The 72,089-nt window shown below is 36.9% G+C and overlaps 1 protein-coding gene and 1 pseudogene across 1 annotated transcript; both read right to left on the reverse strand.

Moving 5' to 3' along the window:
* Nucleotides 1–30,647: 30,647 nt before the first annotated feature.
* On the reverse strand, nt 30,648–35,734 carry LOC149261541 (beta-glucosidase 13-like). Its single transcript, XM_089369622.1, has 13 exons — nt 35,585–35,734; nt 35,396–35,462; nt 35,251–35,309; nt 33,170–33,245; nt 33,007–33,087; nt 32,832–32,919; nt 32,498–32,750; nt 32,298–32,416; nt 31,721–31,941; nt 31,311–31,342; nt 31,113–31,215; nt 30,912–31,020; nt 30,648–30,816 (listed from the first exon to the last, which is right to left on the reverse strand). Exons 1-13 carry the CDS (start codon nt 35,732–35,734, stop codon nt 30,648–30,650), a joined length of 1,527 nt encoding a protein of 508 aa, XP_089225748.1.
* A 4,732-nt stretch (nt 35,735–40,466) lies between these two features.
* Nucleotides 40,467–41,457, reverse strand: LOC149261542 (regulatory protein NPR5 pseudogene; annotated as a pseudogene).
* Nucleotides 41,458–72,089: the final 30,632 nt, after the last annotated feature.

Raw genomic sequence — 72,089 nt, forward strand, 5'->3', positions numbered from 1 at the left:
TTGATAGAATGGTTTACCAAATCATTCGTCAGCAAAATTGTTGAGGACATAGCTATGGGTGGGTGTGTTACTGAGGAGCAAGCCATCGCTCGTGCCCAATATTTAGACCTTGTCTACTCGTAATATGGCATGTTAGATTATATTTTACCCGATGCTCCAAGACCATCATCAGATCTAATGGCATTGAAGTCTCCGGCTACCCCACCTGTTGATGGACTGATTGGTTTCATGTCTCAGACCACTGTCAAATCTTCTTTCAAGTAGAAATCAGTCTCGAATACTAGTTCCAATGATCCCTCTCGAAATTCACCTGGTCTTGGTAAAACCTATGAGGTTCATTCTTTCGACTCTATCACAGCGAACAAATCCTCTAAGGGTAAAGGGAAGGACAAAGGCAAGGCCAAAGCTGATGCCCTGAAATAGGGCCTTCCTAAGTCGTCTGTTGGCGATGCTTCTCAAAGAAAGCCCAAGTATCCATACTTCATCTATGAGGAGGATCACTACACTAAAGATTGTCCCCGATGATATGAAGTTAGTCTCTTTCTCTGTTAGGATATTTCGACACATAGGAAATAGTTAAGTATAACTTGGTCTAGTGTAGAGTTAGGTAAAGTGTGTTTCTTTACTATGTACTTTTGTAACTTACAATCTGACAGTCACGATATGTAGTGATTCAATGATTCATTCTCTCCTCGGTATTACCGACACTTGATCGGTGGCTTAACACCTGATTGGTCCATGATATCTATTTAAAGAGAATGGAGGGTCATTTGTAGGGGAACCATTCATGAGAGAACCTTATGTAAATTTTCATTATTTTATTAATAAATTGCCTGAAGTGGCCGCATTGGCTCAGGCCGTGGATTGTTTCCCTCTTTGATGGTTTTAACCATGTCAAAAATACTAGTGTATTGATCTATGATCTATTTGTGAGCGGTGTCCTTTGGTGTTCTGTCTGAGGAACTTACCCTATAAATTCCTACATTTTTGGATATGTGATAAGAAGCTCCAGAATCAATGAGCCACTCATGAGAATGAGGCAGCAAGGGAAAGAACAAGGTGGATAGAGTTCATTTTGGCAACAGGGGAGAAGGTTTCAGTATAGTCAATGCCTTCAACTTGTGAAAAACCCTTAGCAACAAGACGAGCTTTATGTTTATCAACTTTTCCATCTCGTCCATACTTGGTTCTGTAAACCCATTTGTATCTAACAAGTTTTCGTCCCTTTGGAAGGGGAATAATATCCCATGTATCATTTGCCAATAATGAACGATATTCTTCATTCATAGCTACATCCCAATCTGGATGGATGTTAAATCTACCTTCTTGCATGGGGATTTGCATGAAGAAATATATATGGAACAACCTACTAGCTTTATACAAACAGACTCCAACCTTGTATGCTGGCTTAAGAAATCCCTTTATGGTCTCAAGAAAGCCCCTCGGGCTTGGTATGCCAAAATGGATAGCTTTGTTTTAGCAACTGGATTTTCGAGGTGTCATTCTGATAATACTGTCTACGCCAAGAAAGTGGGCAAGTCTCTTATCATTTTTGTTCTTTATGTTGATGATCTTATCCTTACTAGTAGTGATCCCAACCTTATAAACCATGTGAATTTCAACCTTAAAAATAAGTTTGAAATGACAGACTTAGGACACTTGCATTATTTTCTTGGTCTTCAAGTCTTGCAATCCAAGGAAGGTATTTCCCTTTCCCAGTCCAAGTATGCATGTGATCATCTATGCCATTTTCACATGGAAGACTGTAAGTCAGCCCCTTCTCCCTTTTATTCTGGAGCCAAAATTTTACACTTGTACTTCCCCTGAAGTTGATGCTACGTTATACCGTCAACTTGTAGGAAAAATTTTGTATCTGGCCCATACTCATCCTGACCTTTCCTTTGATGTTGGCCTTATTGCTCAGTTTATGCAAAACCCACATGAAAGTCATTGGAAAACAACTAGAAGAATACTTCATTATGTTCGAGGTACAGTTCAGTTTGGGATTCATTACAGTGTAGAAGCATCTCCTCTATTGGTTAGTTTCACTAATTCTGATTGGGCTGGTGACCCTGATGATCGGAAGTCTATTGCAGGTTATGTGTTCACTCTTGGTTTAGAACCTATTGCATGGGCTTGCAAGAAAAAAAGTGCCATTTCTCTTTCTTCGGCAGAAGCAGAGTATCGTGGTGTCATGGAAGCTAGTAAGGAAGCCCTGTGGCTTTTTCAGGTCCTGTCAGAGTTTGGCTTTCAGCAGCAGCATCCGACTACACTTTGGTGTGATAATAAAAGTGCCATTCAACTATGCAAAAGATCCAGTCCAATGTCGGTGAAACAAACACATTGAAATGCACATGCACTTCATCGGAAAGCTCATTCACGACCATGTTCTTGAAGTGAAATTGTTCAACAAATGATCAAGTTGCAGACATCTTTAGAAAGGCTCTCACAGAAGCGAAGTTTACTAAACTTCGATTTATGGTTGGAGTTCAGGAAGTTGTCACAAAGGGGGGATAGGCTCTAATGCCTCCTTCCTTCTCCTATTGTGTCATATTTGTACATCCTTCAATCATATCCTAAGTTGTTCTTAAGGGGGGATGTTAGGATATTCTGACACATAGGAAATAGTTAAGTTTAGCTTGGTCTAGTGTAGAGTTAGGTAAATTGTGTTTCTTTACTATGTAATTTTGTAACTTACAATCCGACGGTCATGATATGTAGTGATTCGACGGTTCATTCTCTCCTCGGTATTACCGACACTTGATCCGTGGCTTAACACCCGATTAGTCCATGATCTCTATTTAAAGAGCATGGAGGGTCATTTGTAGGGTAACTGTTCATGGGAGAACCTTATGTAAATTTTCATTCTTTTATTAATAAATTTCCTGAAATGACAATGTTGGCTTAGGCCGTGGACTGTTTCCCTCTTTGAGGGTTTTAACCACATCAACAATACTGGTGTATTGATCTGTGATTTGTTTGTGAGCGGTGTCCTTTGGTGTTCTGTCTGAGGAACTTACCCTATAAATTCCTACATTCTCAAAGGGACCTCGACTGTCTTGAAACTGCCCTTTCCATCATAGTAAACCCAAATGGTAGAACAACCTCAATCTTCCGCTTCCACGGGTTCCCAAGTGTTCATGATGAATACGCCTATACATGCAGCTACCAGATCAAAATATTATCAAACACCTACTCTGACAGTAGGGAAAGAGAAAGAAAGTACCCCTTCCTCCTCCTCCAGTCCTCTCCATATAGAGTGACCTAATCCTGATTCCTTAATTCGACCACCCTCTCGGGGTGTGCTACAAAAATCCTCATATAATCCAAATGCTCGAATCGCTCAACATTATAACATTGTTGAGGATTTGGCTCAAGCACCATCAGCTATGTTTTTTCTCGAGGTCCTTCATGTTAGCGCTTGAAATTTCACCTCAGGCTGAGAAAGGTAAACCTCAAGGCAACATCAAACCACTTCGCCTCGTAGCTAGCCCTATGGGGCGGGAGAGGGCTCTCTCCGGTCTATCTCGGTGAGATCTTCAATGGATGAGATGACCAATAGGGTAACACTGATTTTAGGCTAGTAAACTCATAAAAAGGGTTGATTTGGGGTTTTTATGGTTTTTGGTGGCAAATTGAGGGGATGGCAATTTTGGGTGCGGGGATTGGACACAGTTCCTGCAGGGGGTTCTTTGGGGTGAGGTAGGAGACAGTATTGATGCCTTTGATTGAGGTGGATGGTCAGGAATGACAGGTGAGGAGCTAAGGAGAGCAAACAATAACTTTGAATTCTCCTTAAACAGTAGAAAACATTGAAATTAAACAAACTTAAAAGCAGAGCATGACAGTCATGAATTCTTACTTTAACACTTCGTTTGCTTAATGTGCAGAAGGAAAAGAAAGGAAATGATTCACATAACACACTTACAGGTACATAGAGAAACACACCATCAATACATGTAACCACAAGAATCCCAAAAAAGACTACAAAACCCTGGTCTTCCTTAGCCAAAAATTACAGAGATGCAGTGAATAATACAATGATAGCTTCTCCCCCAAGAGTCCAACCATGAAAATGAGCAAGAAAGTACATAATATAGATCATCTAACCTCTTTCCATGCCTCCATAGGTCGAGCTCACTATCCTAGGAGCTGTTTCAACCACTTCTAAACTAAGCACTACAAAATAGGCAGTCAAAACAACTTGCCTCTATAAGCTAGGAAACCAATTCATTCATTTAATTTTCACCTTTCTCATGAATGAATCTTCTAGAAGAGGTACATAAGAGTAAAAGTGTCAATAAAGTACAATAGTTACATCAAATAAGGTAATAATCCACCCCAAAAGGTCAAACAGGGTCAAACTGCGTTTTTCTGAGTTGTACACTGAAATCTGGAGAACTTTGCTTGACGGGTCGCGCACCTCTGCCTGACGGGTCGCGCGCCTTTGGGACCACATTTGGGGCACTTCCAGGTGGCCAAATTGAGCAAGAGTAGGCTTGTTGGAAAGTTCTGTGAGTCTACTTTCCAACCCAACTAGAATTTCTGAATTTGGTGGTCATTTTCCCCTCCAAAATTGCAATCTCCCAAGATTGCTTTCTGCAACTCAAAAATGTGGCAGAAAGTCAATTTTTGCTTGTTTTTTGACTTTATGGAGGCCCAAAACTTCATAAAATCTCAAGTCCATTGATGAGCATATGTAACTTCTCATGACAAATCTGGAAATGCTGAGTTTTTGCAAAATGGAGTTGCCATGATGTAGGGTCGCGCGGGGGGTGAGACCCGTTAATGGGGAAAAACCTGTAAATTGCCTGAAAAACCAAAATTTACCCAAAATGCTCAAAATTTCTTGGGATTTATGCTGTGGCTAGGCTATTTAGTTCCTTGGTCCTTCAGTGAAACCTCGGCCAAGATATGAAGGGGATCAGGCCTCTTTCTCCTTTTTTGTGCCTTGGCCAACTGCCTTTGGAACATCTTCATTTTTGCCTTGCACAGGTGCATTCTTGCCCAATAATGGTTCTTCATGTTCCTCAACAATTTCTTCTCTTGGTTGGCCCTAGCCAACAACCTCTCCAAGTGTGCATTTACCCGGATGAGCATGGACTCTCGCTCAGCGGGCAATAGATCACCGGGTCTTCTTCGGTTCAAAATGCGGTCACTACGAATCCTCCACAGCTCATCAAGAACTTGTTCATCCTCCAACTGTTTGTTGCGCTACTCAAGATATGTGATGGTCCATTGTGCCCCCTCTAATCTCCTCTGCAAGGCATCATTTTCAGCTCTAAGGTGCTGAATGATCTCCTTTGACTCTCGGTTAGGAGAACTGACATCAAGATCAATAAGCTCTATATCCAGAACACCTAATGGTCCCTCGTCAATCTTGGGTTGTTTTCCCTCCCTGGTACCTGTGCTGCTGAAGAAAGCGAGGCCCCTTCCACCTTATGTGGAGATAACACTCACTGAGCCGATGAAGAAGGCGAGACCCCTTCCACATGCTGTGGAGAAAGTACTCGCCGAGCTGCTGCACATAAGGCCCTCTGGCCTCTCTGATAAGTAACCAAAGGTGAGGAGCTGACATGTCTAGTGATGGGGATGTCATGCTTCTATGATGGTCCTCCCTCCTCGTGAATAACCTCAGGATGTGGCGGTGGTGGTGCTGTGAAAAGCTCACGAGAGATAAAATCCTCCCATGGGATACCCTGTTGTTTTGACTGTTTGAGATGCTGTTTCAAGGGGACAAAAACACAAGGGAGATGTTAGGGAGGGGGAATTTTGAAGGGATTTAGGGAAAATACATATGAAAGGGAGTTAAGGGAAGGAATCATGATATATACCCCATCACATATTTATGATTTTCAAAGGCTTTATGAGAGGTAGGGTTTAGTGCTTTTGGTATTTTTTGGTAGGGAGAATGAGTAAAATGATGAGGGAGGTGGAAATAGGATGTAGGGAAAAAGTGAGGGTGAAAAGGATAACCTTGAAAACAACAAGACAAACCCTAGCTCAACCAACACTTTGACCTTCTTGAGCAAATATGCATTGGACTCATTATTTCAAAATGATTGGCTTAAACAACATTCACATGCTTTTCGAACTTTGGTAAACAATGTATTTTCATGAGGAGAGGCCTACCTGCAACCTTGAAGCAATCCTGGGCTATTTAGCAGCTTACTGGAAAATTTCTGTGGAAAAATCCCCAACGGGTCGCCCGCCTCTGACGGGTCGCGCCCGTGTAATTTTTGCACTGGCAAAGGTGTCCTGATGGGTCGCGCGCCTTCAACGGGTCGCGTGCTTTTGCAGGAAGCTTTTGGAGGCCTTTCTGGTGTCAGAATCGGGTGCAAGATAGCTCATTGGAAAGGTTTTTGAGTCTACTTTCCAAAACAACTAGAATTTTTTAATTTGGAGTTCATTTGACCTGTCAAAAATCAAATCTCCCAAGACTGGTCAAAAAGTGCCAAATGAGGCTGCCTCAAGGAAGAGTGCTGTTGCAGTCAACTTTTGAATGCCTTTCTCAACCCCAAATTGAGCTCATGATAGCTCATTGGAAAGCTATTTATGTCTAGTTATCATTTTACCCATCACAAAAATCATTTGGCCAACCAAGCTAGGAGAAAACTTGATTTTCCCAAGGTCACTTCAGAGGTGTCTTTGATTCTCTTGAGGCAACGGTATTCTTGACATTTCTCTCAAACCATGACACCTGTGCAAAAAGTGAAGGGGGTTTTTCTTCCTTGGAATGTTGTGGACAAAAAACTCTCTCAGTTTCCCAAAATTCATCGTTTATTGCTCTGAAACATCATTTGAGTGAAACTTGTCCCGATGTGTGAAACAAGGAATTTTGTCGAAATGAAGCGAAATGAAGGGGATAAGAGGCTTCTAAATTCTTGGGGAAATTTTTGGAAGTAGGGTGGGATGTTAGGAAGTAGGGGAAAGTGGAATCCTAGAGATTGAGGGAGGGGAAGGGATCCAAAAGGGCAAAACACAGGCCCAACCTAGAAAATTGCCAGGTTGTAGCTAGAAACTAGGGTTTGTGCAAAAATGAGGATTTTGGGGGATCTCAGCGATGGGGAGCATTTGATAAGGTACTTTAAGGATAGGGGAAGGTGTATGAACATCAGGATACAAGTTTTGCCGATGATTTGACCGTCCAAGAGAAATTAGCTTTCAAAACCCTAGGAGAGGGAAATGACCTTACCTAGGCACAACTGAAGCATGAATAAGGTGTAAAATGAATCATTCGACACTGACATGATAATGAAAACCCTCTGAATGATGATAGGCTCAGCTGAATGATGACATGGACCGACATTTGGAAAACTTTGAAAACAGTGAGCAAACCCTAGACCTAATGCCTAGTGACCAAATTTTGCTTGAAAACTCTTTGAAATGGCAAAATTTGACCTTGACACTCTGAGACCATTTTGTAAGAGCATATTTGATCACTGGAGGAAGGCTGGAAAGACTGACACTAACACTTCAAACATGTCCTTCTCAGTGGAAAGCGTTGTTTTTGGCTATTGGAGGTATTGGTCCATCTGATTCCAATCTCATTTTTTTTATCTGGAAAACCATGTTCCATGCTTACCTAATCAGATTGCCTTTCTCATTTAGGTGATCATTAATGAGAAGACAATTCACAGGACCGTCATTGATGAAGGTGCTTCCACCTGCATCATGTCTGTGTCTTGTTGGAAGGAAATTGGTTCTCCTACCCTAAACCAATCACCTAACACATTGGAATCCTTTGATGGATGTGATTCTCGAGCATTCGGTGTCCTTCCTAATCTTGCCATTACCTTGGAAGGCAAAACAGTAAATGTCGAAGTAGAAATTGTTGATGAAAATCTTAACTATAATCTTATACTCGGACAGAGTTGGATCCATACCATGCATGGTGTAGCCTCCTCTCTATTCTGCGTGCTTTTTTTTCCTCATGAAGGGAAAATCATCATGGTTTACCAGTTGTATTTCTTTGCCTCTTCTTCCTTGGAAGGAAATGTTCCTTGTGAAGCATACCGGTGCTCCTTATGAGAGAGTGGGGGTTATACTTTTCAAATATCCTGCCTTGATGGGTATTTTTCCTCTCCCACCTCCGCATGTTGCCTCAGTCAACATGATCTCGGTTAAGTCTGATCATTGGGTCATTCCCTCCCCTAATCTTGTTGATACATAGGGTGATGTCATGTTGTTAAGCCCTGTCGAGATCAATTAACTCGAGATTGTTTTGGCTTCAGCTTTGGTACCTATTGGTCATACTGCTTCGAGTACGTCTCTCGGCATGTTTTCTCAATCTCGTGGCTTGGTTCTTCGGATTCTCCCAATCCCTTAACCAAGACTTTTCCTTTTGATGAAAGTATCATGGAAATTATGTCTCTTTAGGAAGCACCATGGAATGATACTCATCATCATTCCTTGTTCTTGCATCGCCTAATGGTCATGCCTACCTGTCTGGAGAAGTTCTCTTCTCGTTTCTCGACCCAACCACTTCAAACGCTTATCATGACCCATGAAGCCTGGTTGGAAGGGAAGATAGTTAATATTACCCCAATGCTGCATATTGACATTTCAGTTTATCCTGATGTCGTCAAGATCTTTCAACTGGGGGCACCTTTTTCTCATCATGAGTTCAGGTTTGCCTCGTCTCCTCGAGTTTCTACCATTGACCCATTATCGCAATGGGGTTTCCATCTTATGACTTGTAACCCTCACTCGCCCGTGGGGCATGGGGCACAACCTTTTATGAGTTTCACTATATTATTTGGCTGAGTCGATTCTTACTCATTATGGAAATGGTGAAACTCCGATTTTCATCCCTGTTGATTGATTACCCGAGTCTGATCATGGACTACCTCAAAAGGTATTATGCCTGAGTCATCCCACATGGTTACTTTTGTACATAAGTGTGCTATTCATTTTTGTGCAGTTTAGTTTGGTGTGTTTTTCAAGAAGCTTTCCTACTTATTATGTCTTCACCTTCTTTGCATATGTTTGTGAATCCCTACGTCGGTTTCACTGATGGTGCTTGTCGTAGTACTCAGAATCTGTCATCCGTGGCATGGGCTATTTATGACCCTCATGGTGAGTTGACTGATCTTAAAGCTATTTATTTGGGTCAAACAACTAATAACATCGCTGAATATAGCACAGTTATCAAACTCTTGTCAGAAGCCATTTCTCTTGACATTCAATAAATGGTTGTTAACCTTGATTCGCAACTTCTTGTTCTTAAGTTCAATGAGCAATATTACGTCAGAAACCCTCAGATATTGAGAATGTATTTGCATATTCATTTATTGTATAGAAATTTTGATTATATCACATATCATCACATTCCTAGGCATATGAATACATTAACAGATGCATTAGCTAATTATGTGTTAGATAGACATTTACGCAATATGTGAAAAACAAAACGTTGTATCATAGTAAACAGAAAATGTAACATATATATATATGTCGATAATGTTTGAGTGTCATACATCAAAACCCCAAAAAAATTATATGTGTTCCAAGTACATCCGTGGATCGCAGGCATCAAAACTACAAATGCTAATACTATGGACTACTCGACATTGTGTTCATGGTAGTACATCACTGCTTGTACTATGCGTGTCAGTGATTGGAAGATTCGATTTGACACTCCCACTGTGTGCCGCTGATAACGACATGGAATGTCCTCCATCCGGGCAGACTCTGGGATGCCTCTGGTCAAGTTATCAAGATTTCGCGCAATCTCCTCCTCGTTGTTGACTCCTTCCTGATAAGGAGCGACCTCAAATTATTAAGCAATGGGTCTAGTGATTGGGGACATCCCTGTTGGTCGCTCTGGTCCCACGCCTGCAATTACAAAATCAAAGTGTCACAAATGCATATATTTCAAAAACAATAAAAAAAAATCAAAAAACAAAAAATTGTTTTGCTCACCTCCATCATCAAAATCCTCCCTCTCTGGGAGTGGCATGTCAGGATCACTGCGGAAGTCAGTCCCACTATATGGCCAATCCTCCACAACAATTAGCTGATGCCTCAGCCATGCAGAGAAAGCGGGACTTTATGACATGTGTTGGCCCCCTCCAGTCCTGGGCATTAGTTCAATCCATCAGACCATCCATGTATCTCTTGGCATTGGGGGATTTACCTCTGCCAGATGATAGTGGAACAGTGGCATCCGTTCCAAGAAGAAAGTCACCAGAACGGAACAATATCCAAATTGCCTGAAGTTGCCTGCCTTGCATTTGGATAATTAGCATTTCATGTTCACTTTCATGGCTTCCACCCAGTAGAAGATAGTGGGCATCGTGCAGTCTATTACATACTAGAACCTAGACTTGTTGGACTCGTGCAATGCCTGAGCCCCAGCAAATTTGTTAATGGTCAAGAGCAGCACCTTCAGTACAAGGTCACATATGGTCATGATGTCAACCTTGCCGCTTTTAGATTTCAAAGCTTCTAGACAATGTTTTGCAAGCAATGTGTTCACACTCGCCCCAATGGGCTTGCCCCCATACAATTGGATTAGTTCCCATTTGTGAGACAGTCCGGTAATGAAGTAAATGTCTGAAGTCTCTAGCCCCAACTCTTGATCATGGATCACAAACAATTCACGTCCAACTTCCCACATACTCATTAAGTATTGTAACAGCTCAGGTTGAGCCTGAAGGCCTGGTGTAAGAAATAATTTGAGGAGCCCACACTTCCTCAGTGCATCCAGATAGTTTAGATCTTCCAATGCAAATGAATCAATTCCTTTGTGCTTATGTTATTTCCATTTGATCACCATCTTTCCTGTTGTGATTTTCTTGCAAACAACATGCATTTACCTAAACATCAATTTTTTCAAGAGGAATTTCGGATTAAAAGTAGTTAAATCGGCCGTAATTTGAAAAAAATCTACTCTCTGTGCCAACACAACTATTTTAAAAATAGTTGTGCCAACGGTGTGAGTGCCCATGTCAAAAATCCCCAGTCGCTGTGATCCCGAGCCTGGATATCGAGCCGACCGAGGGCGAATTTTTTTTGCAAAAATTCCTCAAAATACCCTGAAAAATGGCTAAATGCATAAGAAAACAAGTATGAAAACAAAGCTTAGGGCCTCATCTCTTATTTGCAATAGATGGTTTGTCGATCGACCTCCTAGATCTACTGCAATCTGCTCCTGAAGATTTAGGGCACAAATGGGTAAAACTTGCTCCAAATGAGGTAAAAGAGGTAAATGGTAAAAAATGTTTTACTTTTTCCCTTTTTATAAACTTTTCATCATGTTTTAGGGTTTTAAGAGCATTTTTTCACCATTTTACCTTAGAAACAAATAGTACATTTGCTTCTTGTGCAACAAAAAGTGATGGATCGACGGTGATGATGCAAAAATAGAGTTGGTTTAAGCTCTTTTCTTAACTCGTAAAAGCTGAAATGAAAACATCGTCGTGTATTTTTTCATTTTTGACTCTTTAAAGAGAATAAAAACACAGGGTCTGCTTTAAGCTCTTATCTAACTCCTAAAACATGAAAATATTTGCCAAGCTCTTGTCATTTTGAACTCGTTAAAGGTTGCGAAACGTCGTTTACCTAGTATACATTTAGCCCTTTTTCGAGTTGGTATAAACAATTTACGAAAAAGGTACTTCTTCATTGACATGGTCAAGAGGTTCTCTCAGGTATTGTTTTCTACCTTTTCGGGCTCGAGAGACAACTGTACGAAAAGGGACCTTTTGAATTTTTCTTTTCTGTGTCCTTTTCAAACTCTCTAAACATGAAAATGATACTGAGTTTTCCCTTTGTCGAACTTTTTAAACTTTAAATGACATCGGATTCGTCACCATGACGAACATGAGCTTCTCCTTCCTAGGGCTCGTTAAACTTACTAGTTTAGATTCATCCGAAGGATGGACTTACATTACAAGCATATGTTATCCCCTTCAAGCTTGTGATAAAAAATAATTGGGGTACTTTCCAGAAATGGTGGGGGAAAATGGGAAATTTTTACAAGTTGTGTCGGAAGCTTGTCACTCTTGAACATGACACTCTTCTACTTCATGTCAGGTTCAGATATCCCCACTTCATCATTGACCTTCCTGGGTTTGGCCGCCATTTTTTTCCTTTCCATTTGATCTTTTCCACGTCATCATGACCTCCAATCCTATGGATCCAAAAGCTACGAAACTTCGGAGTCATGTCACCGATTGTTCAAGAGTTAATAATTCTGCAGTTTACACTCATTCCTAATTCTTTGTATCATCCATAATCATTGCATCCCTTCTCTCTTGTTGATGATGTGGGATACATCATGGCCCTCCTTCGATAAGGTCACTTCCTATCTACTTCAGCTCATTATTCGTTAAGTTGGCTGAGAGACTCCCTTCCAGTACCTTAGAGTTTCCATGCCCTAATGGAAAGTTCTTCGCACTCAATGACAAGTTTTTATATTGGATTTTGATTAGCTGACTTCACGGGTGTTCGACTCTAGTTCCTTATTCACAATCCGTGAATTGTGCTGCTAGTACCTTGAGAGCCGTTGTCATCATTGGTGGTTTCTCTCATTCTTGTTAACAATTCACATCATTGAATGATAATCAAGTGATTTTCTAGCATGTTCAACTTCAACACATCTATTAACATGCTAGAAATTGTACATTGATCGGGTTGTGTTGGAGCGAAAGACCCTCGGCTCAGATTACACAAGTTTAGGTTGTAGGGCGATGTGACATGATCATGCTTACATACATGTTTCTTTCAGATGGATGGCTGTGACAATACCATGCGTCTGTTATATGTGATCCTTTTCATTATAGGATGGCCACGACCATACCTTGGGTTTGATATGATCCTTCTTATTGGATGGCTGCACCCATACCTTGGATCCATTTACATGATCTTCTCTGGATGGTTGCGTCCATACCATGATTCATGTATCAGTGATTTCAGTGATGCATATGTATATATGCCTTCTTGTAGGTTTTCTAATGGCGGTGTTCGATTCCATGCATCTACTTGTACAGAATTTCACCCCTCACTCTTGTTTGGCCTTCATGCTTTAAGGGGCATCTGTTACACAAAAATTTGTCACTGTCCTTGTACTCCCTATTCCTCAATCCTGGAGGACTTCTACAGTGACCCTAATATGTTTCCCTAGATTGAAGAACATGTCCCTACATCCCTCTTCATTTGCAGAACATTTCCCTCTTACATCATTTCCCGAGAATCTTCCTTCAAGCTAAGTTTTCAAGACTGGCACAAGTGCTCAGTTCCTTCCCTGTGCCATTTTGTAGAGTTTAAAACTAGGACTAGCGTCGAACATCACAAGTGAGCCATTCATTAGCCACGCTGACCCTCTTTTGGCAAGTTTTTAAAAATGGAGTCGAAGCCTCTAGGCCTAGAAGCTTCGTGAACGGAAGTTTGGTAAATGGTTGGGCAAGATAGAGTCGAGAGAGACTGTTTGGGCTCATTTCCCCTATTAAAATGGAACCAACCAAAAGGGATAAGGCTTCTTCCACCATAAGAGGATCCATTTCCCCTCTATCAAAGCTATATAAACTCCTCATTTCACACCCTTAGCTAGCTAATGAAAAGCCTGAAATAATCTTCAAATATTGAGAGCCATATTGAGAACCTTAGCCTTCTAGTTTGTATGTGAAGGGAGAATAAGATTATAGTGTTTCATTTGGAGTAAAAGGAAAGATGCCTTGAACTTCCATTGTTTTGAGGGTGAATCATGAGATGCTTAAAGTGGTGCTGGAACTCAGACATGCCAAAGGGAACCTGCAACGTTAAGGCTCCGGTTGTATTTCTCTTTGAAGTTTATATTAATACAACTAATGGTTTATTTCCTATATCGTGTGTAATATTACATTTGATAGATTAAAAATCCTTGACCTTGTAAGTAGATTGAATTCGATTTTATGCTATCACGTTGTTGTTGTTTCTTGCATGTTTGTTTCAGGTATTTGAACGAAAGGAACGAAAGGATGTTGGAGCAAGGAAACAAGATCAACATCAAGTGGATTAGCGTTATAAGAGGTAGGCCCTCTTATTCGATTCTAATCTAACAAAATTTACATTAGATTTTCTTATCTGTGGCTAGACCCACTCTTGGGCTAGATGGATTGTCTATGTCTGCAGAGAGGATTTACCTACTCCACATGAAGCACCTGAGGGAGTTTTGTAAGGTCTTCTTTTGTCTATTCCACTTCCTTAAGATCAAATAGGAGGTCGAATCCAATCATAGTATCCTCTCGTCGCACGTTTACCCTCGCTAACCGATTGCTTGGGTAGATGTGGGAGGGTGTTACACACAACACACCTTCAACAAGATAAGTACGAAAGCCACCAAAATTTTTCAGTTTCCTTAGTATAGATGAAGACAACATACATCACAAACATTCAAAGAATAGTCTTACAATATTTATGGCATATGCATGAAAGTGTGTTGGCTCAACAAGATTTGAAATTATGCAAAAGTTCTAAGATACATCAATACAATGAACATCACTAGCTCTAATAGTGGGGGATTAGAGCAACCCCTTGCTCCTCCAAAAGAACTAACTTCCTCTCTAATGCCTGGTAGGAGGAGCCAAGGTGAAAATTCCTTTGCATGAGCTATGAGGGTGCATATATAACGAATGGGGTGACCATTCATCTCCCTTGTGACTCTTGGACTACCCTCATGACTGTTTGACTTCTGTATGACCTTTTGACTCCTTCATGAGTTTTCATATTCTATGGATGACTGTTGGACTTTCACTTTACATTACATTTCTTGCATATTGAAATTAGATAATCCATAAAAAATGTGGCAAATGATGACTCATATACATCTTGAAATTACACCTTAAAAAGACATGACATGACATTGATGACATGGACTGCATGATGATATGGCAATGTCAAGCCACTTTTTTTGTTGTTGTCTTCATGTCTTCTTGAAAGATAGTACATGTTCTTATTTTTCCTCCTCCATAAGGCTTGAAGGTAGGAAGTCTTGACTATGATCTTGATCTCCAACCATTTTCGCAATCTTGTGTCCCTTTGTCTTTTCATGATTGATCAAGTTGTCTTTGCAGCTATGAAGGTGTCTTCTAGCAGGGACTAAGCCTTGAGACTATGTAATGCATAGTGCAGGTTGGCTAGGGAAAGAACACTACACATTTGAGGAGATCAAGGGGTTAGGCTGGAGGCTTGAGACTTGAGGTTACCCATTGTGTAGTTCTAGAGGGATAGGTCAAGGCTGAGGCTCGCTGCTTGAGACTATGCAGTGCAAAGGAGAAGGTGACTGAAAGGCAGGGGCTACACAATTCTCAAGCTCAAGGGTCAGGGTTGAGCACTAAGATTGCGTGGTGCATAGTTATAGAAGGTAGGAATTGCCCATTGTGCATTTTCAAGAATCAAGGTTTGAGCTTGAGGGTTGAGGCTGTGCAATGTGTAGTTCAAGAAGGCCGAGTGAGATCAGGTTTCTCAGGAATGCACATTTTCGAATTTGGTTAAGTGTGGGACGAGTAAGGCCAAAGATAACAAGGACAAAAATTGAGCATAGTCACACAATGAGAGTATTTAACAACACAACATTTATCACTTATATCACATGAACAACATACTTCCCTCAATGCGATGACATTACAACAACTTTCCCCAAGTGCAACACTAAAGGTACACTTTTCAACGACAATGACGACGCTTGTGTGACAGCATTTGAAACTTTGGGAATGAGTATGATACATGTCTACATGATAATAATGACTCATTATCAACAAGGTTACCCTTTTTAACAAACCAAAAATAAATATATGTGGGGTGCGACGCTTTCCATGCTCAAAAGACGAAACCGACGACAGTAAGAGGAAGTGCAAAGAACACTTGAAAAATGAAAATGGCATTGAAAGCGACACATGCTAGAATAAAATAGCATGAAAATAATAGCATGAAAATGACACTTATTCAAGTGGAAACAAGCAAAATAAATAGTCATAAACATGAATCGACACTTGCGAAATCGAAGGTGCACAAAAATGATAGTTGGAAAAACTCATAGAAATAGAAGAACGATCAAAACCAAAAGTGAGAGACTGTCAATGACAATGCAGACTGACTGTTAATATAGGTTGAACATTGCATAGGCACTTTCTTGATGGGCTTATGCTATGTCTTTTCAAGCTTACATAGTAGAGTGCACCCATGAACTTTTTGCAGATTGAGCATGTGTGAGAAGGTGCCTTTGACACTTACAAATTGAGAAGAAGGCTAGAACACTTAACAAAGTGCTGATCAACCAGAAAGTTACTATGGAAATAATGATTGCAAGATCCACAATAGACTTCAAAATTCAAGTGTAGAACAAATTTTGGAGGGTGTTTGTCGTAGAGTCAATGGATTACGAAAATTCGTAAAATAAACTTTAGATTCTTGTGGGCCAATAACATATCCTCAAAGGTTATCCCTCTCATAAATGGATATCTTATGCAAAGCCAAAACTTTTCCAAGGATGGGTCTTGCAAAATATAGATTTGTTTAGCGAGTGTTTAGCATAAAAATGTTTGTGGCATCTTTTGAACAACATATCCCTAAGGGGTAGGTAGATGAGAGACAAATATTTTGTTGGGAAATCAATGATCAATTTGATCCAGGATCCAAGGAAGTCTATTTAAAACTCCATTGTTTGGAAGGCATTGGAAAATGTGTTTCCCATTATCGGTAGTTGGATTGCATGGAAGTTTAGGAAGGGGAAAGATGTTAGAATAGGACTAGATCCATGGGAAAACATTAGAGAGAATTATATTCTCTCAAGAGGCACTATAGATTCTCTTCAAGAAATTGGTGTTTTTTCATACACATATGCTCATGCTCATCAAGACCAAAAATGGGCCAGATATGACTAGAAAAAAAAATATGGACTTAGGACTCTCAGAGGAGGAATCCCACGATTCGAAATCATATGTCAGTTTCTTATATGATCTATGATTTTTCTATCCCATGTAAATGAAGATCACTTAATTTGGTCAAAATGTCAAACTTTTGGAAGTTTTACACCAAATTTGGGATACCGGGCATAGGTTGAAGACTCTTCTAGTGGTGAAATTTCTTGGTGGTGGACATCTCTTTAGAAACACAAGGGTCCAATAAAATTTAAGTTGGGCTTATGGTTGGCTCTCAATATTAAAATGCGTATGTGAGACAATGGAGAGAAGGGGGGATGGACTAGACCTAATGGGTGTTCTCTTTGCATATATGACGAGGAAACCATATATCACTTATTTATTACATTCCCTTTCTTTGTTCAAGTATGATCTTTGGAAAAGACCTTTTTTACTCCTCCTACATCTTGTTGGGATAAGAATACTTTATGTAGGTGCATCCTAGATTACGTCTTAGACCCATTTATTAGTGAGTTCCTGGCTTTCCCTCCTTTTGTTTATTTTATTTGGTGGGCCTAGAACTTAGTTATTTTCCAAGACAAAGTGATACCAGATGTGGTTTTTATGGGGATTATTGATTCCACTTGCAAAGTATTCAAAACTCAAGAAAAAGGTGGGGGGAGGAATTATAATGTTAGTCATGCTAGCCACTTATCAAGAAGTCTTGTGTGGATTATTTCATGGTGCTAGCCAAGGACACAGCCCCATCTATGGAGTTGGAGCATTTTTATATATAAATAAACATCATTATATGCACATCAAATACTTCCTTGGTAGGGGATTAAACAATAAAGCGAAGTTTACAACACTTTGGACACTAATATGTGTTGCAAATTTCAATAATATAAAAATGCTTTAGCTATTTTGGGATTTAAAACTATTATTGGATTGGGTCTTTATTGTATGGGCATTGTTGCACCCTCTCTTGAGCATAATTCATGGAAAATAATATCTTTAATAAGTTCATTGAATGGTTCACATGCAAACATATCTATAAAGAACTCAATATGAAGGTTGACCAACTATCCAAAAAAAGATAGTGCAGTGTCATTGAATTAGTCTCAATATCTACAAATTTGTGAATGAATGCAAGACACTGAATATAAAATTTTAAATCTAGAAACTAACTTAAACCTCCATAGTTTATTTTTTATATGATACACAAATTTTCAATTTAATCTCAAAATCCATTTTTTGGTAAACTTTATGAATAAATCTCACAAAATATATTTTTTACTAAAATTTAAAAAGTTCCCTTTTGGTTTAAATATTAAATAACCCCTTTAAAAATTACTAACAAATTGATTATTTTAAAACTAATAATAAACATTATTTAATGAATCAACGAACATCTTCAAACTACTATTTAAGCTGTAAGGTGTTTCCCCTCGAAATCAACTTTGACGATGAAAATAATCTTACCCATCCAATTGATTAGACCAGTATACGATGGGGCACAGTAGATCGATTCTTGCCCTCGCTCGACGCTACGCTACTTCCTGCAGGCGCTGCTGCACTTCAAGGCAGGGATTATTGATGACACCTCAGGGCGCCTGAGGTCATGGAAAGCTCCAACGGCTCCAACTGCTGCCAGTGGCAGGGGGTATCCTGCAATAGACAAACAGGGCGTGTAATGGAGCTTCTGCTGCCGGGGCTGCTATCTGGGAGTGACTTCATATCGGATACCCAGATGAAGGGCACCCTGTCGGAGTCCTTGGGAGATCTCCAGTTTTTTGAAATTTTGGAAATGGGGCCATTGAAAAAAATTACTGGCCCTATTCCCTTGTCATTTGGGAGGCTTAGGAGGCTAAAGAAGCTGCACCTCAATGCCAATAAGCTCGGCAGTCTGGTCCCTCCATTTTTGGCATACCTTCACAATCTTCAAGAATTGGATCTGTCTGAGAATAGTCTGAGAGGAACTTTACCGGTGAGTTTCGGAGGCCTAAGGAATATGTGCGTTTTGAATCTGTATACCAACAGGTTCGCAGACCCTGTTCCTGAATCAATAGACCGTCTTTCCAAGCTCACCATTCTTGATCTCCATGGCAACCTTCTCGGAGGCCCCATTCCTCGGTCTGTGGGATAATTATGTTCTATGCAGTCGTTGGATATGTCTGATAATCAGCTTACAGGAACCATACCATATTCTATAGGTATGTTATCGAATCTGTAAATCCTGTATCTCAATAACAACAATCTCAGTGGCAACATCCCCCATTCCATAGGAAAGGTCACGACTCTGGGATTTCTTCGTCTTCAGGAAAATAAATTGAGCGGGATTCTTCCAACTTCTTTCTAGGTTTGGTCAATTTGCAGAGACTTTCAATGGCCAATAATATGATAGGCGGCTCCATTCCTGCTTCGTGGGGTAAGCTATTGAACCTGAAGGATCTCTACCTCAATAATAATAGATTATCAGGTTTGATTCCCAACTCTATAGGAAAAATTTCTAATCTTATGTTTCTGTATCTTTCTCATAACAATCTTTCCGGGAGCCTTCCGTGGGAATTATCAGAGATTTCTGATCTGCAAGTCTTGGATATTTCATTCAATAATTTCAAGTTTGTGAATATTCCCAGAGTACTATTTGAGCTCCCTTGATTGTATCAGCTCTCCCTTGCTGGTTGTGGCATAGAGGGAAGAATTCCTTAGTCATTTTCCCAAACATCGGGGCCTCTTTCTCTGCTTGACCTTTCCAGCAACAACCTCAGTGGCACCATACCACCATGGCTGGGCAACATGACGCAATTAGATACTCTCAACTTGTCAAGAAACACATTGACATCCACCATTCCAGAGGAAATTTGCAACCTGCAAGACCTCACCACTCTGGACCTCCATTCAAACTACCTCACTGGGCCTATAGCATCCCTTTTTGCCATCAGCAGCCCCTTTCCTGACGGAAATTTAAGAACCTTGGACTTGTCCCGCAACAGATTCACTGGTTCAATACCTCCTAATGTAGGCGATCAGAACAACATGGAACAACTTTTTCTATCGCACAATTCTCTCAGCGGACAAATCCCCTCTTCAATTGGCATGATGAAACAATTGAAGGCCCTGGATCTCGGTTGCAATACACTGTACGGTCCCATACCCAGTACGCTGGGGAGTTTGGCACAGTTAAAGACTCTGAAGCTGAATGAGAATCGCTTGAGTGGAGAAATCCCCAATAAGTTTCTAAATCTCACGTCTCTATTGCAACTGAACTTGTCTCATAATTCCCTGTCAGGAAGAATTCCGCATGGGATCCCGGTTCGAAAGTTTTCAATATCCTCCTACACCGATAACAACGGACTCTGCAGAGATCCTCTTCCTCCATGTACTTCCAAAGCTCGAGATTCGAACCCATGACAGTTTGCTGGACAATTTCGGTTTTCGTGTTATCGGCGAGCTCTCAGTGCCCACTGCACATGTCTCCTGTCGCTTCACCTGTGAATAATTCTTTTCATGGATGATAGAAGAGAGTAATGAAAATCCAAATCTTCTCTGCCATTGTTCTGGTACGTAGTATATTAATCTTGTGGTCATAGCAAAGTACGACTTAAATGCAAATCATATATTGAGAACTAGGCTTCCCATTATGAAGATACGAAGAAGCTTACTGTTATTCTTGTATCTGTAAAGTTTCAATAATGTGTTAATAAATTGTGTAGTACCGTACAAAATTTCAGAGTATGCAAGGTTCTAAATTTTGAAAAAAATTTAAATTTATCATTTTGCGTGGAGTTCTCCCGAAGATTTTGCAGATGGCATTTTCCAGTTTAGTTTTTCTCAAAATTGGTCAGAGTTTATTTATTTATTATAAATTTGAATTATGTAATTTATAAAATTATTTAATTTTTTTCTACAGTTATAAATTTAAATTATATAGTTTATAAAATTATTGAAGTGTTGAGAAATTTTTATTTAAATATTTAGAAAAATTTAAAAATTATTTATATATTTAAAAATAATTTAAACAATAAAAAATTGTATTATTAAAATTATTATATTGTGGAATTTAAGCCTGAAAGCATAAGCATAGTTCAATTGGTCTAAGTACTTCTTGTTAAGTATCTTGTTATTTGGAGGTTATAGGTCAAATCTTCTGGACCTCTTTATGGTATCTGACTAGATAAGCCGCCTGAGTTCGTGTTACTAAATACCTTGTCATTTGAGAGGTTACACATTAAATCTCCTCGACCCCCTTGGTGTTAAGCCTAACCAAATAATCCTACTAGTAGATTCCTTTGAATGGATCTGTCTAGATTATTTCCCATAAATATGGCAGTCACTGAGTGACTTAAAAAACCAAAAAAAAGATTGATTTTCTTTTTATAATTATGTCGTAAAGCGTTTTCCTTTGAAATCAAATTTCCTCTTGGGTTACGTGTACATTTCTGAGCCTTTGATTTAAGTGTTAGACGATGAAAATAATCTTACCCATCCAATTGATTAGACCGGTATACGATGCGACCCAACAGATCGACGCTTACCCTCACTCAACGCTACGCTACCTCCAGGTGCTTCTTCGTGTGGAGACCTTGCACTTGCCCTCACTCGATGATACTAGATTCCAGGACCCTGGATCTGTGGAAATCGACTTCAGGAAACCCTTCATATCAATCATAAGGTATCAAATGATGTTTTGACCCTCAGAACATACCCAGCCTACTACAGGACCCATGAGATGATTCCAGGAGGTCTCGCTCAGCCTTAAAAGGGCTTCGGTTATCACCACTAGATGCCTTGGACTGTCACAAGCCCACTTCTGCACTTCAGTCTGTCGCGGGATGGCTACAGGAATTGCGATCTGTTACAGAATGGTTTCTCGGCATCAGGGTATGTATTTCCATTTTAGTTTGTCTCAGAGTATCAAGGATTTTGAGGCAGAAGCTAAAGCAATTGGTAGGGTCAAACATCCCAACATTATTCACCTCCAAGCTTTCTATTGGGGTATAGAGGAAAAACTGCTGGTTTATGACTACATTCCACATGGAAGCTTGGAAAATGCCTATTATGGTGGGTTCTCTTGTTCTCTTTTTTCCATTTCATGTATATCTGCAAGAAATCTCATTCAATTCGTTTTTGCATGGTTGTTTTTTATTTTTTTTACAAAGATAGCCCTTCAATTGCTTGCATATTATGAGTTTCTTATGGATTCCACAATCTCCCCTGTTTAGCTACTGTACCTTCAGCTAATACATAGTCATTTGAAAAAGATGTACCTTCAGCTCCCGTATCTATTTTAGCTACTGTACCTTCAGCTCCCGTATCTATTTTTTCACCATCTTTATGACTGCAATCAGATTAGATAAAAATTGAATAACTCTAATTTTCAATTTTAGTCACCCTGTCTTGGGCCAAACTTTTGAACATTATGGCACCTCTTTCATTACAAGCATGAGGAGAATTGACATTATTACAAAGATTTTGGTTGATGTTGTATGTATCAGGTTCCGTCCCCATATATTGGTTGATGTAACAAAGGTGGATCTGAGTACCACTATCTTGGGATTCAAGATATCAATGCCTATTATGATTGCTCCAACTGCCATGCAAAAGATGGCTCATCTCGAAGGTATGCATTAGATTATTGTATTACAGTTAACATCCTATTTTGATGCATATATTTTCTGAAAGTGAATCCATCATCTTTTACAGGAGAGTATGCTACTGCAAGAGCTGTTGGAACTATAATGGTTTGGGCATCGATATTCTCTTTGTGGGATCGATCTTCTGAATGTTTTAATTTCCTTCTAGCTATTAAGGATTTAAGAAATTATAATGACTTTTTATTTTGAAATAGTTTATTGTGTTGATAAAAATTGAGGCTTGGACATATTTTTTGTAGACGCTTTCTTCATGGGCTACATCAAGTGTTGAAGAGGTTGCTTCAACTAGACCAGACATTCGCTTTTTTCAACTTTATGTAAGTTTATCATTTCCTCCCATATGATTGTCTTCCCATGTTTTCTGAGATGTAATTGAGTTCATATCCATCCAATTGTATTATAGGCTCCTAAACCAATGGTAAGATCAGTTATATTGCGTTGGGTTTACTAAATGTGGATGTATGAGTGGTGTTAAAATTTAGATGTCATTGCTGGCAGGTTTACAAGAATAGGAATGTTGTTGCACAACTTGTTAGAAGAGCGGAGAGGGTTGGTTTTAAGGCAATTGCACTGACTTTGGACACACCTCGACTTGGGCAGAGGGAGTCTGACATTAGAAATAGGTAGTGAAAATTAATTCTATTTTTGATTTGCTGACAAACTCAAAGAATCGCAAATAATTTAACACCTCACAGAAAGTTGATTACTATTCCTAAACTTCTCGTTTTCACTTTCAAAGTTATGTTTCTTGAAGTTTGAACCAAACTCTATATTCTAGCTCTCCTTGCTTATGTAGAGATGGGGATCTTGTATAATCTCTCTTTAGTTCTTTGATGTAACAACCTTCGTTCACATCTATGATGCTTCTGCCAAAAAAAACCTGCAACTTTCACTTTCCTTCATTTTCTTATTCCTGGTGTTTGTATCCTTCAGAAAATATAGAAAAGACTTTCAAGGTCTATAGTTTCATACACGGTCATTCTAAAAGGCATGGAGAAATCAGATTCACTGGTGATGGTTTCAATTTCAGGGACTTGAGCAATTACCAAGCTAGTGGGATACTTCTGAATAAGCCTACAGAATATTTGGAATAATAGCAAATGAAAATTCACTATAATATGAAATGCCACCAAGGTTAGTTGATAACAATCTATCTCTCAATAAAAATCAAAACATTGTGGAATTCTTTTAGGATCAGAAGCGACGCTAGGGTTAGAAAAAGCATTTAGCACCTATAATGTATCAAACTTAAAATAAGTCAGAAGTCTCCATTTTATCTGGGATTCCTCTTTGTTCATCCCTTGTCTGACACTGAGGTATCTAATGTTCTAAAAAGTCTCATTGCGATATCCACTCATACATGCTAGATAATAAGGCACACCTCTATGTTGAGATTCAATTCTGGATCCATAATTGTTTTTGACTTCTATTGATTTTCCTTTGTCAAAAATGTAGATTCGCATTGCCTCCATATCTTACCTTAAAGAATTTCGAAGGTTTGGATCTTGGGAAAATGGAGAAGGTATGTGTTCCATTTTATGAGTTCTTTAAATAGAAGGATGTTGTTTTTAGTTCTTCCTATATTCAAGGTCCATACTTCTTCCTTAAGTTGGTTTTTTCTTGCAGACAGCGGATTCTGGACTGGCATCATATCTTGCAGGTCAAATTAACAGATCATTGAGTTGGAAGGTTTGTAATAGTCCTGGTAGAGGGATATTTCAAATAATTCTTCAGTATTGTGTTTGAATAGAATGAAAATGGATAGATAAGAACCTGGAGAAATCTTGGGGTTGAGTTCCTGCCTTTGGTTGTAACCTTCTGAATCTCAGAAAAATTATTTGTTATGAGTCATATTATGATTTACATCTTCAAGAAATACTTCGTATCCTTTTTCAAGAAATACTCTGTATCCTTTTTCCAATTATTTTGGCTGTGGAATCGCATGGGCCATGTTGTGGTTACTCTCCGATGCCTTGTCATTGCGTTTCGGTGGTTGTGCTCTCTGATCTCGATGTGATTAATTGGTTGAAAAGGCAAAGACAAGATGTGGGAAACTTCTTGGCTATTCACAAGTTCATCTGATCTTAGTACTTTTATATCAATACAAATATGAGGTCTCCGTTTGCTTTTAAAAATAAGAAATTGTTATGGTGGAGACCAATGACTATATGGTATCGTTTGTTGCTTGCAGTCCTGCCTACTGTGCTAGACGTCACAGTGAACACTCCAGATGATTCTCAAGATATTTTAAAGGTACGCTATCTCATAAAAAATATTATCCAGTGCTTATGACGGTAGGTGGTAACATAGGTCTTGTCATAGATGTTCGATCCAGCTTTAAGAACTATGATGAATATAATCCAATCTTGCAGCATCCAGACCTATGGATAGTTATGTTTGGTTCGACAGTAGATTTTAATATATGCTTGTTTTATGGAAACATGGAATTTCCACATACCGTATTCTTGATTTATGTCGATTATTAGCTGTGAATTTGGAGACATGCCATTTGACCAACTATTCTTTATCCCATGAGGTAAGAAAATCAGTAGTTCAAAAGCTCATTAAATAATGGGATTGTTTGACAGGCTGGTGGATCGCAATTGACTGGTTCTGTTCAAGATATCATGTGGTATGACCCTACTTGCATTAACAACACATGTGTTCGTGTCAAGATAGAAATAGCCATGTACAATGAAACTGGTTCTATTATTAGTTTGTAAAGCTTAAGTGTGACCATGGCAACATTGGCCATCTTAGTTTTCTTGACAGAGGATTCAGTTGGCTAGAGCAGTAAGTTTTGGAATTCTGCCATATGACTGTACATCTTATTGAATTGGGTAGAATTTAGTTGGTTTTCCTTGTGGAATCTAGCATATATATATCTCCCCAAAAGATGCATAACGTCTGTATAAAAAGGCCTTTTATAGCATAGACTATTCTTTTCACTTTTAAGGCTCTCCCCACATCTATATCAGGTGGATAAACTTGTCCTCTATTGAGCAATGTCCACCAGTACTTTTTATTTGGCTTTCCTGATAGATAAACCTGGGCAATCTCCACCACTACTTTTTATTTCCAGAATCTTCATTGACAAAGCCAATATTGAAGGGAATAAATCTGCACATTAAAACTAGAGAAAAGGTAGCAATTTGTGGCTCAGTGGGATCAGGGAAATTTGCTCTGTATACAATTCTTGGAGAAATCCCAAAAAATTCAGGAGATGTAAGTTGAACATTAACTGCTCTTCTTGAGCAAAAGTAACCATTTCATAGCTCAACAAGATTGTAGACACAACTATTTTGCTTTCTATATACATAAATTCTTCCATGAACTTTTTGATTGGACTACATGCAGGTTGAAGTATATGGCAATGTTGCCTACGTGGCACAAATAGCTTGGATTCAGAGTGGTACTGTCAGAGATAACATACTCTATGGGAGACCAATGGACAAAATTAAATACAAGAAGGCAATAAAATCTTGTGCATTAGACAAGGATATAGAGAGTTTTGCTCATGGAGATATGACGGAGATTGGGGAGAGAGGATTGAATATGAGTGGAGGACAAAAACAGAGGATTCAGTTGGCTAGAGCAGTAAGTTTTGGAATTCTTCCATATGACTGTACATCTTATTCAATTGGGTAGAATTTAGTTGGTTTTCCTTGTGGAATCTAGCATATAGATATCTCCCCAAAAGATGCATAGTGTCTGTATAGAAAGGCCTTTTATACATAGACTATGCTTTTCACTTTTAAGGCTCTCCCCACATCTATATCAGGTGCAGTGAGAAGCATCCTCACCTTCTTGGCCTTTTCCATATCCTTGCGCAAAAGCTGCCCATCCTCATGCTTCCTAATATCGGGAAAGGTCTCTCCATGTTTAATCAAATATTTTTAAATCAATCTCTGCAACTATATTTTCTTTGGAATTGAATGATTGAATCTATATTTTCTAAGACTTAAACTATAGAATGTTTACATCCTTCAATGCCAAGGAGTGAAACGACTGCATCTGGTCCTCTATTACCAGTACATACATTTTATTTCACTTGTACCATGGACAAACTTGTCCTCTATTGGGCAATACATTTTATTTCACTTGTACCATAGATAAACTTGTCCTCTATTGAGCAATGTCCATCAATACCTTTTATTTGGCTTGCTTGATAGATAAACCTGGGCAATCTCCACCACTACTTTTTATTTCCAGAATCTTCATTGACAAAGCCAATATTGAAGGGAATAAATCTGCAAATTAAAACTGTAGAAAAGGTAGTAATTTGTGGCTCAGTGGGATCAGGGAAATCTGCTATGCTATATACAATTCTTGGAGAAATCCCAAAAATTTCAGGAGATGTAAGTTGAACATTAACTACCCTTCTTGAGCAAAAGTAACCATTTCATGGTTCAACAAGATTGTAGACTCAACTTTTTTGCTTTCTATATACATAAATTCTTCCATAAACTTTTTGATTGGACTACATGCAGGTTGAAGTATATGGCAATGTTGCCTACGTGGCACAAACAACTTGGATTCAAAGTGGTACTGTCAGAGATAACATACTCTATGGGAAACCAATGGACAAAATTCAATACAAGAAGGCAATAAAAGCTTGTGCATTAGACAAGGATATAGAGAGTTTTGCTCATGGAGATATGATGGAGATTGGGGAGAGAGGATTGAATATGAGTGGAGGACAAAAACAGAGGATTCAGTTGGCTAGAGCATTATATAATGATGCTAACATTTATCTATTGGATGATCCCTTCAGTGCAGTCGATGCTCATATAGCTTCAACTCTATGAAATAAGGAGGAGACATTACATAAGGGAGACTCCAAGACTTGCTAATATTGCTTGTCATAGTATGAAAAAACTGTTTTACCTCTGTATCAGATCTGTAAGGATCTTAGAATGAGATCCAGACATATTAATGTGAAAATTTATGTGCATATCAGATATAAAAGATTTGAGTTTTGGGTTATCAAAGCTATAGATTGAGAACTACATGGATTGCTTGATAGGATGGCTGGTTCGATTTGTATATCAGGATTGCTAGCTTCTTTGGGGTGGTAGTGTAAGATCAATTGGGAATTGCTACTCGTTTCATACTTCAAGAGGGAAATGAATTTCCCAATAATGGTGGTAATGAAGGAACCCAGCAAAAGCACAGAGAATAGCATAGTTGATTGAATAAAAAAATCAATTGTGTAAATACAAATAACACACCTTACAAAGTGATGTCTTCTTGAATATTGATGAATATGAATGATTTGCCTTTCACAGTTCTTGTGTTTTGATTCTTTATGAATAGGAATTGATTCATTCAACTAAAATTGGTATTGTTGATTTTGATGGAACTTCTGTTCTCCAGCTTGATGATTGGGTGCGGGCACCTTCTAGCTGCCCAAACTCATTCTTCCTAATATTGGGAAAGGTCTCTCCATGTTTAATCAAATATTTGTAAATCGATCTCTGCAACTCTATTTGCTTTGGAATTGAATGATTGAATCCATATTTTCTAAGAGTTAAATTATAGAATGTTTACATCCTTCAATGTCAAGGAGTGAAACGACTGCATCTGCAAGGGTTCTTTTATCTATTCCTCTGAATCCATGCAACATATCTATAAACCATGCTCTGAGTTCCTATGCCAAATGCACGTCTGATATGCTCCTTAAAGCACAAGAAAGTCAATGAGGTTTGACATGCCTCCTTAGCCCTTCGAAATCTACAAACTTTATCATTCCACCATCCAGAGCCATAGCTTTACTCTGATTGCCTCTAGTTACCCTTTTTCGAATACTAGAATGTGATTTCTCTCAATTGAACTTATGTGCGGACCTAGGTTTACATTATGCTCATAAGGGAGAACAAAAGGTGAAGCATTGTCAACCTTGTTTCATAGTCCTAAACCACTTCTAACTTACTTTTACTTCTCAAGTTTAGCCTATGGGAAGAGATAAATCTGTCCTCTATTACCATTACATACATTTTATTTCACTTGTACCATGGACAAACTTGTCCTCTATTGGGCAATACATTTTATTTCACTTGTACCATAGATAAACTTGTCCTCTATTGAGCACTGTCCACCAGTACTTTTTATTTGGCTTGCCTGATAGATAAACCTGGGCAATCTCCACCACTACTTTTTATTTCCCTTGCAGAGTTTAGATTATGGGAAGAGATAAACTTGTCCTCTATTACCAATACATACATTTTATTTCACTTGCAGCATAGATAAACTTGTCCTGTATTGGGAAATCTCCACTAGTACTTTTTATTTGGCTTGCCTCATAGATAAACTTGGGCAATATCCACCACTACTTTTTATTTCCCTTGCAGAATTTAAGCCCACTAAGCCCAAGGCTATACGGTATGGTTAATTATTATTGGTAATTTTTAATGGGTAACTAGCAATATTATGGTTAATTGTCGATAGATGTTTATTTTCAATGGGGAACACAAGCAAGAGAATCTTTGTGATCAACACACACCCACTGAAAATTAGCATCATTGAAACTATTGAAATTCTTTGGTACAAGAGTCCTGCAATAATTCAATTATAAGAATAATATAACAATAATTTACTTTTTTTTTTGTTTTTTGTTTTTGATAAGAAAGACACACAAGACATAACAATGATTTACTTACAATTGGATTTTGCAAGAATATCTCAAACAATTGTTTTATAGTTTAAAAATGAAACTAAATACACAAAGAAATGCAAGGCATAACAATGATTTACCTTTTTTTGTTTTTTGTTTTTAATAATAAATACACACAAGACATAACAATACTTTAATTGCAATTAGATTTTGAAACAATATCTCAACAATTGTTTTATAATTTAAAAATGAAACTAAATACACAAAGAAATGCAAGGCATAACAATGATTTACTTACAATTATATTTTGAAATAATATCTCAGAATTTGATTACTATTTAACACTGAAACTAGTATTAAAAGAAGTTTAAAAAACTTTTTTTTCTTATGAAATGAAAAAGCCTAGATGTTGGAAAGTAACTATGCAACTAAGGAGAGTGTTATGTGTTTTTATATCTAGAAATGGAGAGTGTTATTACACAAAGGCCCATGCATGAGAAGGTAAGGTAGATGGAAAAGTGATAGAGTACTTTGTGAAGAAGACTATTATGTTGTCGTAAAGAAATGTAGGAAAGTAGATAGAGAGTGTTATGAGTTTATATCTAGGAATCTAGAGTGTGATGATAGGTCATGTATGTATGAGAAGGTAGATGGAAAGTCCAAGTCATATATGAGTAGGTAGAGTAATTTAGATATATTATTATTCTCCAAGGACCACGGAGCTAACTGAAATCCATTTTTATATGATTTGTGACACGGGCAGAGTTAGTCAATATTACCATACTAGGAGTAATGAACAAGAGATGTCTCTGTGTACGATGTTGCCATGGAATATAATAGGCATAGGAACAGTGTGGGCTGGAGGACAATACAGAGCTCCTTCATGAGCCCAAGCATTTGTTTTCACCTCCTTATCAACCACCTATAGCGTCATAAGGAATATATCCTGGCAGGAATTCAGTTCATCACAATGTGATATGGTTTAAGGTCTTCATATTTCTAGGCAAATACATTAGAATGTTGTTTGAAAAGATTAACATACCTCTCATTAAAATTTTGTATATCGATATGGATACCCAATTGTTGTTCGCGTGAATTCATTTGTTTAACTTCACCTTCAACTAGGCAATCTTTAGGGTATCTAAACAAGTTCAATCGGTATTTATGACTACCTTTATTCCATTTCATAGCCACTTTAATCCCCGAATAGGGTTTTCGGCATGGCTTCCTCAATTCAAACTCATTATCTTCGACCCTTGCTTTCAAAAAAGCCCATTCACATTTCAATATTCTTCCACACACTATGCCTTACCGAGTTTCCTTTGCAACATTAAGTGCAAATGCTAGTCTTAAAACCAATAAACAATTAAGTTGAGATAGATTTTTTTCAACATTAAAAAAACAAAAGACAATTTGAAATGAAATGTAAGATGCTAATGAGACAGAATGATGCTCCACGCTCCACCTTTGTGACATTAAATAGGAATTTATTTTATTCTATTATTATCTTTAATCCAAATTTAAAGGACAAGTGTCTTAGAACTTGAGGAAGTGTTTAAACCAATATGCAGATGCCCTCGCATATCGCTTTAAATTGTGCTTGTAATCCACAAAATGTAAACCAAATCGAACATTATATCCACTAGCCCATTCGAAATTGTCCGTAAGCGCCCAGACAACATAACCCCGTACATCAGCGCCGTCCCTGTCGTTCATTTTATGACAGTGCAAAGTTGCAGAGCCTCGTCAATAACCATTCTCAAATAATAACAGCTAAATCATATGTTGAAGGAAACGCACCTTATGGCCTTCAATAAGTTTGATAGATGTTGATAATGGTACGTAACTCGCTTCGAATCCTGTAACGCTTTTTTCAGTGGGGTTGTGCCATTGTCAAAACCCGCATATCCTGTTGAAATCCATACATGTTTTGAATAACCATGAGAGTCATAACTTTTACAGTTTATAAAATTGTTATTCATTGGTTGAATGTTAACGTACCAGTCTCTGTAATGTAAATGGTAGGGTTGTTATATCGATGCTTCGTATAATTTATTATACCCTGTATTCCCTTTGGGTAAGATCTGAAACTGCTTATACCCTCCTGCAGACGGATATTCATATATTTACATGTCACTTAATGTAAATTAGAATAACTTTTGTAATGAAGTTAAATGTATATATTAGCCATACACTTACCTTTGATCCAATGAAATGTCCATTTACTTCAGCTGAATCACCAACAATTATGTTAACGTCAAAATTTCTACCATACATAGTAAATATAGCAAGAAACCATAAAATTTCGATACGGAAAAACATATAATATTTGACTTAAAAGGAAGACAGTTTATATGGGTTTGAAATTGATTAGATTCTTAATATTTAGAAGATTCATTAAAAAAACAAAGTCAAACAAATAGTTTTATTCGATCGGTTTTGAAATATTTAATGGATTTAACTGATAGGAATAATACTTCATTTAACTCTTGTATAAGTATCCCAATTACGACAATTCAATTCTCTTCTTTGCTGAACCACAAGTAAATAATAGTTTTCCAGCGAATAGACATTAGAAAAGTTCATTACTGAATACAGATTCTACTTACATGTCACATTAACGCGGGCATCCAGAATATAGTCCGTATGCAGGGGATTTGGTGGGATTGGATTGTTGATCGCATACTGTGTTGAATAGTAATTACAACCAAGGAAGTCAAAGGAGCCCTTTAAATCTTTCGCCTCTTCGCTGCTAAATCGTGGTAAACGTGCCCCCACCAACCTTCTCATAGAGCCAGGGTATTTCCCCGACGTCAATGGATCCAAGTACCTGTACTGCAAAAAATAATTTACAGCTTCCAGAAGTGACGAATCAAATCAAAGTTTCAAGATAGAATTAGTTAATGATCGTTGATTATTATTATGTTATTTTTATCCAGGTTGGAGGTTATTTTGGAAATCTGATGAAGGGGATAGAAGTTAGAAGTGAACTATGACCAAAGTCAACTTTAAAAATTGATAAAAGTCAGCTGTTTGACTTTTATATCAGGGAGCAAATTTTCTGAAAATTGCTGATTTCAACAAGTTAAACAGAAGTCCAGCCTTCTTATTCTGCGCACATAAAATCTATACTTATCCGGAAGACAAGTTCATACAGAAAAAGATAAAATGAACGCACGTGCATACCACCCTATTCTGAAGTCAAGTGCTCTCTGCGTAGCCTGTTGATCAAGCAAAGACTTCTTTGAATACGGCACTACCCACGTCATTACAAGGGCTATACCAATAGAACCTTTATGCTTCGCCTGCAGTTCATTTTCAAGAGATAGTCATATAAATATATTCTTTCTCAGTTTTAATATCTAAAACAGAATGTAAGCTCTCACCTGGTATTTAGTCCGATATATTTTTACGGCGGCGCTATGTGCAAGAAGCAAATTGTGGGCTACAATATAGGGCTCTGTTGCAGAATTTCCTGCTGTACAGTTTCCGAATGGAGGTGAACAGCGGCCGGGTGCGATACCCCCTGAATCGTAGCCCCCTACTGCGAAGGAAGATGGTTCGTTTATAGTTTGCCAATACTTCACGCGGTCTCCAAAGGCTCGAAAACATTGATCTGCGAAGAAGCCAAAGTCCTCCCTGAAAGAGTGATCAATATCAGAAGCAAATGTCTTGATGTTTCAGAAGACTTGAAAAGAAAATTATGAGAGTGAATCTTACACGACTCTTTTGCTAAGAAATCCTCCGTACTCATCCTCCAGAACTTGTGGGGTGTCCCAGTGAAATAGTGTAACAAAAGGCTGTATACCTGTATCAAAACTCAGATCCATGTATAAAAGACCATGTAGACATAAAACTCTTCAGAAGACTAGCTAATATTTGTTTTTTAAAATACCATTTTTGAGCAGCTCGTTGATGAGATTATTATAATAAGCAATTCCCTTTTCATTGAGTCCTCCGTTTCGGGGAGAACCCTCTGTGAATTTGCAAAAAAAAAATTAGAGCGGGCATTTAAAATCCATTGTATAAAGATATCATTGTTCCTTAAGTTAACTTACGGGGAAATATGCGTGACCAGGAAATAGAAAAGCGATAGACGTCCAATCCAATGTGTTTGAGAAGCTGAACATCTTCCTGCATGCACATTACAAATAAATCGACTCCATTGAGGATTAAAAAATAAAACAACATATAAACTTTTTTTTAAAATAGACCTTTTTTTTACGTTGATGGAAGGTTTGGAAATATTTTGCGAAATCCAATGTATAATCATTTCTTTAAAATGGGCCATTTTTATGTTGACCCTAACTTTTGGACCTATTTTACGAAAAAATCAAAGACGGGAAAAGTCCCACTTCATTCATGTCGATCAGATGTTTGAAATATTTCATTAGATTTTAAAATATTTCAAAATTCATAATCAAGTTAAAAGTTCTACTTTCCCGATGTGTGCCCTCGAATGCTTCTCAAGCCTCCCCTGCGAGCGCAATTTAGAGCATTAATAATGGTGAGGGCTCGGTGGCAATTCTCCTCTGCAGATCATATTTGGAGTTGTCTATAATGAGATTTTTTGGAGATTTTGGTGACGGAATCCGGCGGAAGAAATTGAGGTTAAATCTTGTTGCAGTTAAAATGGTTTTTTAACTGCATATTTGGATTCAGCACCCTCGAAAACCCCTCGGACGCTTTCATTGTGCAGAAACTAGCTATCAAACTTGCGATTCCAATAAATTCCTGCCGGATTTCGACCGGAAAAACCCGCCGGAAAGGCTTTCAAAAACCCCTCGGACGCTTTCATTGTGCAGAAACTAGCTATCAAACTTGCGATTCCAATAATTCCTGCCGGATTTCGACCGGAAAAACCCGCCGGAAAAGCTTTCAAAAAGTCCCGTTATAGACAACTGCATCATATTCAATGCAGAGGGGAAGGTGGCGGACAAACATTGGGATATGAGTTTATATTTTGTTTTCCAGAGAGACATTCATTTCCGTATTCAAACTGCTTTGCATCTGGTCTCTATTGCATTTGCAGAACAGTAAAGGTTGTGGAGTTTGGCATTGAGGGAAGAGGTTTTCTTACCTAACCGTCATGGACTACAATTGACTACGCACCAAAGGAGGAGGACGAGGAAGAAGTCATTGGCTTCCCTCTCTATGGCATGGACAAGGGTGGAACAATTCCATGAAGATTTACCGTAGTATATAACACCCTTGGTCTAAGTTATGGAAGTCTATTAGTTCAGGAAGACTGCTAATGGTCATTAGGTAGTTAGGAACTTCCTTGGTCATCATCTGAGGGATCAATAAGAGGTTCCGCGTGTCCTGGAAAGCAGAATCACGAAAATAGATCTCCATTTAGTCCATGCTCGGCCGGCTCTGAGGGTCCTGCCAGGCGCTCTGGGATTTCTCCTCCAACTTGTCGAACAATTCGGATAATGCAAACTTGATTCATCAAGTTACCAAGCCTCTAAGTCTTAAACATTTAGGATCTCAGAAAACAAAGAAAAAACAACCAGGTAGTCTTGGCTCCTCTGCCACGCGGACAAAGAGAAAACTTTTATCAACATGATGGCTACTGCAGATAATCCTAGAGGCGAAACTTCTAGGCAAGAGGCCAAAACCAGCATAAATGGTGTGTTTGTTGAGTGGTAACCACCTCTATGGTTATTAGAAAGATATGATGACCCCTTCAAGTATCTGTCTTAGAGTAACCTAACTGCCTAACAATCTCAAACAAAGGCTTTCGCAGCCTTTGCTGCTTTACTGCTTTTCTTGTTGTCACTGCCCACCAGTCTCTGCTGCTCATGTTTTTTCCATAGTTCTATAATTCCAAAAATTAGTCTCAATACTTTTAAGGAGACTATCTAATTTCTCACTAAAAAGTAGATGGTCTCTTCCAAACCTGCTTTAGGGTAGGAAGGCTTTTTAATCCAAAGCAAACTCATCTCTACATGGTCTGCTCATGTTTCTCCATGCAGGTAATCTATCTAAACTTCTGATATTCAAATGAAAAATTTGCTGGCTTATGCTCTACTTCATTCATGTCCATCAAAATTTTAAAATATCCCGAAATTAAAATAAATTAAGCTCAGGCTATAAAATAAAATGCTTCCATTTTTCAAAAGACTTCTGTTTGTACCTTATAGCGGTGGTATTCATCCACTGCAACATCCCCGTTTTCTCCATTGGCGATTTTACCTGCATTAACGTTCAATAACAACCAATAAATACATAAGACATCCCACCGAATTAAAATACCCACCTCATTGTATGCACTAATTAACCTGGAATATGGGAGTATGTATCCCAAATGCTGGGGCCTTTCCCATCCTCGTGCGCAGCTCCTTCGACCTGTTACACAATTAGAAAAAGAATTTGGCAAGTTCAGGATATTATCAGTGAAACAAAAAAGCCACAGGAACACTTAATCCAATGAACGAATTAGTTGAAGGGACTAGTGATAAAAGTGGAACCTGATAAGCAGATGAAGAGGCACCAAATTTGAAGCCCTTTGGGAAACTACTTCTTCTTAGCTTTGGAGAAGCTCCAGCAACTCCAATGATGATTAGATAGATTGAAATCAAATAGATGGACAGCGTCTTTAGACCTTGAATTTTAGCCATTTTGCCTCTGAGCTTTCAGTTGAATTGCAATCCTTGCAAGGATATATATAGAGATCCGTGGGAAGTATTTTTTTTAACTACAGAACAAGTTTATAATAATCCGATAGGCCACATAATCCGGTTAAAACGAGCACGATTTCGATAACTTCAAAGTGAATCTCTGAATTTGGAACGTATTTCTCCCCTATTTTAGTTGCGTAACTTCCAAATTCCAATTCAGGATACTTCAGCTTTACTGAGAAGCACGTTATCTCCTCATATCGAATGTATGAATCGGACCTGTCTGGAACCCCATTGGAGATTTAGAAAACGCATCTCGCTCCGACATCGCTCATGGTCGAATCCAATTTAAAATAACAATCACAGGATAGTGAAAGGTAACGATAATTGGTTAAAAAGTAAAACCTACGATATAAAGCATTTGAATAATTTATGACAAAGAGGACCGAAATTGTTTGGTGGGTTGACATTTTGATGGAGATTAAAATGACCAGAATAGTATTGATGAGGTGTAGATGTATTGGTTTGTGGGGTTTGTTTTATTAAGGTATTGTTTCAAATTTTATGAGAGGGATTGAGAATAAGAAGTATTTTTTTGAATGGAAATTATTTAGGTTTAGCCATGATAGAGGTTAAAAATGGAAACTACTTTTGATTAAGAATTATTTAAAACTAGCCTATTCCTAAACTCAAACTAGGTTAAAAAAATTGACAATAATACCTTTATAAAAATATTAATACCTTTTAATAACCATGCTAATTATAATGTTGATTCTTATTTTTTTTTTTAAATTGATAGTAGCACACGCCACTCTCCAAACAAAGAGGTTTGCACCAAGGCTTTCTTAAAGGGCTTGTGGCATGAGGGCTTTGTTTGCTTGTTACACTTTACCTCTTAACCATGTCCATTTCCTTTGTAAGTGATGAAGATAACTCTTTATATAAAAAATGAAAAGAGAAGTGCCCCCTTCATAAAGAGATTTATTGTTCAGCCAATTAGAGCCATGAAGAAGGGTGACAGAGCAGTGATATATTTCTATGATGAATATGAAGAGGTTAGATATGCGTGGGTTTTATGCACAACTACAAATAACAAGGTTGAATTTTTAATGTTATGGAAAATTCTAGATATGGTTAAGAATAAGGACATAAGAAGGTTCAAAATTCTCAAATATTCTATAATTGTCATTAGAATGATTACCCAGTCTTTTTCGTCTAATGACACTTCATTGCTTCCTATACTAACAAAAATTACACTCCAGTTGAAAAAATTTCACTCTTTCATGTTCTGAAGCAATTAAATGGAAAGGTAGATGGATTGGCTAATCGAGAGGCGCAGCTGGAAAATGGAACGATTAAATTTAATGGATATTACAAGGGTTTTGCCCCTGTGCCATAACCTGATGTGAATAAATTTGGAACAAAGAGCCATTAAGGATGGTGGTCGTCTGAAATCCTAGTCTCAGGCAATTAATCTTTGCATGTACAAACGATAAGTTATGATGTTTAACGAAAGACCACTTATTAGAGGTTTATATGAATTCAATTTGGTACGTGGTAATTTCAATGGACAACACTATTTCCCAGGCTTGGTAAGGGCTATATGATGGACAGTTGGATGGCACTGATCTTGGGGATTGCGACATCCCAAAAGGGCCTATTAATGGAGCAATGTAGATCACAATTCTCCACACAGGTTTTCAAAGGTTTGCATAAATACTTTGAAAGGAACGTTGGTTTGGTTCCCTGCGAAGGACAAGCTTATAATAGATTTGGAGATTAGAGGAGATTTGTTTTTAATGGTAGAGGAGTGCAATTTTGGGAGAACGATGGTCAATTTATGTTGGCTTCATCAGATATTTGTTCATCTCTTTTCCATTTTTCTTGATGTTCTTCACACATCTGTGTGCTTTTGGATTGTTTGACAATGGCGTCAGAAGGGGACCAACCCATGGAGCGTAATTTGGTGAGGTGGAAGAAATTAGCGGAGTTTTAATTCAAATTGCTGATGGGTCAAATAGACCTTTTGTCTAGCAAGATAGAGCTTATGGAGAGCGAAAGAGAAGCGAATGCCACTCTAACAGAGGCAAAGTTTGAAAGCCTTGAGGTAAAGGTCAAAAGAAAAATCAAAGTAGGAAGCAGAACTAATGTCCAGCAAAGCAGAGTTGTTCTTATTTGTAGATGTCTAAGAATTTCTACTCGGCAAGTCAGAACCCGACACCAAGGAACAACAGGAGTACTTTGGTGATGGAATAGCTTATGCAGTAGCAAACAAAGGAAAAGTGGTCTTCAGACTGGAACTGATGAAGCTGGCCCCTCAAAGCTGGTTTAATTTTCCTTTAGTGTATGTATTGTAAGTATTTTTTTTTTTATTTATTTATTTATTTATTTATTTTATTTATTTATTTTTGCTTCTCTTTAGGATATATGGAAGGTTTCAACGTACAATTCTAGTTCAAAGTATTGTTAGAGGCAAAAAGATATTTCTCTGGATCTATTGGAATATAGAAACAATAGAAAAATATGGAAACAATAGAGATCACAGGATAAAGTTTTGTAATATCATATGTAAATGTTTATGTCCATGTAATCTGGTCTTATAATATAAAAGTAAACATTTTGTTAAAAAAAATTGGAGCCATGGAGCATGAAAATATTTTGAAGAAGGTTTTCAACTCTTTTCCTAAATCTTCTAACATTCTCTCTCCAATGTCTATCTAGCTAAAGAGAGTACATCCACTTCTTTTTGTCTTTCCCTATTCATGAAAATAAGATAAATTTCGAGTCTTTTCTTAAATTTTGCAACATTGTCTCTCCAATGTCTATTTAAATCTAGAGTACATCTACTTCTTTGTTTATTTCCCTGTTAAAAGAAATTTAGATGAAAGATGCAAAATAAAATTATATGCTTTAGAAAAAAGCTAAAAAGTATAGTTTTGGAGTGAGTAGATAAAGTTTCATTCAACAAATGCTACATAGTAACTAGTCTCTTCTGGTTAGTTAATATAGTTAAATTAAAGTGAAATTATTGAATTCAAGTTACTATTAAGCTTTAGAATCTAGTCAATTTAGGTTTTATTGATTGGTAAATTGAAGTATTTTGTTCATTGTAATTATGCATTGTTTTTATGTATGAACAACTTTGTTGCTAATTTCATTTATTGAAATATGAATTCATCCACCATAACCCCTTCTCATCATTAAGTTAAAGGGTGATTATTAAAAGGTTTAAACTAAGTGTCTCATGTTAAATTTATACTCCCTTTATTCTATATACTTTATTATGGTGCTCTAAAATACCTTGTAAATGATGTGCCAACACTCCATTTCTTGCAATTAACAGGAAATAAAGCATGCACTATTGCATATAGAAAAATTGCTATATATAGAGACATGCTTGATTATTCATCATATGTGTGTATCTTAAAAAGGTAAAAGAAGAGTTCGTTTATTTTGCAATATTTTTCACTAATGTATCTCAAGACTTCTCCTCTGTACTGATTCTAAAATAACTTTCAACACTATAATTAAAGGCATTTCTAATAATAATACCAAAATGTATATAGTGAAACTATGGTTCGCTAAAAGTACGTGCTCAGGGCCTTTGTTAGTAAAGTAAGTTTGCAATGTAAGTTTGGTAAGGACATTGCAGGATGAAGGAAATTTCATTATCCTTTATGGTTTTATCATGTGTATGTTATGGGAGCTTCAAAGTTCACATAAGCAACCAATCCATGGGAGGACCAATAATGGTGGTTTATACTTACAAAATCCATTTATTTCATAATTTATGATACAAAGGATAGCAATTATTTATCCTAAAGCGAGGAGCTTCCATATTTTTTGCAACACAAAAATTGACTTCTACCAGATAACTAAATTTATTTATATTGGAACCAAGTTTTGTCCATAGTGGTGCATAAGTAGTGGTAGAGAATATATGTTAAATTTTTCATGATTAGTTTCTATGTACAGATGCTTGGAGAAATAATGAATTGAAATGAAAAATGTTGGGATTCATATGTTTCCTTCATGCATAAAAAGAAGAGAGTATTACAATAGGAAACATTAAGAAATTTATATTTTCTGTAAATAAGAAATTGTGCCTATGGGTGAATGTTTGGCTACATATCCACTTTGTCAAGATTAAGATTCAATAACATGTGCGACAAATAAAAAATTAATGAAAAATGCATCCTCTCATAAACTAAAACAAAAACAAAGGGTAAAACACTAGCATACATCAGGTCTTCAACTTGAAAGTGTTTGAATGGAAATCTCCTTTTGAGACACATTGTCCACTTATCAAAACCATGAGTACTTTGCATCTTCATAACTTGCAGTTTTGAATTGGTATTCTCGATTATCTTTGACATATACTGAATCATTACTTGGTGTGCATTCACTGTATATGCCCTATCATATCATCAATCCTTCATTGGTTTACAAAACTTGGATATAAGTCATTTCCAACATATCTCAGTAACATACACTAATAACCCAAAATAATTACTCGATCTCGTCATGGAAACAATAGACTATCCCATGCCCCTCTTGAAGATTTGTAAATAATATAACCCTTTCGATATGAATATTTGACATAATGAAATTTTTGCCTATGCCTACATCCCAATGCATATTGGATATAGAGATGAAGGTTGTATACACCAGGACTGAAGCTCTTGAATGTGTAATTTATGATTATCAGGATTCAGGTGAACCAAAGCCATGGTTAAACTAGTTGCATGAATACTTGGAATAATATGACATAGAGTTTCTCTCTGGCCTGGGTATCTACATTAAGGGCATTCATGCTTGTGTGGTTGTTTTTAGCATCCTTGCAAGCTAACTGGCCACTAAGATTGAGAAAAACCATCCCTGAATCTAGAGCAGATAGACTAGTACTTCCTTCACTAATCTTAGAAAAATAGTCCTTGTAAGGAAACCAACAAGAGAAATATTATCAGTCGTTCATGTTATTTCAATTTGGAGTTGGAGTGAGGTGTTTCTTTCCTCATCTTTGGAAAAACCCATGGCAAAAGTTTGAATGAGCTCAAGGCATAGACGAAGATTGTTGTGCTCCATGTGCGGCATGCAAGTTGGGAGGGATCCCTTTGATAAGAAATTAGAAGCAAAGGCTTGTATAATATCGAAGGGAGTGGTTCCATTGTTAGTGCAAAGGTTGGGATCTGCATGGTGGTATAGAAAAACTGCAACCATGTCTAGATTCACCATTTCTACAACAATGTGAAGAGGCATCCTTCCTCTTCGGCCTAGGTGGTTCACATCTGCACCTCCTAATTTAAGAATTATTTTCACTACTTCTCTATTACAATTGGCCACTACATAATGTAATGCCAAAGTTTTGTTCAAGTTCAATCCTTCTCCCATCACCATCAACCTTACTAGTTCAACATCCAAGGAATCTAAAGCTCAGTGCATCTGCCTGATTCTATGATTCTCAATTGAGCTACTCATGCTCATGTTGCTACTGTGCATAAGTTGTCATCCTTAGCTAGATTTCATTTTTATTTAATTTATTTTTTTAATTACATCTATAGGAATATGCTTTACTAAAACCTCTATTGGCAATCCAGATTTAGCTACTAGGTGAGAACATGTGTTCCACAGGTGCGGGATATCATTTTTCCTAGCTACCAACAAGACTCTCATAACATCTTCTACGGATTTTTTTTTTCCACCATAATGGCTAGTTTCTTATGTGTCCATCAAAAGAAAACAGGTAGATTGAGAAACAAAAGGATTGAATTAAATCACTAAGATTTTTAGAATTGATTTGATTTGATGCTTCTGTATGTACAAGAAAGCCCGGGGAAAAACATATTTTTATACTATACAAATACATCCTTATCCACCCAAAGAAAACAATAAATGCGTTTAGAAAATATGACAAGCCAGACTATATGAATTGGTTCAATATAAAAGATGGTTTCTACAACACATGTGACTTCAGTTATAAAAGATTTTGAAATGTGTAAAAAAAAAAATCAATGTTTTTATGGGTTAATTATTTAATGTTCCATGCTATCAGACCAAGTCCAAATTTGTGATGGGACCCTTGTACTGTTGGGTTCGTTAATCGAGGAAATGAGAAACAAGGAGTGAAAATTCATAGCCAATCAAGGTAAAAATAAATAAATTAAATTATTGTTAAAAAATAATAAATTTCAATCTGCAATGTTAAACTATAGAAAGTTTACAATTTTTTTGGTCAAACCCAAACTAATATGGGTTTGACCAAAAACCCAATGCAATATCTACTTCCTGCAGTACATATAATAAATTAAAACTTGTGAATATATATATATATATATATATATATATATATATATATATATATATATATATATATATATAATCAGATTTAGAATTTCTATACAAATTATAACATGTCTTGCTAGAACGAGAATTGTTGTATGATCGATATTACACCATATATAATTATTTCATAAATGCCATAATCAAGGCAGTTTCAACATGTCTCAAGAGACTTAAACCCACTCAACTTAGCAAACAAATTGTCCACCAAACCACTGAAGCTAACACACACACACAAATTATTAGATTAACATGTAGAGTATTAATGTGCTAACCAATGAAAACATCATACGATAACTCACTTTAACTAGAACCAGGGAAGCATGGTAATTTATAAAGTCTTAATGCTGTAATGATGAAATAAGATAATGAGAGGATTAGTGTTATCATTGTAATAAAGAAGCAAGGGAAGATATTTTATAAGAAAAAGTGCAATGAATGATATTTTATTATGTTTTTCCTCTACGAAGAGAGAGGATGGGAGTTTGGTCACTATTTTGTAATGGTTTCTAGTCCTTAGCATAGCGGTTGAATAATCAATAAGGTTATTATTACCATGTCCAATTATCCCTTTGCAATATTCTAAGGGAAGGAACATCGAGGCCTAGAATTTATGATATTCTTGCCATTAGTTACCCCTTTTAAACCTCTAGTTTTGTCCCGACATAGTCCTCTTTTACGCATAATGAAGGAAAATCGTGTTAAATAGGGATTTAAAGGTAAATTTTTATTTAGTGTTGAATTTATATGAGTCTGAATACACTTCAAGGGATAAATCATGATTAAAGGCTACTAATGAAGCTTTTACTAGGTCCTATAACCCTTTAGGATTATTGCAACCAAGCTCTATGTTTGATATGGATGCATGCCCCCAAATTGAAATGGACACATAGGTTCTCTCAAATTCAACCTTGAGATGCTTCTCCACTACTAGATCAGATCTCTAGTTTAGACTGAGTGCCAAGTTGGTCTCCCACCTTAGCAGTCAACCCTAGTAAGGTATGGATGAGATTAGGGGTTCCTTGTATAATATTTCTTCAACTTGGATGTGGTAGCTTGACCTTAGTTTAGCATCTCATTTCTTTCTCATTCCATATTTTCATAGAGGTCATTAGATCTATTCAAGATTACTCAGATTATACTTTCATGTGATGCCATTTTTGTACTTTTCCATTTATATAAACAAAGCATTGGCTCAAAGTCTTTGTTAGTAGTAATAGGTTTCACTTTTGTTCTAATTTTGTAACATAACCCTCATGTTGTAACCACTGGAGCACTCTTTTCCATAGTATCACTGTGATATGCAGATTGTGAAAATAAATCTTATTTTTCATGGTGAATCTATGCATTTCATTATAAATTATGATTTGAGTTAAGTCTCATTCAAGGCAATGTTGCTAATTGCCAAGGGCCCATCAACCTATTGCATTTCCTCACTATTTTCTTAGGCTTTGAGTATTAGTGTGGCCTGCTATTAGGATTAGTAAATTAAACTCTGTATTACCATGTGATCCATTTTGATTCATAACAGAACTATTGTTTTCATCTTCAATGCATGATTTTTATTGAAAACTTTGTGTTATAACATGTTTCTGGACCAGTCTTGTAATGGTTGTGATTAACTCATGAAGTCTAGATCTAGTGATTTGTTTTGTGAGACACCAACTGTCTGGATTTGTCATGTTATAATCATATTTCACTTATAGTATGCAAATTTGACTTACAATATTTGGATTCTCTATTTATAATATAGATATTTATTTCATAGGTATTGAACTTAGCATATAACCTTGCTCTACCTTGAGTTACAGTTACTTGATGATATGCACTATGCTTGATGTATGCAGTAGGATTTCATGCATGAATTTTTGTTTGATTCATTTTGATAAGATATGAAATTGTGTTATGAATATTACTATTAATATTGATCATAAATTGTATTCTTGAGTTTCCTTTAATCACCTAATTCCTTGTTCCAAATTGTGTTTAAATTTGAGGAGAGAAGTTGATCACTAAAGGATGTCTTTGAAGCATTGAAACATTTCAAGGTTGTGGGAACATACCTTGTCTTTGAATGTGAAATACTATAGTTCTTAAGGTAAGGGCCCTACAACAACAACCCAATGTTTTCAATAATTTAAGGTTTTTTATCAAATTAGTATATTAATAAGTTCGTCACTAAAGGAACCCAAGTGTAGGTAGCTTTAAATATGTGATTGGCAATAAGTGGCTATAGAAAGATATGACAACACTATAGTAAGTTCCTAGTTGACTGTGATTCACCTAACGTACTATTTTTTATCAGATTGTTGAGGATAAGTTTTGTTGAAGGAAAGATCCAGAGATGACCTGTAGGAATTTGATTTTCCTTATAGAAGAAAGTGTCCCTAAGTTCAGTGTCCAAGGACCAAGACTTTGATACATGATGGAATATTTATTGTAGTAGTTGAACAATAGAGCCATGAGTTTCCATACCTTTACATATACTGTGTACTAGCTCTAAGCCTACACTCCTAGTTTGACAATTTATGTGTTGAATTTTCTATCAATAAATTCACCCAAGATTTTAACGATAGTACTAGGGATCGAACGTGGGTCACCTACAGGATAGTTGAGTATACTCAACATTGTACCATCAAGACCTTGTTAAAATCTTATTTATAGTGGAATTGAGGAAAAAATGAGATAGTTGGGATGACTTTGTAAAGAGAAACCAATCTGGAGATCCCCTTCATGTGCCTCACGAGGTACCAAAAGACTTGGTTGACAGGGTAATCAAATAAGTTCCTAATAGATGCGAAGAGAATACTAGGGCTAGTGATAATTCTGAAAAGGCTAGTTCTTTCGGAAAGAATCCAAATAAAGCAAATAAATCAAGGCCACAACCTTTCATTACACCAAGAAGAATAACCAGAAGCATGGAAAAGAGGAAGTTTCCTTCATTGACATAGATCATTCCTTCAACTTCACTTGGACCTTGTACAACCCTTATAAACTCTCTTAATAACTTAGTTCCTTATTCTGAGCCACATATACCCCCCCCCCCCCCCCCTTGCTCGATGAATATGCCAATTCTTCCATCTTCATTTGAATCCTGTATTTCGTCCTCACCTCATTGGACTAGTGTATTTTCAGACTCATGTAATTTTTCCTTCTTAGGTCAAATTATTATGGATCCTAACATTATTCGAAAGGAGGAATCAGTATCCTCCCTACCTACAAGTCAAAGAATAAGGGCAACCACATTCAAGATCACTAACCCTGATGACTATGTGGACCTGCGAATTAAAGACTTTGAGTATGCTACCTATTTCCATGAACCCTCAAATATTAACATGTTCTCTACTATCCAAATTGAACCTCCATCTCAAAAAATAAGAAAGAATAATGGGATGATTGAGAAGCTAAGATAAAAAATTAAAGAATTTTATGTTCTTGACAAGATGTCAAGAATGAAAACACTATTGTGAAAGCCATAAATGAAGAGACAAGAAGGGAATTTGAGGAGTTATCCAAGGAAAATAAGAAACAATAGAAGTTTGCCAAGATGTGGTATAGGAAAATTTCTATTTGTAGATATGAAAAAAGAGTCTACAAAAGAAACTTACGGCTACACAAAGAGTAGGTGGGATTAATGTCAACATTAATATTGGTGGAAAATTAGGTTGTAGGGATACTTTAGTTTTGATCAATCATGTTATAGGGAGAATCTAGTGATAATTTTTGTTTTATCGGATATGGTTTGATTTTTGTGAGGACACACAAAACCTTAGATATAGGGGAGATGTCAAGGCCTAAAATAGGCGATATTCTTGTTATCAATTTCCCATTTTGACCCCTTTTAAGTCCCCATTTTTGTCCCCATATATTCCTATTCTATGCATAATGAAGGAAAATCATGTTAATTATGGATTTAAAGCTAAACCTTGATTTAATGTTGAATATATATGGTTTTGAAAACACTTCAATGGCTAAATTGCCATTAAAGGCTACTAATGAAGGTTTGAGCATGCCCTGTAAACCTTAGTGTTCCTACAACTAGGGGTCATGTTTGATATGGATGTGCACCTCCAAAAATGGAATAGACCCATGGGTTCCTCGTATTCAACCTTGAGATGCTCCTTCACCTACTAGATTAGACCTCCAGATCACATTGAGTGCCTAGTTGGCCTGCCACCTTAGCTGCCAACCCTAGAAAGATATAGCCAAGATTGGGGGTGCTCTGTATTAGATTTCTTTAGCTTATATGTGGCTTCTCAACCTCTTTTTGGCATCTTGTTTCTTTCCTATACCAAATTTTCATAGAGGTCATTAGATCTCATGGATAATTATTCATATTAGGCTTTCAACGATGGAGGATAACAACACCATTTATGTACTCTATCATATATATAAATAGATCATCGACTTTGAGTCCTTTTTAGTAGTGACAAGTTCCACTTTTGTTCTAATTTTGTAATATAACCCCTACGTTGTGACCACTTGGAGTGCTCCTACGCATACTATCAATGTAATTTGTGGACTATGAAAATAAAGCTTACTATTGTTTGTTAATCTGTGAATTTCATGATAAATTATGGTTTAATTAAAGATTTTTTCAAGGTAATACTGATGATTTCCAAGGCCCTACCAGCCCAGCGCATTGTCTCACTAGTTTCTTATGCTTTTAATATGAGTATAGTATGTAATTAGGATTAGTAAATAGAACTTTATATTACCATATAATCCATTTTCATTCATAACGGAACTATTATTTTCATATTCGATGTGAGTTTTTTTGAAATCTTTGTCTTATAATAGATGCTTGATCAGTCTTGTAATGGTTGTGCTTAACTTGTAAAGTCTAAATCTAGTTCACAAAGTTATATATGACATGCAGATTTATTTTGTAGTGATCAAACTCACATATAGGAGATTTATCTACTTTGTGAGACACTGAATGTGTGGATTAGTTGTGTTATGATTAATGCTTGGCCTAGTCAAAAATGCATTCTTCCTTCAACCTAAGAGGCATCGACAAACTACTAAGTTATTTCTGAACTACTTTCATCGCACATGTGATTTAGGGTTCCCTTTTAATCTTTATTTGTGAAGTCCCGTGCCATAAAGAATAGTTCTAGAAAGTCCATCTTGAAGTAGAACAAAAATCCCTTCCATCACATTGTTGACTCCAATGAATCTTGTCATCAAAATCAAGGGTATTGTAAGTGAAACAATGATAGATAGGCACGTTGCAATAATTACCTTATCAATTATATATGTGGGAACAATATCTAGTAAAATTATCATAATAGATGACATAGAAATTCAGTAACAACTTACAAGGATTGAATTGTTTCCAAGGTTTGAGAGTGGGGAATTTTTTTATCTCAAGGCTCAAAAGTGATATTAGAAATGTCACATTTTTCATATTCTTAATTAGGTTCTTACTGAAAAATGATCTATCATGCAATTTGTATCTGTCCCATGTGCAGATATTGCATAATTTCCTCTCTATGCTCCTTTGGGTCATGGGTGCAAGTATTAGATTATATTTATATGAGGAATACCAAGCTCAAATTTTTAAACTGTATAACCTCTATAACTTTTGTGCAAAACATCATAAAACAACAACACCAATTGTGAATATTTATTCAACTACTTAAGCTTCTCTCTAGATCAACTACTTTGAATTCACCAAATAAATCATACTACATTCTATGGCCAAGGTAGGTTTTTCCAACTTCTTTGTGCCTGGAATGTATAACATTTTAAGTGATACATAAAAGAATAGGAGATTGGAATGTATAAAAAAAATTCAATGATTTTCATTAATAAAGGCATTTTCTTTCAAGATTCATTCTAAACCTTGCATATGAATTTACATATTCTGTCATTTGTATTTCCTTGTTGGAGTTTGGAGTTGATTTGTCAAAATTGGAAACTGGGGCCAAATTCCACTTTGGATAACTCATTTTATGGAGATGATTATGGAAATTAATTCCTCTTTCCAAGAGGACCAAAATCAACCTAAAGATCACTAAAATTGTAGAAGGAAACTTTAATTTTAAAAGCAGGCCCTCTCATGTGGAACTCATCAAGGTCGGCTTGGGGTTAAATATCCAAGTTAAACCCTTCTCCATCTCCTATAAAAGGAAGTGACCTCCAACCTCATTCTACACATCTTCATCACATATATCTCACTCTAAAATGGTCGTAGAAGAAAGGATGGCTCCAACAAAGCAGGAAGAGAAAGCTTGTCACCATCGCGGGGTTGTTAGATGGGTTGAGATCATCAAGTAGGAGGTCGAGACTATTAAGTGAAACCCTGAGTGAGCTTGAGATTTGTTCTTAGCTGATTTATCTTCTTTTTCAAGTTTAGATCCAACAAGAAAGTGTCACACTCCTAAGGGCTGTTTGGAATATGTTTCAGGATTGTTTTATGTGGGGATCATTTTCTGTAGGTGGGTCAAAGCTCTTTTAAGTAGGCCGCAAGCCTAAAGAAGCTTGATCTAGGGTCAAAATATTGCTCAGATAAAGCCACAGGGAACATGAGGGTTTTGTGGTAAGCTTGAAGGTTGAATCTAGCCCAGATTAGCCTTAGAATTTGGACATAGATTCTAGATGAAAATCCGCAGTCTCGAGATTATGATTGTAGTAGTCTAAGGGTTGGATTTCATACTTGATTGAGTTTTTTATTTGGAATTTGGATAGTAGTTTTGGTCATCACATTTGCAAGTCAATTTTGACATTGATTATACTCTCTCCTTCTTTGTTGAACATTTTATGTTTGATAATAAGATGAATTGATTAAGTGTTTTCCCCATCTTAGGGTGTCTCCCTGGATTGAGCCAAAATCTTATGTCCTCTTCTCTTGGCTAGTCCTATTCTCTTATTGTTTATGCTCTTTCTTCAATTACTTTCAATGAGATAATGGTTTATGTGATACTAGAAAAGAAATTGAAATTAAAATTGGGTAATAAGGAACATTGAAGTAATTGACCTAAGCAAAGTACATGTTATCAAAATTAACATAGAAATTATCATACATGTGTAAATTTTCAAGGCCAGCCACATCGTCATGTAGGATCATGAAGCTGAAGATAAATGTCACTTCACCCCGAAAGACTTGTATAAATAAAAGTGACCTCTCATCTCATTTGTCATCATCGTCACTCACACATTATTCTCTTTCCTTCTTTCATTGGTTGGTATGATATTGGGCATATTCTTTCTCTCTCACATGTGGCAAGGAGGATGACTTTTAGGTAGAATTTCAGGGCCAACAATTTCAGAAGTTGACTCATGTTTGACCAATGTTAACCAAGGACTGTTCGACCAAGTTTGATTGTGATTTTGTAGGGCTTGTCCCTTTTTGACCAGGCCGCATTTATTGGCACAAAAACCGATTTTTTTGGACATCTCAGCACTATTCTATCTCTTATACAACCCAGCATCTCTTACGGCCTCTTTTCAATCTATCATTAATATTTTTACAGTCTGTAGCAATGATAATATGTTGCATTCCTACAAATTGATCTCCATGTTACAGTCTTGTCCACAAATGAAGTTGTGAACAAGAAAAATATAAATAACATAGTTGAAGTGCTCATTTATGAAGAAGAGTTAGAAGGAGAAGCCTAGCACTATTTTATTTTCAGGCCTCTTTCATAAAGGAAGAAGAGACGATGTATGAAGGAGACCTAGGTCAATGGATCTTTACCCTACTCTCAGATTGAAGCCTCTATTCATCATGCAGTAATAAGAATGTTCACTGACCTGTAGTATAAGTCTCTGTAATATATGACTTATGGTTTATACCTACTACAGTGATGTGGTCAACTCACTCATATATATATATATATATATATATATATATATATATATATATATATATATATATATATATATATATATTCATGTCACCTTCGATGAAGATATTGCCCTTAGGAAATCTAGAGATATCCCCTTTCCAAGGAAGGACAATGATGATGCTCTAAAAAAACATAATGAGCCTTTGATAGATGTGACTATGCTTAATGTTGAAGGGCTAATGGATCATATTGATCAACCTCCTGGTGATCTATCTACCTCAAAGATACTCTCAAAGGTGTTGAAAGACATACTGCTCCAAGAGGGACATTTCGTGAAAGTAAGAAGCTAAACATGTATCAAGGGTACTTAGCTTCTTTGAGTACTATTGTTAAATATGATCTGTGTATGGTCAAAGAAGCCATAAAGAACCAACTCTAGAAGGATGCAATGAATGAGGAATATGAATCTATCATGAAGAATAATGTCTAAGAAGTGGTTCCTAGTCCCAAGGACAAGTTCGTAGTCACCTCAAAATGGCTATACAAAATTAAACATGGTCTTGATTGGAGTGCTGAAAAATATAAGGCCAAGATCATTTCTCGAGATTTCTCTCAAAAATATGGAGTGGATTATGACGAGATATTTACACCAGTTTCTTGATATACCACTATATGATCTATTATTTCTCTCACTAACTCTCAAGTATGGATCCTACATCCAATGGATATCAAGACTGCTTTCTTGCATGGCTTATTTAAGGAGGAAGTCTACTTGGAACAACCTCAGGGGTACAAAGTATAAGATCAAAAGACACATGTATGTAGGTTGAAGAAATCCCTACATGGATTGAAACAAGACCTTAGTGCTTCATATGAGAGGATTGATAGCTATCTTATGAAGATGGGATTTACAAAGAGAAATGATGATCCTAACCTATACTTCAAGGTTGAAAAGGACATGCCTCTTATTTTGGTATTTTATGTAGATGATCTCTTTATGGCAGGTACATACCCTCTCATTTATCAATGTATGAGGGATTTGGCTTCTGAGTTCGAGATGAAGGACCTAGATCTGATGCATTTCTTCCTAGGCTAGGAGGTCTAGCAAAATCCAAGTGAGATTCTCTTTTCTCAAGGAAAATACATTGTGAAACTCCTCGAGAGATGTGGGATGGTTGATTGCAAGCCTTTGTCTACTTCGATGGAAATCAACTTAAAGAAGCCATGTGGAAGTGTTGTTAGGCCCAGATTGGAAAACCCTTTTGAATATAGACAACTTGTGGGGGCAATGATGTTCTTGGTGAACTCTTGTTCGGACATATGCTTCGTTGTGAACACAATGAGTCAATTTATGGTTGATCCTCATCACATAAAATGGATTTCTTCTAAGAATATCTTGAGATATCTTCGTGGCACAATCAATTATGGACTGAGATACACTGCTGAGAATTTGAGGTTGCATATGATAACCCTGCTTTTTATCAATGTATGAGAAAGTGGATGTTAGGATGGAAGACCTAGACTTGACGCACTTAAAAAATAAATATGATGAGAATCTACTAATATATATATATATATCTTGTGGGATCCTTCGTATTCTAGATAAACACCTATCATATGTCTCTCTATAAAGACTCTGATTGAATCTATGAATAAGTCCCATAGAGGATAGCTTCTTATTGAAATAAATTTTTGATTCTATGGTGTGAAGTACATTGTTAAAATTTGCTAGTGAATAAAAAGTGAAAATTTAGGTGTTATAATATTTTGAATTTACTTTACTTCATGGACGAATCAAAGATTGGGAGCACCATTGAGGTTGAAAGTAGAAAGCATGACTTACTGTGAAGTCATTCGATTGAGGAATCTCTTTATTGAGCTATTTGTGCACATGCTGATATCCACCATTTCATATTAGCAGGAGGAAGCAATCAATCTCCATCATTATAAGATTAATGTGTAAATTCCCCTTAAAGATTCTTGGCAATGTTAAGTTTATCCTCCTTTAGAGAGAAGCAGGGAGTCATGGATTGACCATACTAAGAGGCTCTTTATTGAATATTGAGCTCTTTGAGGTCCTGGGGACCTTGGTTAGATTTTAGAGCTATGAGCAACCATAGGGTGAGCGGTTCACATTCCCTTATTAGTTCGTTGTGTACAGGGTGAGTGGTTCACCTTCCCCTATGATAGACCATGATGGTTGATATGTGTTTAGGGTGAGACATTCACCTTCCCCTATAACTGATGACACATGTGTAGTTGAGTGGTTCACCTTCCCCTATGATTGATGAAACATATGTGTAGGTTGAATGGTTCAACTTCCCCTAAGATTGATATATATATGCATAGGAGGATTGATTCACCTTCTCCAATGGCATATGATTAGGATTATCGGTTCACCCTTTGTTGTTGTTTCCCTAGCATACATCCTACCCATGTAGTCTGGGATGCATGGGAAGTACCACTCATCTGACCAATGACTTGGGAAAATTGAATAGGGACCATAGCACTATATATGGATGCATTATGTACCATTGTACTCCCTATGTCTAGGATACATGGTGTTCAACAACTTGATTTGGGACTAAGTTTGATTAGGGTTCTACCCCTAGACTGACTTTTGTTAGCGGAGATTGGCAAGATCTTGTGACTCACTCTCGATCAATTCTTATTCATTATTACATCATTGTTTATTAGAGTTGATATGAGATGCAGAGATGGTTCAAGATGACAATATGGCATGATGATCGATGATGATAGATGGTTTGGCAATGGAATTCTCCATAGCTGCGATGGATTGTCAAAATTGGAAACTAGGGCCAAATTCAACTTTAGACAAATTATTTGATGGATATGACAATTTAATTGAATTCCCCTTTTTGAGAGGACCAAAATTGATTTAAAGATCATAAAATTTGGACAAGCATAAATGTGTTTTTGAATTTATGCCCACACATGTGTAAATTGTCAAGGTCAACCACATCATCATGTAGGATCATGAAGCCCAAGAGACATGTCACATCACCCTTAGTGACTTGTATAAGTATAAGTGACCTCTCACCTCATTTATCATTATCATCACTCACACATTTTCTCTCTCCTTCTCTCATTGGTCTGTACAACTATTGGTATGATACCATTGCAAGTTTAGTAGCAGTGTTGTAGACCCCATATATTGATGAATGTATTATAGTCTCGTTCACAAACAAAGTTGTGAACAAGACAGATGTAAACTTTGGAGAGCCTATATTTTGAAAGATCATCTACTATGAAGAAGATATAGAGATACGCCAGTAAAAGAAACTGCAACACCTTTGACTTTGATAAGGGGTGCAACTCACTTGAAGATTTCATTCCTGAAGATATCTAGGAAAATAAGTGCATGGCACTTTGTTGAATTAATATCAAAGGTGGATTTCTTCTCCTGATTGAAGAATAACAATGATGATTCCTCAGAAAGTTCCTCTTTGACCTGGAGCTTCCTAGAGTTTTAGTCTCTATTGAAAATGAAACAAGAAAATACTAATTTAATTTTGTCCTTGAATTCAATTAGGAATAAAATTGTAATTCCACATCACAAGAAATATTGTACGAGTTAACTAAGTTAAATTGACTTTGTTGGATCAATTAATTCAAGTTGAGGGTCTAACTAGAGTCATGTAGAGTATGTCCTACATTATAGGAGCCCTGGTTGAGTTTATTTTGATTTGTAATTAATTAATTCAGTTTAACTGAGTTAAAGTGAGTTAAACTAGTCTCAAATGATGAAGGAACTAATAGGATGTCAGACAATGGGTTATCGCTTCATGTGTTCAACCAATTAATTGATGATTCCCTCATCAATAACTCATGCATGTCATATTTGAGATTTACCCAATTGAGATTGTTCAGGGACAGTGTACTATCATTTGTATAATTATATAAATTGTACATGTGGTGCATGCATTCAAAGGAAGGCCTTTGACGCAATTCATATCGAGAAATTTGCCTAAAAAATAGGGGGTTAATTCCCAAGGAAACAACGCAAGGAAATAGGGACTAGCGTAAGACAAAATTTGGTTAAGCATTGGCCTAGGCTTGAGAAAATCATTGTAATCTTCTCATATTTTCTTACTAATGCAATATATAGATAGTAGCGGCTTTTATTTGTGGCTTTCCCTTTGAAATCATTGTGTAATCTGTTGATTTAATTCTTTCTCTTGTATGCTTCGTGATTTCACGATTATTTAATTGTTTCCGCTAATCAATAAAGTAGATTCAAGTCTATTGTTTTAGTAAATTATAATTAGAAATTTGAATCTACATGGTATCAAAGCATAAATCACTCTAGAAGAGGAGAATACTAGTTTGTATTTTGTAGGTGAAATTGAATTCGTAGTATCATTCTTTGGAGCCAACAAGATGTCATTCTACGAATTGAGACTCGAATATTCCCTTGAGGGAAGTTCAAACTATATTTTTTGAAAGGAAAAGATGCAAGTAGTATTGGAAGACAATGAGTTGAAGGAATTCATAGATAAAGATATTCCTAAGTCTCCAACAACTGATTTTCAAGATATGGCAGAGTGGATAAAATGTGTTGCAAAGGAAAGAAGGATCATACTAGAAGGAATTCGAGATCATATTGTTTCAAACCTCCATGGGAAGGAGATTCCATATGCAATGTGGAAGGCCTTGACATGCCTGTTTCAAAATAGCAGCGACCATAGGAAGATGGCACCGAAGGAAAAGCTTAGGAAAATCAAGATGGAGAAGGGTGGCACAAAACCAAAGTACTTAACCAAGTTCACCCAATGTCAATATGAGCTTGGAAGTGTTGGTTCTATAGTTTTTGAAGATGATATGGTGAACCTAGCACTTCTAGGCCTTCCCAGGAGCTCGCACAACTAGCAGGATTCGATAAATGGGAGGGAGAAGCTACTAGAGTGGGAGTGGTTGTTGTCTAAATTGGTGTAAGAAGAGATTCAATGGAACTCCAAAGATGGATCATCATCCAATCATGATGATGATGAGAACTGCACCTTGGATGGAAAGGGAAAGAAAGGGAAAGGGAAGTCATCCCATTCTAAATCAGATTCTAGCCAGGGAGAAAATAAGAAGGACTTGTCAAAGAATAAATGTTTCCACTGTCATGAGTTGGGACACTATGCCATGAGGTGTGCACACAAGAAGGCCAACAAGAAGCCCTTAGGATGAGCAGAAGGTGAAGGTCTTGCTTCACAACTCGAGTTGGATTTCACCCTCATTACTTGCATGGTGACATTGGTTATGGGTTATGTGTAGTATCTGGATTGTTATGAAACTAGCTCACAAAAAGATAGAAAAGAGAGATCAATGCCTTAGAATTCAGCCTCTTCGAGGGGGCAACCTCCTTTACATTACATAAATGAACAATTCTTGGATGATTCAAATGACAAAACCCCCTTTCTATATATATGAGTCTATGGAGTCACAATATAACCCAGCCGACCTAACAATAATAATATAAAGCCACAAAAATAACAATAGAGGGATTCTATGGGGCACAGTAATAAAAATATGGGGACAATAAGGGCTCAACAATATTATTAAGGGATACAACTACAATAGTAATGGGGTAATCACTAGTATTATAGGGACCTAACATGCCCCTCTCCTTCAAAAAAGTGTTGTCCTCAATGCTTGAGTAGTTCTGGATGCTTCTGTATAAATTCTCATCCTCCCATGTGGAATCTTTAGCGGATAAGTTCTTCCACTTGATGAGATACTCTGAAATTGATCGATTTCGTAGTTTTTGAGTTCTTGTTTTTGTGACTGCTTCTGGTTCCAATATAATTTTTCCTTCCTCGTCAAGTTCTGGCAATATTGTTTGAACTAGGAGCTTGTCGCCTATAACCTTCTTTAAACATGAAACATGGAAAACTGGGTGCACTTGAGACACTACAGGAAGCTCCAATTTGTATGCCATAGTACCAATCTTTTGCAACACCTTTTACGGACCATAATACATTGGTGATAATTTATTATCCTTCTTAGCTTGCTTGAGGGACATTTGTTTATATGGTTGTAGCCGTAGGAATACCCAATCACCTACATCAAAACTTCTTTTGTTGTCATGTTGATCTGCCTGTTGTTTCATTCTATTCTGTGCCAACACGAGGTTATCCTTTAAGAGTTGGAGGACTTGTTGTTGATGTTCGATGTGATGTTCCACTGCTGGAACCTTATAATTTTCTCTTAAATATGATGTGATGGATGGTGGCTGATATCCATAAAGTTCCATAAATGGGGTCATTTTTGTTGTTGTATGGAAGGAAGTGTTATACCACCATTCAGCCAGAGGCAACCTTTGACCCATTATGTCTGTTTATTAGATACAAAGCAACGAAGATATCCTTCCAAAAATTTGTTTATTATCTCAATTTGCCCATTAGATTGACGATGATAAGATGAGCTATGAGCTAACTGAGTACCAAGACAAGAAAATAATTCTGTCCAAAAATTTCTAGTGAAAATGGGATCTCTGTCACTTACAATAATCTTTGGGTTTCCATGTAGCTTTTGAATTGTTTCCATAAATGCAGTAGAAACTGTACTGGATTTAAATGGATGTGATAATGCACAAAAGTGTGCATACTTGGTAAGTCTATAAACTACCACCATGATGACACTCTTTGCCTCAGACTTGGGTAAACCTGTGATAAAATCCATTGAAACCTCCTCCCAACGTTGGCTTGGAATGGATAAATGTTGTAATAGACCCGGGGTCTTAATTGTTTCAACTTTATTTTGTTGGCAAACCAAAAATTCCGCCACAAACTTTTGAATATCCAATTTAAGGCCATCCCAAAAAAAGTCCTTCTTAACCCTGTGGTAAGTTTTTAAAAATTCTGAGTGCCCTCCTAAGGGAGAAGTGTGCAATTCCATAAGAATTTTTTGTTTGAGTTGCGAATTCTTATAGAGGTATAAGCGATCTTTGTACCATAACGAATCATTTTGCCAGCTAAATGTATCTGATGTACTGGAATCTTGTTGTAACTTTCGAATAAGTTCCCATACTTCTTCATCATTCTTCCATTCCTCCCTTGCTTCATTTATCCAATCTGGTTGGATAATAGAAATGGCGCAAAGCAATTCTTCCACATCCTCATCCTTTCTTAGGAGTGCATCTGCCACCACATTTTTCTTCCCTTTTTTGTAGATGATTTCAAAGTCATAATCCAACATCTTTGTGACCCACTTTTGTTGCTCTTCAGAGGATAATCTTTGTTCTAAAAAGTATTTAAGGCTATCATGATCCGTTTTTACCTTGAATTGTTTTCCCATTAGGCAGGGTCGCCATTTCTCAAGTGCATGTAGTATTGCCAAAGTTTCCTTCTCATAAATAGCTTTGTGTAAAAACATTCTCTTGATTGGACGACTTTCAAAAGCAATGGGTCTTTCATCTTGCATTAAAACAACACCAATTCCATTTCCTCAAGCATCACATTCCATAATAAAGGTTTTTGTGAAGTCCGGTGTAGCTAAGATCGGTGCTTGGCACATTGCCTCTTTAATATGTTCAAAGGCCTTTGTTGCTTCTGGAGTCCATGAAAATGCATCTTTCTTCAATAATGTTGTTAGAGGTGCTACTATTCTCCCATAGTTCTTAACAAACTTGCGATAATACGCTGTCAGCCTGAGAAATCCTCGTAGATGCTTTATGGATGTGGGGATTTTCCATTCTTTAATGACTTTAATTTTTCTAGGGTCTACCTTAACTCCTTCATGAGATACAATATGACCCAGATATTCCACCTATTATACTCCAAAGAAACATTTGGATCTTTTTGCATATAGTTGTTTCTCCTCCAATAGTTGTAGCACCCTGTCAACATGTTCAACATGATCCTTCCAAGACTTGTTGAAGATTAGTATATCATTAAAAAATACTAACACAAATTTTCTAAGGGTTTGAAAATGGAATTCATGAAACCTTGAAATGTAGAAGGTGCATTGGTAAGGCCAAAAGGCATGACCAAAAATTCATAATGACCCTCATGAGTTCTAAATGTTGTTTTAGGAATGTCTTCAGTCTTCATTCTGATTTGATGATATCTTGAACGAAGATCCAACTTGGTGAAGTAAATTGATCCACGCAATTCATCTAGTAATTCATCAATGACAGGAATGGGAAACTTATCTTTAATAGTGAGCTTGTTGAGCTCCCTATAATTCGAACACATGCACCATGATCCATCCTTCTTGTGCACCAATACTACTGGAGCAGAGAAAGAACTTTGACTAGGTTGAATTATACCAGACTCTAGCATTTCTGCAACCATATGTTCAATTTCACTCTTTTGGGGATAGGGATATCTGTACGGCCTAATGTTTGGAGGAACACTTCCTGGAATCAGATGAATAGCATGATCATGATCACAAATAGGTGGGAGACCTTTGGGAGTCTCAAATACCTTGGAATGATTGTCCAAGACTTTTTGGAGATCTGGAGAAATAGATGATTCCGATGTGGAAACATCTGGCGAACATAATTAAGCAATTACACCTCTTTGTTCCTTTTTTATAAGCTTTGTCATACCGTTAGAGCTGATTATCTTTCCTGGTTTCCCTGCAATACCCCTTAATTCAACTTCCTTTCCTTCGGCAGAAAATTCCATGTAAAGTTCTTGAAAATTAAAAGCTATTGTACCCAATGATTGTAGCCATTAGACTCCTAGTACAACATCAGCACCTCCCATTGGAATGGAAAGCATTGGGCTAGTCAATACATATTCTCCCATGGGTAGCTTGATATTATGGCACTTTCCAGAGCAATTTATCATTCCTCCATTTGCAATCATCACTTGACACTCTGCTGCTGGATATAGGAAGCAATTCAATTCTTTTTCTACCTTACAATGAATAAAATTGTGGGTACTTCCTGAATCAATCAACACTATTACCTTTTTCTTCTTGATTTGTACTTATATCTTGATGGTTTGAGGAGTGGTAATTCTAGCCAATGCATTACAAGACATGGTCAGATTCATTTCTTCTTTATCTAGTCTTTTTTCCTGGAGTATATCCTCTTCCTTTGACCTTTCTTTCTCCTTTTCTTCTTCCTCTTCACAATCTATGTAGAATATTTTATTCTCATCACACTTATGACCTTTAGTGTATTTTCTATCACAATTGTAACAAAGCCCTTTTGCTCTTTTTTATTCCAATTGTTGTGGTGTCAACCTCATAGGTTGTGGAAGGCTAGGGGTAACAACACTTCCATCTTTATAGTTGTGACTGGTATGCTTCGTAGTTTCCATAATTTTTCTTTCCATTTTTCTTGCTAACTTGAATGCCTTCTCTAATGAATCAAGTTCCCAAAGGCGAACATCATGTTGGATATTATCCTTTAAAGTCCCTATGAACACATCAATCCTATGCTCCTCTGAAATATCTCTTACCCTTATGTTCAATTTTTGGAACTCCTTAATATGCTCCATTATTGAACCCTTTTGTTTGAGCCTTATCAATTGGCTAAAAGAAGTGTTGCTTTTTGTATCCTCATAATGTGCTGTCAATTCTTCCGTAAAAATTGCCCAATTTGTTTACGAGATCAAAGCCATTGATACCATACAAACATATTTGGTTCCAAATATAAAATTGAGATACGTATCTTCTGTGTGTTTTTCACATTATTGAGATCAACAAATTGCTCCATCTGTAATATCCATGTTGCGGGATCCTTGCCATCAAACTTCCTCATATCGATTTTTGGAATATGGTGGGTCTTTGATCCAACATTAGAGTCTATGGAATCATGATTAACATTCTGTTTGTTCTCATTATGAGTTTCCTTTACTACCCTTTCACCATTAGTGACCATTTCTTGTAGCAACTTATTCATATTCATCTTCAATTCTTCCATCTTATCATCCATGCCATCCATTTTAGCGTCCATGCCATTCATCTTAGCTTCCATGCCATCCATCATAGCTTCTAAACCTTTCTTTAAACAATCCATCTTAGCTTCTACACCTTTTTTTAAACCATCCATCTTTCATCTTAGATTCTGTTACTTTTTGTGCAAGTGACACTTATTGCACTTGGTCTTGTAATTTTGATATATCATGTTGCATTTCTTCCTCTTCTTCATGAGTCATGCTAGAGCTTTTAGGTTTCTTACTAGGTGTTTGCATTTTCTTTCCTCAGGGCATCAATTACTGATAATAATGCTTTACTATGCCCTTTGAATTCCTTCAAAAACCAAGCTTAAGAAAAAATTTAAAAAAAACTACACACCTTTTTTCACTTTGTAGGAGCTTGATATTGAAGCTGATGTATCTCTATAATTTCAGATCATCCAGTTTTGAAATTGCGACCTATAGTAGCTCTCTGCATCATATTTCCAATGCCACCAGTCTAATCCAAATTGGATTCTCCAAGAAAGAGTTATTCACAATCTACCAAGATGACCTAATTATAGACCTTTCCGGAAGAGAAAACTTGTATGAAGTGCCACATGTCACTGTTTCAACCTATGGCACTAAACATTATATACCAGAAACTACAATCCATCCTCTTTTCTTACCTTCTTACAAAATTTCAATCCGATGCTCAGAGAGAAAGTTATGAAAATTTTCCCCAGGTCACCTGTTTGGAATGTAATTCAGGAGTCTGCAAAAAGAACAACTTCCTCAGATCATATCTCCGCAAATATAGTGTGAAAAGCTCTGAAATTGGAACCCGAGGTTCAGTGCAATTGTGTCTCAAATGGGTTTTTTTTTTCACTTCTGAAACATCGCAGAAAAAAGTTATAGTGAAAATGCCACGATGACATATTTGGAGTAGCAAACCCTAGAATCCAAAGCTCTGATACCAAATGTTATCAAACTAGCTCACAAAAAGATAGAAAAGAGAGATCAACGCCTTAGAATTTAGCCTCTTCGAGGGGGCAACCTCCTTTACATTACACATATGAACAATTCTTGGATGATTCAAATGACAAAATCTCCTTTCTATATATAGGAGTCTATGGAGTCACAATATAACCCAGCCGACCTAACAATAATAATATAAAGCCACAAAAATAAAAATAGAGGGATTCTATGGTTCACAGTAATAAAAATATGGGGACAATAGGGGTTCAACAATATTAATAAGGGATACAACTACAATAGTAATGGGGTAATCACTAGTATTATAGGGGCGCAATACAAAAGTACTTAACCAAGTTCACCCAATGTCAATATGAGCTTGGAAGTGTTGGCTCTACAGTTTTTGAAGATGATCTGGTGAACCTAGCACTTCTAGGCCTTCCCAGGAGCTCACACAACTACCAGGATTCGGTAAATGGGAGGGAGAAGCTACCAGAGTGGGAGTGGTTGTTGTCTGACTTGGTGCAAGAAGAGGTTCAATGGAACACCAAATATGGATCATCATCCAATCATGATGATGAGGAGAACTGTGCCTTGGATGGAAAGGGAAAGAAAGGGAAAGGGAAGTCATCCCATTCCAAATCAAATTCTACTCAGGGAGAAAACAAGAAGGACTTGTCAAAGATTAAATGTTTCCACTGTCATGAGTTGGGACACTATGCCACGAGGTGTATGCACAAGAAGGACAGTAAGAAGCCCTTAGGATGAGCGGAAGGTGAAGGTCTTGCTTCACAACTCGAGTTGGATTTCACCCTCATTAATTGCATGGTGACATTGGTGATGGGTTATGTGTAGTATCTAGATGGTGGGGCCTCATTCCATATGACCAACAACAAACAATTATTCAGTGACATGGAGGAGAAGGACCTCCAGATGCACATTGAAATGGGAGATGATGGAAGGTATAGCGTGACTGGCATCGGTATTGTTACTTTTTAGAGGGAGACTGGTTCTCCTCTCACATTAAAAGATGTCAAGTATGTTTCAGGTCTAAAGAAGAATTTAGTTTCAGTTGCTATGTTGGAGGAACATGTCTATGATGTGATATTTAGCAAAGGAAAGGATTTCCTTCGTCACATAGCCTCAGGACAAGTGGAGCATATTGGGATTTGGGTGAAGAACCTCTACAAATTGGATGTAGAACACTGTTTATTTGAGCACAAAATCAGAGAAGGTGCAGAGACGAGACATTGGTAATTTGTGGCATAGAATATTGGGCCACTTGCACCATAGAGCTTTGAAGATCACTCAACAAATTTATACATGACTTCCCAAAGGTGCATTAGAGTAGAAAGATACATTCAATGGGTGTACATTGGGGAACTACACCAAAGGAAACTTTCATGATATGGACAGTCGAGCACAAGCGATCCTTGAAATAGTTCATTCAAATGTGTGTGGACCATTATCAATAGACTCCATGGCCAAGCACAAGTATTATGTAATATTTGTAGATTATTCCTCACATAAGTGTTGGATTTAAAGCATTTCTTGAGAAAAACACTAGCAAGAAAGTGAAGGCTCTCAGGAGAGATAAAAGTTGAGAATATGTTTCAAATGAATTTAATAACTTTTGTGCATCAAAATACATTCGACGGGAGTTAATAGTACCCCATAACCCACAACAAAATGGGGTGGCTAAAAGGAAGAGCAAAAGTATTATCGGAGTTTCATGGGCAATGTTACATGATCAAGGCCTACTATTGCACTTGTGGGTTGAAGCATGCAACACAACTATATATGTGTAAAACAATGGTCCTCATCAGATTCTTGGGATGAGTAAACCAAAAGAAGATTTTTCAAGTAAGAACCCAAATGTGGCACACTTTAGGATATTTTGTTCATGAGCTTATTTTCATGTTACCAAGGATGCAAGGAAAAAGCTAGAACCAACAACTGACTTGGGTATATTTGTGGGGTACATTGTTACACCACAAAACTATCAGGTGTACCTTTCATGTCACAAGATGATAGTGGTTCATAGAGATATGAAGTTCGATGAGGAGAAGGACATGTGATGTTCCCTTCAGAGGGAACTTTAGTTTCATGCAGATAAGAAGATTTTAGCTCCAAAGGAAGGACCTCAAGATGATGTGGAGAAGTCACATGCAGAGGAGGAGTGGAAGCATCCACCCATGCAGAGTTATCCAAAAATGGAATGAAGTGCTCTAAAGAAGCTGACAGATTAATGCATGGAGCTAGAGAGAATGTGGGAGCCTCCACATCATAGCGCGAGTAGAGGAGGTCCCCATATTGGTACACTGACTACATGGTTCTTATGAGAAAGAGTGTAGAGATTGAGCCATCCTCATTCGAAGAAGCAATGAAGAAACTAGTATGGATTGATGCCATGGTAGAGGAGTATGACTTCATTATCAAAAATTGTGTTTGGGAAGCGGTCCCAAGACCAGCAGACAAGTCAGTGGTGAGTTCTAGATGGATTTAAAAGGTAAATAAAGTAGTATATGGGAGTGTGGAGAAACAAAAGTCTATATTTGTGGCCAAAGGTTTCTCTTAGGTGGCGGGAATTGATTACAAGGAGACTTTTTCTCTAGTAGAAAGGTACTCTTCAATCAAATCTATTCTAGCACTTTCAATGTAGATGGGATGGAAGATACATCACATGGATGTGAAGACAACATTCCTCAATAAAGTGATTGAGTAAGAGGTGTACATTGGGTAGCCAAAAGGATTTGAGACCATTAAAAAAGAGTCACATGTGTGCAGTCTCAAGCGAGCGATGTATGGATCGAAACAAGCACCCCATGCTTTGTACACTAGGATGATCAGCTATTTCATGAGGTTGGCTTCACCAAAAGTGAAGCAGATGCAAACCTTTACCATATTATTGTTGAAGGTAAATTGTTGATTATAGTATCATATTTTGATGATTTAATTCTAACAGGTGATGAGAAGCTGGTAAAATCATGCAAAGAGGACCTTGCAAGATAATTTGACATAAAGGACCTAGGGATCATGCATTATTTCCTGGGTATGTAAGTATGGCAAGGAAAGTATATCAATGAGATACTAAAGAAGTTCCACGTCGAGAGCAGCAAACCCATCGAGACTCCTCTAGAAGGAAATTGGAGGAAGGAAGATGCTACTTCAAGTGAAGTAGTGGAGGCTACTATTTACAGGTTGCTTATGGGTTCACTTATGTATTTGGTGAACACACAACCGAACATATTTTTTTTTGTTAACCTTCTTATCCAAGCAATAGTTAAGCCAACCAAACTCTATTAGAAGGAAACTAAACATGCGTTCAGATACCTTAGACACACCACTCACTTTGGTCATTGGTGTAGATGGACAAAGGGAGTGAAGCTGCAAGGATTTAGAGATGCAGATTGGGCAGGGATTCCATCATACAAGAAAAGCACATTAGGAGGAATCTTCAATATTGGTTCAGTAACAGTTTCTTGGTACAACATGAAGCAAAGATCATTTGCAGCCAGTTCAGTAGAAGCATAGTACATGGTTTCTAGTAAAGAAGCTTGTGAAGCTACCTGGATGAGGAAGATACTTGTTGGTTTATTTGGTCAATAGATGGATCCTACAATGATTTACTATGAAAATCATAGTTGTATCAAACTCTTTGAGAATCCTTTTTTTCATGATCAGTCCAAGCATATCAACATCTGGTATCATCATCTACGAGATTGTGTGCAAAGGAGAATCATGTTGCTGGATTACATTCCTACAGAGGAGAAGGATGAAGACAACTTTACTAGGTCACTATCAAGAGAAAAATTCAAGTTCCATAGAGGTAGGATTGGGGTATCTGATAATCCATTTATTGATGAGAGGCAGTGTTGAAAATGCAACAAGAAAATCCTAATTTAATTTTGTCCTTCAATTATATTAGGAATAAAACTATTATTCCACATCACAAGAAAACTTGTACGAGTTAAATAAGTTAAATTGACTTATTTGGCTCAGTTAATTCAATTTGAGGGTCTAACTAGAGTCATGTAGAGTGTCTCGTACATTATCGAAGCCCTGGTTGATTTTATTTTGAGTTATAATTAATTAATTCAGTTTAACTGAGTTAAAGTCAGTTAAACTAGTTCCAACTGATGGAGGAACTAGTAGGAGGTAAGACACTGGGGTGTTGCTTCATGTGTCCAACCATTTAACTGATGATTCAATCATAAATAACTCATGCTTGTCAGATCTGAGAGTTACCCAGTTGAGATTAGAGTTCAGGGAAAATGTACTATCAGTTGTATAATCATCTAAATTGTACAGGTGGTGCATGGAGTCAAAGGAAGGTCTGTGAGGATTGCAAAATTCATATTTAGGAATTTCCTTAATTAATAGGGGGATAATTCCCAAGGAAACAATGCAAGGAAGTAGGGACTTGGGAAAGCCAAAATTTGGTTAAGTATTGGCCTAGGCTTGTCTAGGAAGCTATGAGATAGATAGAGATAGTGTAGAGATTGCTCGGGCTTGAGCAAAGCATTGTTATCTTCTCATATTTTCTAACTAATGAGATATACAAATAGTAGGGGTTTTTAGTTGTGGATTTCCCGAGGAAATAATTGCGTAATATGTTGATTTAATTATTTCTCTTGTATGCATCGTGATTTTGAAATCGTTTAATTGTTTTCGTTAATGAGTGGAGTAGATTCATGTCTATTGTTTTAGTAAATTATAATTAGAAGTTTGAATCTACAATGAATTTCTACAGTCTCATCTCCCATATGGAAAGCTCAAGAAATCTTCTAAAGCAAGGCTTCATTGGGAGCTAGAAAATTCCTGGATTAACATCATGTTGTAGATAGCTCAATGGATATGTTTTGAGTAAGAGAGGGCTATGATGTTTGATATTTGGATACAACTATTGGTAACATCTATACAACAAATGATAAACCTCACATTTATCAGTGTAAAAGGGAGTTAAGTTTTTATCAATGTAATGGGTCAAGATGAAAGACCGTAATATTAAATGTCTAATAAGATGGAGAAGTTGTTGATTCAGACATAATCAACTTGTGTGGTCACTATACAAAGACTCTGAGTGGATCCATGGATAATCCCCATAAAGGATAACTTCTTAGTGAGATATTTACGTGATTCTATGGTCTAAAGTACATTGACAAAAATTTGTTGGTCTCTCAATATGGTAAATGGAAAGTGCACAACTAAGTGCTATAACTCTTGGAATCCACTTAACTTCATGAACAAATCAAAGTTTGAAGTATGGGATCACCATGGAGGTTGAAATTAGTAAGCATGGCTTATTATAAATCCATTTGAGGAATCCTTTTAGTAAACCATTTAAGCATGTGCTGGAAAACTCCATTGTATATTGCTATAATATGAGCGGGATTCACATTTTAGGGAATCCATGTTCCATGACCACTTCAAGCATATTGGCATCAGGCACCGCTTTATTTTGATAAGATGCATTAAAGAGCCACCAAGCTCCATCATTGTTGGGTGGATAAGACAATTACTATATTCATAGCCTCTTGATAAGCTCAAGATTATCTTTTATCAAAGAGAGGTTGGGAGTCGTGGATAAATCCTACTATGAGGGTCTCGGTTGAACATTGAGCTCTCATAGCTCCTGAGGGCTTGGGGTACTTCTTGGAGCTATCTGTGACGATAAGTGAGTGGTTCACATTCCCCTATAGGTACGTTATGTATAGGGTGAGTGGTTCACCTTCCCTTATAATACCCCATGATGATATATGAGAGCATAGGGTGAGTGGTTCACCTTCCCCTATAGTTTATGATATATACATAGGATGAGTGGTTCACCTTCTCTTATGGAAAATGAGCAAGATGAGTGGTTCACCTTCTCTTGTGCATACCCCAGTGAGAGATGCATATAGACATCTTTCGGTTGCCACATGTGGAAATGTCGGTGGGATGTGGTTCATCCTTTCCGCACATGTAGCTTTCTCATTCCCTACAATTAATGGTTGACACGTCGGCAGGACGTGGTTCTTCCTTCCCTCATGTGTATGATCCTTCCTATGATTGTTGGTTGGCATGAATGTAGGAAGTGGTTCATCCTCTGCCTACTCTCATTGGATTGCATGTGCATAGGATGTGGTTTATCCTTTCCCTACATGTTGTTGTGAGCAGGATGTGATATATTATTTCCCTACGATTTCTCTAGAATCATCCTACCCATGTAGTCTGAGACACATAGGAAGTACATCTCATTTGGTCAGTGAGTTGGGAAAAGTGGTTAGGGACCATAGCACTAAAAATAGACACATTGTGTACTGTCATACTCCCTATGTCTAGGATTCATGGTTTTTAACAACTTGATCTGGGACCAAATCTTATTGGGGTTCTACCCCTGGACTGGATTTTCTCAGTGGAGAGTTGCAAGGTCTTGTGACTCACTCCCTATCATTATTCTTCATTATTAAATCATTGTTCAACAGAGTTGAAATGACATGCAAATATGGTTCATGATGATAGGATGGCATGATGGATTGGTAGGTGGAATTCTTCCTCGTTGAGAGGGAGTGTTAAAATTAGTAACTAGGGAAAAAATATACTTTGGATAGCTCATTTGATGGAGATGATTATTGCATTAAATTCCTCTTTTCAATAGGATAAAAATCAACCTAAAGATCATCAATTTTGGATAATAAGAAATGTGTTTTTGAATTTATGCCCTCAAATATGCAAATTGTCAAGGTCAACCACATGATCATGCAGGCTCATGAAGCCTAAGATACATGTCACTTCACCCTCAATGATTTCTATAATTAAGAGAGACCTAAAACCTCATTTGGAACTTCACTGACTCACACAATCATAACTATCCTTCTCTTATTGGTTCGTACACCTTAGTGGGAATACCCTTTCCTCACATATGTGGCAGCAGATGGATAAATTGCAGGATGAATTAAAATTCCAAAATTTCAGAGACAGTTGCAGGTTTGACTAGGGGTGGTTTGGCCTCCATTGATTGTGGTTTGTTGCTAGAATTTCATTTTTGGTAGGTCGCATCAATTGGCACAAGAGCTGGGGAATTTTGTTAACATTAATCTCAGAACAATCGCAAGGTTGATTGTAGAGTTTAAACACTATTTTCATGACTGTTTTGGGTTGTCTTTGACCACCTTTGAAGGTCGAGTTTGACTATGTATGACTAAGCTACATTGAGGATAATTTGTTGCTACCTTAACCTATTGTTGACTTTCTTGTTAGGGCATATTTTGATTGTTGTTGAATGAATATTTGAAAGGGTTGTTTTGACTTCGATTTGGCAAGTCAATTTTGAATTTTGTACTTTCTCTCTCTTTGCTAAACATTTTGATATAATAATAAGAAGAATTGATCAAATATTTTTCCCCATATTGGGTTTTTTCCCTAGCATTCGCCAAATCTAGTGTCCTCTTGTCTTGCCTTGTATTTTTCATTTATGTTTGATGTTCTTTCATTTATTACTATCATATGATAACAATTAATGTGATTGCTAATGGATTAATGGAATTAATAATGGGCTAATGCATTAATGAAGTAACTAACCTAAGAAAAGAATATATTAACTCAAAAATTAACATGGAGTCATAGCTTGATGAGGTCAAGCCCAAGCAAGAGGAGGAATGCAATCACAAGAAATATTTTCAAGTTTCCTTGAAGTCAAGGTAAAATAGTGGACTGCGATGCATTTGAAGTATCTTGTTACAAGCCCTAGAAAACATGAGAGGTCTCAAAAAATAATGCAAGTATGGTTATATGCAAGAGTTGGTATAAATAGCTCATGAAGGCCATTAATCAAATATGAAGATGGTAAAGTCCTCCATCAATAATTAAGCTACCTATCATGATAAGAATTCTATGAAGAGTTTTTTTTTTAAGAATGTGTTGATCTGACACACTCTTTTGCAAATTACTTTCTAAGGTATTTCATCCCTCTGTAGTAGTGAATGTACTTTGGAAGATTGACATTTATTTTCTCTTGTTTTTAGTTTAGGTCACTCACTGAAGGAGCAGATTTTTTGAGGCTACTCGAACTCAAATAAGGTCATCTTGGACACATTTTTGTCATTTTTTTTTAGCTTAGAGTTGTGCTAGTTTTGGGCTCTGAACCTTTGATTGACCACCAGTGGAGGATTTTCAAACCTGTGGTAGGGAAGTAATATAGGCAGAGTATTCACATTATTCTATGGTCTATGGAATGCATGAAGGTTGTTATTGCTTAAGGCTAGTGTAGCTCCTTTTGACAAGAGACTGTCCCTCTAAGAGGCCTGTGGAAATTCAAGGCATACAAAGGATAGTGGACTAAACCTACAGTGTTAAGTTTTGTGACTGATTGGAGAGGGTTTCACTGTGTTATTCTTCAAAATGAAAAAAATTGTAACAGAGCCACGACAACTTTCAGACTGAGTCATTAAGTTCCTTTTCTACGCTGAGGAATTCAATGTGGATCAACTCATGGCATCTTTGTACGTTTATTTTAAGGCTTGGTTCTAAGTATAAACAAGATATTTATGCCCTCTTTCTGAAGAAGTTATGGAGGACATCTTTGGTCAAGTAGAATTGAAGGGTATTCTTCTTCTACTTCTATTGACACTGCATCCTTCTTATCATTTCTTTATTTTCATTATTCTAAAGAAAGTTAAATGCCTTAATCCAAAGAAAAATTCGGCAGTTGTAAGGACTTTGATACATTGTGGTCGCTGGACTATGAGGCCCTAAAAGGTGACTTGATTTACAGATAGAAGGGTGGTAACCTATTAGTCACATTGAGGTTGAATTCTCTTGGAATTAGAGGCACATGATTAGAAAGGACAGTTCTAAGGCCCTCCTTAATTTAAGGAAGCCAAGATATTGTATGCATATGTTTGTAAGGTATGAATTGTAGCCTTAAAAATATAATCAATGGGCATCCTATATCATCCATATCAGTAAAATCAAGGAACCCTATTCTATGTATAGAAGATTAGGTTGTGTCCTTATCACTGTTATATATATACATATATATATATATATATATATATATATATATATATATATATATATATACATATATATACCAATTCAATTGAAGCCAACTTGAAAATCAATAATGAATATATATACATGTCTTTGAAGCCTTCATAAAAGGTTCCTTGAAGAAAATGAATATATAGGATGAGGTTATGAGAAGGGATGGTCTCTTTAGACATCAATTTGAAAATTATTTTTGAAAAATAGTAAAATCCTTCCAAAATGTCATATTGTTCACTAAGTTGCTCATTATCTAGAAGTTGATGTGATTTTGAGAAGGTTTGGTGGAAACCCTCCATGTGATCCTACTTTTGTTTAGCAACTGAAGCAGAGGAATTTCATCTAAGAAAATTATGAAGCTCCTTTATGTTGGTACCTTTGGATAAGGATGATAGTTCCCTGGAAATTATGGCAGATAGAAGAAGTACAAGGCACTTTGGAGTAAACCCCTATAGCAGCTTGTATGAACATAAAATCGGAGTTATGGTATCTCTCAAGGTACGTGTAATGTATTTATTTATTTTATTTGTTTTAATGGTCTTTTGATGGAGGGTTTGATTTCAATAAGAAACCTAGGTGGCTCATGGAAAACCCTAGCTCACATATGAAGTTAATCAAACCTGAATTCAAACTTGTCAAGCAAAAACTTTCCTTGATTTGAAAGTTACAACCTATGTCAAGTTCACTGCAACATTCTATTGATGACGCATATCAGTGATATCACCTTTAAACAACAACAACAAGGGAAACTTTACTCCTTATGATCATATGTCCATGACAAATTTTCAAGCAGCCAATGTTCAACCTGAATTTTAGCCACTATATCTATCCACTTCATCCACTTTTGCTATGCTCTTGTTGTCACTCTTCCTTTACCATACTATTGTTCCACTTCTTTCCAATCACATCTATTGTGTACATATCTTGTCAAAATGTTACTTTCATAGAATGATTTTGTCATATTATGGTAATCTCATTATTGGACATGTATCACAGGATAGATTTTCATGTGCATTAATGTACAGTTACCAAATTTAGTTAGACCAAGAACCCATCTATACCATATAATTGAATCTGTGTAAAGATATCAATTCGATGCAAGGTTTACTATAGTTAAGTTTTAAAGTGAGACTGTAAACCTATTCTTATCAAGAGATATTGACACTTTATTACAACCAAAGTGAATAGTGCTACTGAACTTTATCAAATTATTACAATTCCAATCTTATGCTCAGAAACTTAGAGTCAACTAGAATTCATAAACCTGATTTGCAACTCTTCGCGTGGCTTGTCATGGTCTGAAATTCTACGTTTTGTTTATTCTCCTTTGTTTTCACTACCTGTTTGTATTATCTTGAATCTAATCTCTTGCATAGTTTACACGACCTTAGTTTATCTCTCGGATATGCCTAAGAACTTCTCTCATAGTGGACCTCTACATGATGAAGCCTTATCTCTTTTGGTATGGTCTAATCATGATGAAAATATTAGTCTTGTACAAAAGTATAAGAAGTTGAACTCTTGTAATAGAAAGAAACATTTTTGTGCATATGTATATATGATAGAAACCAAGCTTGTCTATTCAACCCAAAAGAAGCTCGACTTCTTGAATATTTCTTCCAAGAATTCAAATCTATCCTCTTGCATCATAAGAAATGCCTCTTGGAGAACATTTGTAAAGAATCAATACACTTGAAGGGATATGTTCAGTAAAGTTATTTTGAAGGTATATTGAAGAATGTATACTTCAATACTTTGAAAGCCCTTAACAGAGAAAATTTGATCCACTGGTATGGCCTTGGCACATCAATATGATGAATGGTATGCTTTACAATTCACATTACTCATGTAAGATTCATGATTTGATTTTGATGCTCAATTGTATGAATCACACTCTCTGGCAAGTTACTTACTCACTATGTATGGTACTCGTTCATTGATATGGCTCAATCATATTATATGGATGGCATAGTCATATTATTGCAACAAGGGTCTTTGTACTACAACTATGTTCACTATATGATGACATCATCTTTATCTCAACTTTTATCATAAGCTTGTATCTATTTATATATGTATTTTGCAGTGCTTATGACTAATGTCAATGTAATGTTACAAGTTATTGTAGAACAATATTGGAATAGGAATATTGATATGAAAATTTAGAGTATTAAAAGCATTATATTGGTAGTAATATATTCATACATGTCAAAGCAGAACAAAGATTCAATTGAATTCACATTTGTAGGAAATTGAGAAGGAATGTTATCCCTGGAAACTTAAAGACTTGAAGTCATTCATTTTTGAAGAAACAAACTAAAGCCGAAGGGCCATATCAAGAGAAGCAGAACCCTATGAAAT

The sequence above is a fragment of the Pinus tabuliformis genome, chromosome 6 (assembly GCF_031772625.1).
Source record: "Pinus tabuliformis cultivar Carrire ecotype Pingquan chromosome 6, CPIR1, whole genome shotgun sequence".
Taxonomy (NCBI): domain Eukaryota; kingdom Viridiplantae; phylum Streptophyta; class Pinopsida; order Pinales; family Pinaceae; genus Pinus; species Pinus tabuliformis.

Coding starts and splice junctions, on each gene's coding strand:
- LOC149261541 (XM_089369622.1), bottom strand. CDS start 35,734: ATGGCTAAAATTCAAGGTCTAAAGACGCTGTCCATCTATTTGATTTCA. Junction 32,751..32,831: donor TTTCTTAGCAAAAGAGTCGT/GTAAGATTCACT, acceptor TCACTCTTTCAG/GGAGGACTTTGGCTTCTTCG. Junction 31,343..31,720: donor TGCCCGCGTTAATGTGACAT/GTAAGTAGAATC, acceptor TTGGTGATTCAG/CTGAAGTAAATGGACATTTC.